This window comes from Canis aureus, chromosome 18 (assembly GCF_053574225.1).
Source record: "Canis aureus isolate CA01 chromosome 18, VMU_Caureus_v.1.0, whole genome shotgun sequence".
Classification (NCBI taxonomy): Eukaryota; Metazoa; Chordata; class Mammalia; order Carnivora; family Canidae; genus Canis; species Canis aureus.
In genome coordinates, this window is record NC_135628.1 from 39,255,096 (window position 1) to 39,327,184 (window position 72,089).

The 72,089-nt window shown below is 36.4% G+C and overlaps 2 long non-coding RNA genes and 2 pseudogenes across 3 annotated transcripts; 3 read left to right on the top strand and 1 right to left on the bottom strand.

Annotated features, from left to right (window-relative positions):
• The first annotated feature begins 11,328 nt into the window (after positions 1-11,328).
• LOC144288346 (keratin, type II cytoskeletal 8 pseudogene) lies at positions 11,329-12,881 on the top strand (annotated as a pseudogene).
• A 16,328-nt stretch (positions 12,882-29,209) lies between these two features.
• On the top strand, positions 29,210-52,282 carry LOC144288871 (uncharacterized). The gene is made up of 3 exons (XR_013356890.1): positions 29,210-29,418; positions 45,732-45,825; positions 52,068-52,282. It is a non-coding gene; the product is annotated as an uncharacterized LOC144288871 (long non-coding RNA).
• LOC144288872 (uncharacterized) lies at positions 29,430-40,451 on the top strand. 2 transcript variants are annotated; one of them, XR_013356892.1, is made up of 3 exons: positions 29,430-30,307; positions 36,145-36,243; positions 39,567-40,451. It is a non-coding gene; the product is annotated as an uncharacterized LOC144288872 (long non-coding RNA). The 2 variants fall into 2 exon arrangements; XR_013356891.1 differs by lacking the exon at positions 29,430-30,307 and adding an exon at positions 30,314-33,736.
• LOC144289238 (U2 spliceosomal RNA) lies at positions 40,379-40,505 on the bottom strand (annotated as a pseudogene).
• Positions 52,283-72,089: the final 19,807 nt, after the last annotated feature.

Below are 72,089 nucleotides of genomic sequence, written 5' to 3' on the forward strand. Positions count from 1 at the left end.
ATTTACCAGTTGATGGCCCTTTTCTATGTAAGATCTTATATATACATCTTCAGTTCTGAAAGTTTCTTGTTTATTATATCCTCCAATATTTCCTTTCCTCCATTTATTTGGTTTGGTTTTTGGGCTTTTTTTCCACCTTTATGGAGATATAATTGACATGTAACATTGTATAAGTTTAAGATGGATATGATGATTTGATACACGTGTATTATGAAATGATTACCACAATAAGGTTAGTTAAGACATTCATCACTTCACATAATTACCTTTTTGTGTGTGTGCTGAAAACATTTAAGATCCACATTTAGTAACTTCAAGAATACAATACAGTATTGTTAACGATAGTACATTAGAGTACATTAGATTCCAGAACTTATTCACCATATGACTGGAAGTTTTTACCCTTTGACCAATATATCCTTCTTTCTGTCACTCCCAGCTCTTGGCAACCACCCTTCTACTCTCTGTTTCATGAGTTTGGCTTTTTTAGATTCTACATGTAAATGATATCATACAGTGTTTGACTTTGTCAGACTTATTTCATTAAGCATAATAATCTAAAGGTCTATCCATATTGTCACAAATGGCAAGACTTTCTTCCTTCAACTATTTTTTCCCTCTTCCCAAGACTATTTTATATATATCTCAACATTTTTTAACTTCTATTGTCTGTATCTCTTATCTTTCCTTTTATATTTTCTTGCCTGTTGCTTCCTAGGAGACTTCTTCAGCTGATCTTCCAGTTCACTAATTTATTTGCAGGTATATTGAGTTCTTTATTTCAAGACTCATGTTTTGATGCCCAGTTTCTTTCACTGATTCATTCTTATAATGATTTGTGTCCATTTTGTGTTCCTAATAATCTCCCTTATTTGAAAATCTTTATTACACTTTAAAAATATTTTTCTTCTATCTGATACACTAATGGTGCTTCATCTAGTACAGGTTGTTCAGTTTGTCTTCTTTTATAGTGCTTACACCTCAGAAAATTCCTACTTTGGCTAGTAATGTTTCCAAGCTAAAACAGCAAAAGCCTAGGCCCTAAGCCTAGGCCCTGTCTAGTATTCATCCAAGTGTATTTGGAATTGGGGAGGGAATGCTCTTCTTGGAACAAGGTCTCTGGTATTATAACTCACCCTCTATCACTCATTCCACTTGTTCTTCCCAACACCAACTATGCAGCTGGATTTGAAGCCTTCCTATACCTTGGCCTATGGCAATAGTCTTTGTCAAAAGCTACCTCTGAATGACAATCACCTATCTCATGGAGTATTAAAAGGTAAAGGGGAGAGAGAGGGATAAATGCTTAAAGATTAGCCTCCTGCAAGTATGGGTTATGTTCATTTGTTTGCTTTTTATTACTCTCCCCAAGCTATAGAGCTCTTCCCCATCTGACTCTGATCCAGAGCATAAGACAGCCCCTTGCTTTTGAGTTGATATGCTCCTCACACCTGGACCTAATCTCCTTCCATCTTCCAGGAGCTTCTCACAATTTCAATGTCAGGTTCTAGGATTCCTCAACCTTTTTTCTTTCTCTTTTTGGCATCTCGAGAAGTGGATTAGGGGAAAGCCAGTCCTTAGAGCTACTTTACTCTCTTAACAGAACCAGCCAAGTATTGTCTGGGTACTCCCAACTGTATCTCAGCCCTCACTTATAAAATATTTTCTAAGGAAACATGTCTTTCCAGAAATATGTTAAGGCTGAATTTTTTTATTCAAAAAGTTGTATTTCTACAATGATAGAAGAGGGTATTTCACAGACTTGAGGTGGCAGGTTAGTGCCAAAGTGTATAGTTTTCAGAAAGAACATAGCCAGGTCAAGAAAGTATGACAAGCCATGATAAATACACATACTTCAGTCATATTTATTGGCCTCCAGTAACCCTGTAGAGAATTTTCATTCACTTTCCTCTTTTTCTCCTTCCTTCTCTTCTCTTCTCCCCAATCCCACTCCATCTTCCTTCCTGCCTGCTTTCTTTTTCTGCATGTGAAATAATCATAAGCTGCTTGCCCACAGCAATATGAATCCACACAGTGGGACACAGGTAAAAGCAGATTTACAGCAGGATGTTTGGTGGAAGGGCAAAGAAGCACTTTCCTCCATAGTCAGAGGATTATGCCTAGACAAGGATGACTGATTTGACTTCCAAATTAAAATATTGCAATGCAATTTACCCAACAACAATAGGTAATTCTTATAAGCAAAGCATTATATGGTTCTTCTTTGCTCTTCTAATTGTAATGTCCCCTCTGATTTCTTCCATTAATGTGCTTCTTGCCAGAAGCAAGCCAGATAATTGAGTAAAGACAGCTGGATTAGTCACTCCAAATTACCTATAGTCTACAAAAGAAAAAAAATTACCAGAAATCGACAATTTTTATTTTCTCCCAAAGTAAAAATGTGCAGGGAACTATTCAAAAAATGTTATTTTATTTGCATTCTACGTTTATTTAAATTCACAAGAATAAATGGTTTCCAATGACATCATCCTCCCTCCTAAGTAGATAATTAACTGACTGGTACACTTTCCAAAAGAAAGATTTTACCAAATAAGGGCCATTGCAAATGCAAATGCACAAAGCAAACACTTGCTGAATAGAAAAATAAGTCTACCCCCAGAAGAGAAAGAATATACCTAAGTAACTGCTTTTTAAGAATAATAATGTTATTCATTTACTTCAGATTTTCTTATTCAGATATTCTTGATTTATTCAATAAAGAAAAAAGGTTCTTAAAGCTATCCTTTTGCATTTTTTAACATCTAAATTTATTTCATTATGGCCAGAACGTGTTTCACCCAATTAATTTATCCTTCAAAAGTATGTCATAATCATTTCATTCCTCCTTTCTATACCACTATTACACCCCTAAAGCCCTGTATCAGTTACTATTGCTGTATAACAAATACACCAAAACCCAATGGCTTAAAACAATTATTTAGTATTTATTATGTGTTTGTGGGCTGCCTGGGGTTAGGTGGAGCGCAACTGCTTTCCATCTCTCTCTCTCTCTCTCTCTCTCTCTCTTTAGGCCAACTAAAACATCTTCTTCTCCTGATAACAGCTGAAATAGTCCAATCATACAACTGCTTCTCGAGTTCTACTAACATTCTAGCAGCCAAAATAGATCATATTGTCAAGTCCAAAGCCCAGGGGTGAGAAATGTAGGTAGAAGAGAGAGAGTAAATATTTGGAATAGTAATTTAACTTACCTCATCCCCTTATTCATTTATTATAGTACACTGACCTCTTAGCTGCTTTTGATGATTATAGAAACATTCTTGTCCAATGGTTTCTGTATACATTTCCTGGATTAATCTTCTTTAAACAGCACCTTTATTATGTCATTCTTCTGCTCCAAAATCATGAATGGGCCTCCATTTCCAACTATACTCTATCTAAAAACTCTATCAAAACCCTTCATAATTTGGCCATTTTCCATTTTCTTAACACATATCCTCCACTCTAATGAAGATAGATTCTTCAATATTTTATGAAAATCTTTTACCTGTTCTCACCTAGGTACATTTGTTCATACAGTTCCTCCCATCATAAATGCCACCTTGTCTCCCCAGTCTTAATGTCATCTTCTCCATAAAGTTCCCTAGGTAATTTCCCCTAACTTGTATGCCTTTTATGCTGTTGAATCAATGTGTTACTTCTCCCTTGATTCAACAAGGTTTTAGTTAGTATTTACTAAGCATTTCCAGACATTATAGTAAATGCTGGGGATAACACAGGGAAAAAGACCCAGCCCCTATATGACAACAAATTGGATAATGTAGAAGAAATGGACAAATTCTAGAAATACTCAACCTTCCAAGACTGAATCATAAAGAAATATAAAGGGACGCCTGGGTGGCTCAGTAGTTGAGCCTCTGCCTTTGGCCCAGGGCATGATCCTGGAGTCCTGGGATTGAGTCCCACATCAGGCTTCCTGTCTGGAGCCTGCTTCTCCCTCTGCCTGTCCCTGCCTATCTCTGTGTCTCTCATGAATAAATAAATAAAATCTTTAAAAAAAATAAAGAAATATAAAGCCTGAATAGACTGATTACAAGTGACAAAATTGAATCAGTAATTTAAAAACTCCTAAAAAACAAAAACCCAGGACCAGACCACTTCATAGGTGAATCCTACCAAACATACAAAGAGAGTACCTATCCTTCCACAATTATTGCAAAAAATTCAAGAGGAAGGAACATTTTGAGGGCAGCATTACCCGATACCAAAACCAGACAAAGACCCCCACAAAAAAAGAAAATTACAGGCCAAAATCCCTGATGAATGTAGATGTAAAAATTCTCAACAAAACATTAGCCATCCAAATTGAACAATACATTAAAAGGATCATATATCACCATCAAGTGGGATTTATTCTAGGGATGCAAGGATGGTTCAACATCTGCACATAATCAATATGATACTACATCATGTTAATAAAATAAAGCATAAAATCATTTGATTACTTCAATAGATGCAGAAAGAGCATGTGACAAAATTGAACACCCATTTATGATAAAAACTCAACAAAGTGGATACAGAAGGAATGTACCTCAACATAATAAAGATTATGACAAATCCACAACCAGCATCATGCTTGAAAATGAAAAGCTGAAAACTTCCTCTAAGATGAGGAACAAGACAAGGATGCCTATTCTCACCACTTCTATTCAACATAGTAAAAGAAGTCTTAGCCACAACAATTAGGCAAGAAAAAGAAATAAAAGTCACCCAAATTGAAAAGGAAGAAGCAAAACTGTATTTGCAGATGACATAAATATTATATGTAGAAAATCCAAAAGCCTCCACCAAAACTTATCAGAACTAATGAATTAACTCAGTGAAGTCACAGGACACAAAATTAACATACAGAAATCAGTTATATTTCTATACACTCATAATGTACTATTAGAGACATTAGGAAGACTCCCATTTACGCTTGCATCAAAAAGAATAAAATACCAAGGAATCAATTTAACCAAGGAGGTGAAAGACTCATACTCTGAAAACTATAAGACATTGATTAAAGAAACTGAAGACAATATAAATAAATAGCATAATATTCCATGCTCACAGAATAGAAGAATTCACAGTGTTAAAATGTCCATATTACCTAAAGCAATCTACAGATTCAATGCAATCCCCATCAAAATAGCAATGGCATATGTTTCATAAAACTAGAACACAGAATCTTAAAATATATATGGAACCACAGAAAATCCTGAATAGCCAAAGCAATCTTGATTTAAAAAAAAAGAACAAAGCTGGAGATATCCTCACAAAAACTAAAGACTCAAATACCCTATGACCCAGCCATTCTACTTCCAGATATTTTTTTTTTATTACAATCTGCCCAAATATTTTATTGAACATTGCATAAAGTATAGGTAGCTATCAGGTGTGAATTCCTTAAGCATAAATATTTTTAAATTCATTTTTGTATTCCAAGCACTTAAATTAACAGACAAATAAATGTTCAGTGGGTATCTAGATATACCCATGTATTTCCCTCTACTTTCCATGGTATCTTTTTATATTTTTGTTAATTAAACAATATATATCCAAAAAAACCCCAAAACACCCATTTGAAAAGATATGCACCCGTGCATCTTAATTGCAGCATTACTACAATAGTCAAGATATGGAAGCAACCTAGCTGTGTCCCTCAACAAATGAATGGATATGTATATATACATTATATATGTCTACATATGCACACATACATACATATATCTCTATATACACATACACACACAGTGGAACATCACTCAGCCATAAAAAAGAATGAAATCTTGCTATTTGCAACAACATGGATGAATCTAGAGGATATTATGAGTAAGTCAAGTAAATCAGAGAAAGACTATCATATGATTTCACTAATACATACACTCTAAAAAAACAAAACAAATGAATAAAGCAAACCAGAAATGCAAAAATTTTGTCCTTGTAGATACAGGACAAAAATTCTTGTTTACCAACTGGAGTAGGGTTTGGGAAGTGGGCAAAATAAGTGAACGGGATTAAGAGGTAAAAAAATTCCAGTTATAAGTCAGTCATAGGGATGTAATGTACAACATAGGGAATATAGTCAATAATATTATAATAACTTTGTATGGTGACAGATAGTAACTAGACTTATTATGACAATTATTTCATAATGTATAAAAATTGAATCACTATGATGTGCACCTGAAACTAATAGAATATTGTATGTCTATTGTACTTCAATAAATATAAAAATCAATAAATACATTAGTTAAAAAAAAAAGTCCCAGTCTCTGGGACAATCTCTAAGGAAATATTAAGGTGTGATAGAGCTGCAGAGAGGTGAACATAGAGGGGGGCACAGAGTGCACAGGAGGGCCATTTAATCCTGTCTTGGGGGACTATGGAAAGACTTGGAGAACAAGTTGTCTAGAGTTTAATCTACATAGTAAATGAGAGTTATTCAGTTGAAAAGGGATTAGTAGAAAGCATTAAAGGTTGAAGGAACTAAGATGAGGAAGAACTAGCATATTTAAAGTGCTGCCCATAATTCTGTGTGGCTGGGGTATTGAATGTGAGAAAGAGAGAGGAGGGAAATAAGCCATGTGTAAGGATATGAAACTCATTGAGGTCAGCAGAGAAGTAAGTAACATGCTTAAGCAGGGACATGACATAATCAGATTAGTGTTTGGATTTTTGTTTTGTTTTGCTTTCTTCAATTGAGATATAATTAAAATATAAATTTATATTAGTTTCATATGTACAATATAATGATTTAATATTTGTATATATTATGGTATGATCACCACAAATCTACTTAACATCCATCACCATACATAGTTACAATTTTTTTAAAAAGATTTATTCATTTGAGAGAGAGAGCATGTGCACTCATGAGCAGAAGGAAAGGCAGAGGGAGAGGGAGAAATCAGGAGTCAGAAACTAAAGCAACTAAGCCAAGCCACCCAGGTGCCCAGTTCTTAATTTTTTTCTTATGATGACAACTTTTAACATCCACACTCTTAGTAATTTTTAAATATACAATATAGCATTGTTAACTGTATATCACATCTCTATGTCCTATTTATTTTCTATTTGGCAGTTTGTACCTTTTGATCCCCATTCACCCATTTCACTACCACCTGCTTGCCTCTCACAATTAACAATCTGTTCTCAATATTTATGAGTTCGTTTTTAAAATTCCACATATAAGTGAAATCATATGGTATTTGTCTTTCTCTGACTTACTTCACTTAGTATAATGACCTCAGGGTCCATCATGCTATTGCAAATGGTAGGATTTCCTTTCTTAGGTCTGCATTCCATACATATATACAACGTATATGCTATACATTTCTGTTATAATTATATATATTATTATATATAAATATTATATATATTATAAACACTATAAACTACAAATACTATAAATATATTATGGTATATAATGTAATAATAATAGTACATAATACACATATATCTTTTTTTTATCCATTCATCCATGGATGGACATTTAATCTGTATTCATGTCTTGGCTATTGCAAATAATGCTGCAGTGAATATGTGGGTGCAGGTATTTTTCTGAGTTAGTGTATTTGTTTCCCTTGGATACAGAATTCAACAAGTGAAATTGACAGATCATATGCACAAGTGCACAAGTGTTCTCTTCATATCTTCCTCTGTTTTTTTTAAATTTTTATTTATTTATGATAGTCACAGAGAGAGAGAGAGAGAGAGAGAGAGCGAGAGAGAGAGAGAGAGAGAGAGAGGCAGAGACATAGGCAGAGGGAGAAGCAGGCTCCATGCACCGGGAGCCCGACGTGGGATTCGATCCCTGATCTCCAGGATCGCACCCTGGGCCAAAGGCAGGCGCTAAACCCCTGCGTCACCCAGGGATCCCCATCTTCCTCTGTTTTAAATATTTTAACACAGATTAGTGTTTTAAAAGATCATCATGGCTGCTCTATGGACCATGGATTAAAAGGAGAGAAGAAGAGAAGCAAGACCAGTTCAGAAACTGTTGTAATAATCCAAGAGAGAGATGAGTGTGGATCAAACTATAGTAGTGAAGAAAAGTAAATTATTTTAGAGATATTTGGAAGTGGATTTAACAGATCTTGGCTATTAAAATGAAATAAGGGTGAGTGAAGTGAAGTAAGTCAATCGAAGAAGGACAATCATATGGTTTCACTCATACAGGGAATATAAGAAATAGTGAAAGGAATTATTTTCCCTTTCGGAGGGAAAATGAGTGGGAAAAATTAGAGAGAGTGACAAAACATGAAAGACTCCTAACTCTGGGAACCGAAAAAAAGGGTAGTGGAAGGGGAGGCGGGGGCGGAGGGAGTGGGGTAACAGTGACGGGCACTGAGGAGGGCACTTGATGGGATGAGCACTGGGTGTTATATACTATATGTTGGTAAATCAAACTTCAACAACAAATAAAATAAAATGAAATAGGGGACAAAGCATAGCAGTGCCACTAGTTTGGGGGAGCTTGAGAGGAAAGAGAGGAGATATGGAGAAGTGGAAAGTAAGACAGGAACAGGATGAAGAGGAGGATGATAAAGTGTGGTGAGGGAAGAATGTCACACCTTGATGCTAATTAAAGAATGATGTTTGTTGCAGATATCACCAAGCAGGCAGATAAGGAGGACCTTCCCAGCACTCTTGAAATCACTCCACGTTGGTGGCCACCTAGCCTGCTCATGAGTGGGTGTAAGTTTAAGTTGGAACGGGTCTAGGAGGAGTGCTATGGCCCAACATTGCCTGGGATCCAGAGCAGCCCAGTTGTGGATACGACAGGTCAGGTACAAATTTGTTGAATCTAAGACTATGAGTCTATGTGCTCTTTCTCCTTAATTGACTTAGAAGAGTGATAGTTAACAACTCCTCATTCCTTAAATACATATCCATTGGTGGGATTCCTGAGACTTGCAGCTCATTCTTACTCACTTGATGTTGCTAAACTAATAGTGTTCTATTAAAAAAAGAAATGAAATAATTAATTCCAAAAAGTTAAAGTCAGTTTTGCATTTAATGAAAATTTATATTTCTTTTAAGGAAACTGAAATTAATACTTAATCCTTTATATCTGGAGAAGTAAAATTTTCTTTGCTGGGAAGAATGGTCAAAATATATATATATGTTGAATCTTAAAAACAAAGACAGACATAGAATTTTTATGGTAATATCAGTGATCCTGGAAGGTTGCCCCAAAAGAAAATAGTGCCTATAGGAATGACAGCTCCACACTCAAGGGAGGGAACTGCGTATTTCGTGGTTTACAATGTGTTCAATTACTGGGTAGATCAGTGACTCAAGGCCCTTCGCAGTGCAAAAGACTATTAGATCACTTACCAACTGCCCCCGCCTCCCCATCCCACCAGTGCAAGATTCTTCTCTTTGGTATGTTCATAAAGACTCTGTTCAGTCTCGTTTTAAAGGTCTTAGGCTTGGAGGTTTTAATCACCTTCTTTAGAAGACTCTTCCCTCCTATCATAGGAAGTATGTCCTTAAGGGAAATTCACTGATACTTAACCCATATTTTACTTGTTATAATTTCCTATTACTCTAATTAATACCTTTCTCTGAGCTTTTGCTTGTGACTCACCCACCATGTATCACCTCTTCCTCTGTGGTGTTTTTGCCATTTAGATCGCTTGCATGTGGACAGTTATCCTGAGTCTCTAGTCAGTCTTAATAGTTAGGAAATGTTTAAGCCTGTAGTACTAATAAATCAGCTCAAGGTATAATTAGAGGCTTAACTCTGTGAAGAGAAGATGTAACCCATTTGTTAATAACATCACTTAGGTCTTTTGAAAACATTCCTGCCTAAAATAACTGAGTCAAATTAAGAACTAGCCTTAGACAAAATGTCAAAATAATGGCCTTCGAGGACATTAAGAGCCCAATTCCTCTACTGAAAGTGTAGCTAAGAATGTGCTGCAGCTTTCTGCTAGTTATTCCATAGGTATGTTGACTTTCAGCTTTTCCAAAGTTGATTAAAATTCAGATAAAATTAATATGCATTGATGTGCTACAGGCTTTTGTTTAATCCTTACCTTATAGTCATCTTATAGACAATTACAACACAGCCAAGAGATGTTAAGTAATGTTTACAATGCCACATAGTAGGAAGTGACTGACCCAGGATAGATACCCAGGTCTTTTGACTCCAAATCCTGAGCTCTTAAAATGTCATTCACCTGTTTCAGAGATGATAACACTATTACTTAGTAGATTTGAGTCTCTCTACCACACCATGAGGCCTTAGCAAAATATCTGCTTCATATTTTCTGCTGTGCCATAAACCATATGGGCATTAAGAACAAACATGCTTATGGATGTATAAGAGCTATGGAATTGATATTCTCCACCTTATAGTAATCATGCCTCCTTGCTCAACCTATTTCACATTTATTCATTTTGTCTTCTTACACATATGGCTACTGCCCCCTTTTATGGACAAGGTACTCTCAAAAGTTTTCTAAAGAGACACAGTAGAAAGTGGCTAAGTTCAAAATCAAACACAAATCTCTGATTCCAAAGCCCTTCCTTCATTTGTTGAAAGTGAATGAAGGAAGCCTTACTTTGCTTCCTCATTAGGAATGGGGGTGGGGGGTGGGGGTGGGGAAGATAACCAAAGAGCAATTGCAACATGTTTTGCAAAGTAAAATATGCTAGTGAACTGATTGTATCAACCAGCTCCATAGGAATCCTGCACATGATAAACTTTAAGACTCACTAAACCAGTTTTTCTGTTGTGTAATTCCTCCTCCTGTCACCCTCCTAAATATGCAATGTCATCTCTTATGTATTGTAACCTGATCTGTGAAAGCTAGTTTTAGTTCTATTGCTACTTGGATAAATTACATTTAAGGTTAATAATTTTTAATGAAGAGAACATTCTCTATGATTAAATGAAATTTCAAAAGAGCATGTAACCTAATAAAACTACCTCGGCCAGGTGGTCAAGGTGATCAACAGTGATAAATCATGGGATTAAATTGGCACTTTATGTCTGTGGTCTTGCTTCTAAAGATTGTAACTTCCATCTTATCAAGAGAAAAAATATAGAAAAAAACTCAATAGAAGGACATTTTACAAGGTACCTAATATAGATATAGATATAGTTGAAACCAAAATACCTAAGTATTCTTCAAAACTGTCAAAGTCATCAAAAACCAAGGAAGTCTAAGAAATTGTCACTGTCAATAGAACCCTAAGGAGACATGAAGAGTAAGTGTAATGTGACCTCTTAGATGATATCCTGGAACAGAAAAAGTACATTGGTAAAAACTATAATATAAGTGGACCTAGAAGCGGCTCCTCGCGCTCCTGCAACCTCTGTCAGGTTCTGCCTCCTCGCCCCCACTCCAGCCTCCACCATGTCCATCAGGGTGACCCAGAAGTCCTACAAGGTGTCCACCTCCAGCCCCCGGGCCTTCAGCAGCCGCTCCTACATGAGCGGGCCCAGCTCCCGCATCAGCTCCTCCGCCTTCTCCGGGTGGGCAGCTGCGGCGGCAGCTTCCGGGGTGGCCTGAACAGCAGCATGAGTGTGGTCGGGGGCTACGGCGGGCCCGGGGCCGTGGGGGGGCGGCGGGGGGGTGCATCACGGCCGTCTCAGTGAACCAGAGCCTGCGGAGCCCCCTGAAGATGGAGGTGGACCCCAACATCCAGGTGGTGCACACCCAGGAGAAGGAGCAGATCAAGAGCCTCAACTACAAGTTTGCCTCCTTCATCGACAAGGTCAGACACCTGGAGCAGCAGAACAAAATCCTGGAGGCCAAGTGGGGCCTCCCGCAGCAGCAGAAAACCGCTCGGAGCAACACAGACAACATGTTTGGGAGCTGCATCCACGACCTCCGGAGGCAGCTGGACACCCCGGGGCAGGAGAAGCTGACGCTGGAAGTGGAGCTTGGCGACCTGCAGGGGCTCGTGGAGGGCTTCAAGAATAAATACGAGGATGAGATCAAATTGCGTGGAGACCTGGAGAATGAATTTGTCCGCATCAAGAAGGATGTGGATGAAGCTTACATGCACAAGACAGAACTGGAGCCCCGCCGGGAAGGGCTGACCGACGAGATCAATCCTCAGGGCAGCGGCATGAAGAGGAGACCCATGAGCTGCAGTCCCAGATCTCGGACCCGTCCGCGGTGCCGTCCAGGGGCAACAGCCGCGCCCTGGACCTGGACGGCGTCACCGCCGAGGTCAAGGCCCAGAACGAGGACATCGCGCACCGCAGGCGGGCGCAGGCCGAGACCACGCACCGGATCAAGTGCGAGGAGCTGCAGACCTTGGCCGGGAAGCACCGGGATGACCTCCGTCGCACGAAGACTATTTCCGAGATGAACCGGAGCATCCGCCGCCTCCGGGCTGAGATCGAGGCCCTCAGAAACCAGAGGGCTGCCCCGGAGGCCGCCGTGGTCGACGCCGAGCCGCGCGGGGAGCTGCCGTCAAGGACGCCAATGCCCAGGTGGCCGAGCCGGAGCCGGAGGCCGCCCTGCAGCGGGACGAGCGGGACATGGCCCGGCAGCTGCGCGAGCACCGGGAGCTCCTGAACGTCAGGCTGGCCCCGGACCTCGAGATGGGAGATCGCCACCGACCCACGCTGCGGGGGCGAGGAGAGCCGGCTGGAGCCTGGGATGCAGAACACGAGCATCCATAGGAAGATGACCAGCGGCTACCCCGGGGCCTGAGCTTGGCCTACGGGGCCTCACAAGCCCCGGCCCCAGCTACGGCCAGAGCCCCTTCCAGTCCAGCTTTGGCCCGGCGGTTCCTTCAGCCGCAGCAGCTCCTCCAAGGCCGCGGTTGTGGAGAAGATCGAGACTCGCGATGGGAAGCTGGTGTCTGAGTCGTCTGACGTCCTGCCCAAGTGAACAGCCACCGCGGCCCTCCCAGCCTCCTTGCTCTTGTGGCCCCTTGAAGCCTTTGGGGGAAGGAGCTATGCAGGGGGCCTCGCGTACGAGAGGCCCGCCTGAGGCTCAGCCCCGGTCCCCAGCCTACCCTTAGGGGGAGTCTACTGCCCTGGGTACCCCTTCTTGCCCATGCCCCCAACCGAAAGCCAATTCAAGTGTCTTTTCCCAAATAAAGCCGCTGCCAGTCAAAAAAAAAAAAAAAAAGAAAAAGAAAAAAGAAAAAAAGAAAGAAAGAAAAGAAAATATAAGTGGAGCACAGACTTTAATTAAAAATAATTGTATTGATATTGGTTCATTAATTGTGACAAATATACCATAAGAAGGTAACATACTAATGACAGGGCAAACTAGTTGTGGATTATATGAGAATCTCCATTCTCTCCTGATTGTTTTTCAATAAATGTAAAACTGTTCTAAAAAATAAAGTTTTAAAAAAATTAAGTTTATTAGAAAAATAAAATGAAAGAGAATGTAAATAGGATTTTGTTTTGAATAAATTCCTTAAAATGTACATTCTCCTTCTCCAGTTCTTATGCTTTGTTTTTATATCACAAGCACACAGAAAATAATAGCATTTTAAAAGATTCACAGGAAATGTGTTTATCATGGAAGTGTAATAAGTTTCTTTTCCCATTCTGCCATAATGAACAGAGATTAAGAAATCCAGAGCTATTTTTCTTTAGCTTCATTATTGATTGATTATGATCTTTAAAAAGTCATTTTTGTTTGTAAAATACATTTTTACCTCGTGGGAGGCTTATAAAGTTTAATGAAATGAAATAGATAGTTTATAAAAAGAATTACTTTATGGCTAATGTTACAATATCAGAGCTTTTTAAAATCAATTTTAATCCATTTCACCAAGTAATCAGAATATTTGACTTTTCTGTCAATGATGATGCCTATGATTTTATTCCTTTGTTGAATTTTCTTCACACAAATCAGCATGCACTTAAACTTTGCTTAAATACCAAGACATGCTGACACAGGCTGGGGACAGAATTGCATAGACAGTCCACACCCTGGTTCCTGCTCAGTTTTTTAAATCCAGGACATGGTATAACCCAGCAAGTCACTGTTTCATGAATCAGCCCCTCGATGTGAGGGGAAAAGTCCTTGGCAACCTGACTGTGCTGTTCTAAGGTAAGAGAAGTGATTGCCTAGGGAGAAGACATCAAGGCCACCACATGTACAGACTTGCTCTGCCCAGGATGTGGGGAATTTTACTTTGCTTGGAATGAGCCCCAGAATTCAGAATTAAGCTAACTACAGCTTGCTTTTCTAATATCCTAAAAATAAGATCCGAGATGTTGTCTTTCACTATCTGTGCTTGCTTCGCCTCTGCTCACCATCCCTGAACCCTTGGAGTTGACACACTATTCCTTGATCTTGTCAGGTAATGTGAAACAGAGTGAGGCAATCAGCTATTCAATTTAGTCACAGGTGTGAGTGTAGAAACAACCCACATGTAATCAGAAGTCACAAGACAGAAAAGGTGACTGCAGGTTCTGAAAAGAGACCTGATTAGGTCTATACTAGAAACTAGGCAGCCAGGGTGGGGTATGGTCATCACTTCTGTGGTGTCTGTTGTTCTTATGGTTTGTGCTATCATTGCCTAATTCAAGAGAATCTCACCTGGTAGGACCAACAGGAGACAGGCAAGCTATTCTTCTGTGGAACCTGCTGGGTCCAGTCTCTGGCCTAAGGTAATTTCCAACTGCTCCTTTTCTTCACTCATGTAGGTCCCTGGAACTCAGGGTGATTAAAGCTTATGACTCATGGTAGCTACTGACAAGAATTTTATGAAACATAAATTCACTACATGACTTTAAAGTTGTAAGACTTGAATTCCATAGCTTGCATTCCTTTTCTCTTTGATACTATGCCACTGCATCTATCCCTATAGATTCCTGTTTCTTCTCATCTCCAAGATTGGCTATGAGTGGATCAGTACTCTCTAGTACTTTCTTCTTAAGTGTATGGACATGCACACCATTTCTGCTTTATAGACTTAAGTACTATACAGGAATGAGGACACCGGAAAGGAATGTAATAAGCATAGAGGAAGTTGTAAAAACTATTATAGCAAAGTCTTCCAGTCATAGTCCCTAGTCTGAAGTTGTGAGATAACACCCTTTGGTTTTTAGTTCTTGTTGATAAGAGTGAAGTTCACAAGATACAATAAGGAAAAATGTTAATCGGATTCTTATTTGGGGGTAATGTTTCTTTATCAAGAACTTTCAGCTGAATGTTACCAAATTCAGTGGGCATTTTCATAGAAATAGGTATTTAAAGAATTACTCCTCCCTTAAACATACTGAGATACTTACATTACTTTATCATATTCTACTCAGCAATGTTACTTGGACTCAATGCTAGTCTAGGATTTTTTCCTCAGTCCATAGATCCAGAACCTCATCTAACAGTTTTGGCTTATGTTCCATAAAGTCACTAGAAATCTTTATTAATTTATAATGCAAAGTATTTACACTAAGACATTTTTTTCTCCAGATATTGGCCTCAGAAATGAACCAAAAACAGGCATAGGCTTAAGATTATGGAGGCAAGGAACAAAGCAAAGAGAAATGTTTTCAAGCTGAAACAGCTTGATGAAACTTCCCTTACAATTATGGCACCACGGACTTCTATCTGCCCAGGAGCCTAAATATTCCTGTCACTCATCTGAGAGCCCTTAGTTTAGGGACACACCAAAAAAGTCTTACTTTATAATTTTCATCTTTCTGGGTGCCACATGCACCCACACCTTTATAATTCTGTATCTTCACCCTCACTGCAAACCGCTTATGACTTTTGGACAATGTGTTTTATGTTTATTTAGCTGACTTCCTATGGAGAAGAAATATCTATGTATATCAATTGCTGTCAGTCTCAAAATTGGACTTGCCTTTTTTTCTCCTTTCTAAATTTTTTTCCCTAGCATTCATCTTATTTAGGTCTACTTTGTACATCTAATTACTACAATTGCATATAGCAATAACTCACCACATTTCAAATTTGTAATCAGTTAAATAAGTACTATAAGCACAAACAAGAGTGAAATGCTATTATAAAATCACAAAGGGGAATCATATAGGAAAACATTCCTTTGTTTCTCATCCTATATGTGTGAATAGGAGAATTAATATAGATTGACATAATGGTAGGGATGTTGGTACTTTAATACATAAGAGTGAATGAAGGAGTGCAATTGAACAAGCCTATTTTATGGTCAGTCATTACTGACTTGAAATTTTAACTCAGAGGACATTTGTTTTGTTCTAAATACAGTGTTTACAAAGCTTTGATAAGATAGTAGGGAAGCACCCAGAGAGGAAAAATAGTATTGTAATTAATATTAATAAAAATACTTAATGCAACCTTTGAAGTATTTTTAACTAAAATTTAAAAGGATCCTATGATCAACAAATGGTGCTGGGATAACTAGATATCTATATGGAAAAGGATAAAATTGGGCCCTTTTTTCACACCATATACAAAAATAACTGAAAATGGATCATTGACCTAAATCTTTCATGACCTTGGATTAAGCAATGGTTTCTAGATGTGACCTAAAAGCACAAGTGATAAAAAACAAATAAATTGGATTTCATCAAGATTAAAGACTTTTTAATGGTAACTATGTGAGGAAATGATATATTATTCAGTTTAATTGTAGTAATCATTTCACAGTGTATATGTATACCAAATCATCAAGTTGTACACCTAAATATATATAGTTTCTACTTTTAAAATATATAAATTACAAGGTTAAAAACTTTTTGCTTCAATGGACACCATCACAAAAAGTGAAAAGACAACCCACATGGAAGAAATTGTAAATCATATATATCTAATAAGGAACACGTACCTAGAGTACATAAATAATTCTTATACCACAACAATAAAAAGACAACCCAATTTAAAAATGGGCAAAGGACTGAACAGACATTTCTCCAAAGAAGATAGACAAATGTCCAATAAGCACTTGAAAAAATGAACAACATCATTAGTCATTAGAAAAATGCAAAACAAAGCCATAATGAGACACTACTTCACACCTAGGATGCCTATAATCAAAATGACAGGCAATGACAAGTATTGGCAAGGTCATGGAAAAACTGGAGCTCTCACACATTGCCAGTGGTAATGTAAAATGGTACAATGCTTTGAAACCAAAGTTTGATTTGATAGTTCTTCCAAAAAGTTAGATATAGAATTACCATATGAGTCAGCAATTCTACCCCTACTGGATCCACTCCTAGTTATAACATATAAAAAAATGAAAACAAATCCACACAAATTCTAATAGCCAAAAAGTAGAACAACCCAAATGTGCATCAATTGATGAATGGATAAACAAAATCTGGTGCATCCATACGGTTTTATATTATTTGACCATAAAATGAAGTACCGATTCATGTTATAACATGGATATACCTTGAAATCATTATGGTAAGGGGAAGAAATCAGACACAAAAGACCATATATTATATGACTTCATTTGCATGAAATGTCCAGAGTAGGCAAATACATAGAGAAGGAAAGTCGATTAGTGATTGCCAGGGCCTGGGGGAGAGGAAAAACAGAATAAGTGCTAATAGGTATTGGGTTTCCTTTTCGGAGTGATGGAAATATTTTGGAATTAGATAGCAACGATTGTTGCAAAACTGTACATATACTAAAACTCTGGAGTTATACTCTTCAAAATGGCAAACTTTCTGATTTGTGAAGTAGGTATGTGAAATACCCACAGTTTAAGATAAAGAAACTATGGTTCAAAAAGGCTGAGGACTTTATTAACATTGGAGGTTGGTGGTATAAGTGCATTGAATTAGGCTAATGGTTCTCAAAATGTGGTTTGCAAATCAGTAGCATCAGCTTCACCTGGAAACTTGTTAGGTATGACCATTCTTAGGTTAAACCTCAGATCAAAAGAGTCAGGACTTCTGGAGAGGGAGCTCAGTATTCTGTGTTTTAACAAGCTCTGCAGGTGATTTCCATGAACACTCAGGTGTGAGAGTCACTGGGCTAGTTACAGCTTTAAAGCTTTACTGCTCCCCTGGTCACTAGATATGTAGTCTTTGGTAAGTTTCCTGACTTTTTGGTGCCTCAAATTATTCATCTAGAGAAATCATTCCTCATAGAATTATTATGAGGATTAAATGTTTTAATACAACTAATTTGCTTGGAATAGAGTTTGTCAACGAGCTGAGTACTCAATAAGAATCAGTTATTTTTATGCAATAGTTCTGAGCTGATACAGGGAACAAATATAGATTCCCCCACTTGGAGAAATCGAGCCACAGATAGAAGTTTAAATTTTCTAGTAGCCACATATAAGAAGTAAAAAGAAATAAAATATTTTATTTAATCCAATGTGTTAAAAATATTAGCGTTTCAACATATCATCAACATAAAAAATGTTTAGTCTGCATTCTCTTTTTCAAACTGGGCCATCAAAATCCAGTGTATTTTATATTTAGAACACATCTCAATTTGGACTAGCCACATATCAATTGCCAGTAGTCACCCGTGGCTGGTGGCTGGTGGCTGGTGTATTGGACAACAAAGGTCTTATTCAAATGCTGTGCTCTTTTCCTTATCTAAAGTTCCTAAGGGAATGACCAGACGGGGACAAGTCATGAAGCATCCTTTCCTGACATATCCCACCTTAAAAGGTGATACTGGGGGGCAGCCCTGGTGGCTCAGCGGTTTAGCGCCACCTTCAGCCCAGGGTGTGATCCTGGAGACTCGGGATCGAGTCCCACGTCGGGGTCCCTGCATGGAGCCTGCTTCTCCCTCTGCCTCTCTCTCTCTCTCTGTGTCTCTCATGAGCAAATAAATAAAATCTTAAAAAAAAAAAAAAAAGTGATACTGGGTTGCAGATGAGCCTCCAACATATGTCCTCAATTGCAGATTGTTACACAAGGATGACCTGGTGAACTGCCTGAGAAGAATCTTAATGGAGTAACATAGTAGACTGCGGGCTTTCCTGTATTGTAATCGTACTCTTTTGTATCCATAGGGTCTAGAAAACTTGCCAGGCACACAGCAGGAACTCAGCACAATTTTTTCAATTAATGAATGAACAGTGAGAGTGCTTTTCTAGCTTAATTTTTAATTTTATTACAATTTTTTCAAATATCTGAAAACATTTAATAATTCCTTTCATAATGTCTCTACTTCTCATAAACAGACCCATTTTTTTCTAAACCGATTTCTTAATGTTTCTCCTTACATTTAAATATTCATCAAGCCCCTGATAAAGACTAAGTTTCAACAGCATGAGCCAATTCAAGCCCCTAATAAAGACTAAGTTTCAAGACCATGAGCCCATAATAGAATTGCTGATATCAGGATTTTATTTTCTGTGACAGAAGACATATTTCATATATGTGCGAATATAATACAAAGATCACAAATACAATTTTGTTTGGATTTTTTATTGCCGATCTAAGAAGAAATGCAAGCAAATATCCAAAATTTCAATGCTGATGAGTCTTCCTCATTCTCAGTAGCAGTAACTATAGGACATATTTTTACACTAAGGGCCCACATCCCTGGATAATGCTGACATGAGTAAAGCTTATAGACTGAAGTAATCTGCAGAAACACTGTTGACATGTGGGTGGAGTGGTTTCCCAGGAAAGTTGCTACCTGGCATAAATTAGTTTCTAGAATCCTAGATGCAAAATGTGGGTAGTTAACTCAAATGGAGTTGGACAATCTAGAAGGCTTCCTTGACTCACTCCATACTTTTCCTTATGCTCATTCCTCTCCAACCACACTAGTCTCCCTCCTCTTCCTCGGACACACCAGATTTGCTCCAACCTTCCTGCTATATGCTGAATGTTCTTCCCCCAAATCCACCTGGCTACCTCCTTTCACTTCCAGTCTTGCTCAGATGTCTCTCCTCCTTGAGTTCTTCCCTGGTTGCACTATTAAATAGTCACTTGCCCAGATTCCACCCCCTGCTTTTTACCCTACTTAGCACTTACCACCCCTTAACTTATATCATCCTGTGCTGTTTATTGCTCCTCATAGTAGAATGTGAGTATCACAATAATAGAGATCTTGTCTGTTTTGTTCACTGAAGTACCCTATCTTAGAGTAGTGGCTGGTGTATAGCAGGCACTCCATAAATCCTTGTTGAATGAATAGTTCACTCAGAGACCAGATTCTTTAATAGATTTCTTTCCCTTTTCACTTTTTAAGCCTGCTCTAGTATTAAGATCAGCTGGGAGTTTTTGCAAGCCTAACTGAGAAGTTGAACTCTCCCAACCTTTTGGTTCGGTTTGCTCACTGAAGGGTCCTGTCTCTGGAATTCATTTCTCTGGGCAGGTTGCCAGAATCTGAATTTATTGTCTTTGGTATATGATGCAAGATTTAGGGTTTTTGTTTTTCTTTTTTGGAGGGGCGTGTTTCAATTTTGGCTAACTTTATTGTTTTGTCTGGGGTTTTATTCTTGTGTGAGTTTTGTTTGTCTGGGTTGATCAAGCAATTTAGCAACTATTCTTCACAGAGCTATGGAATACGAGAAATTAGAGCTGGAAAAGACCTCATGGTTGATCCAGTCCATCCCCCTTGCCATTGAAGTCTTGCTCTCCATAATACAATGTCCACGGCTTTGTTCAATGAGGTTTTAAATGTCCTCAGAGATTCCTTTAGGCGCCCACTCAACTAACTTAATACTCTCAGCAACTAACACAAATTCCCAGTGTACCTCTAAACTCTCCCTTTTATATTTTCATTTGATTTCTATTTGTAGTCCAAGGTAGCAAGCCTTTTCTCCTATGGGATTTTACATCTTTCAAGAAGTGTGGACTGATATTTCTTCTCTTAACAGTTCTTTAGCCAAACTATACATGTGTTCCTACCTTTCTTTATTCTCTTCAATTTTGGTTTTGCTTAGTGAATTCTTTCAAACCCCTCACCTTGATTTTTAGTATTGTGTAGTTTCACTAGTAATCCATTGAATGGCTGTAAGACAATGCTTTTCCTTCTGAAATCTTAAGACAAAGCACTGCCATCTACTATATGAAATTGCAAATATATCACATTTGCTGCCATAATCAAGCTAGGCTGTTTTTATTTTATTCATTAGAATATTAAACAAGTTCTGTACAATGCTCTTCTTACCTTGACTTTAAAATTTTGATAGTAATTGTGTAATACCAGACATCTCACTTAAGCCCTTGGTACTTTTGTTTTTATATCTGCAAAAGGAGAAAATATCGGCTTCAGCCTCCTTTGCTATAATCTTATGAAAATAAAGATGTTATTTTAGGACTAGAAAGAGATCTTTCAGAGATAAAAAAAAACTTTCACTTCCTAGCTTTCAGACAGAATCACATAGGATAAATTATTTTCAATAACATGAAGTTGAAATGGCACTTTTTTTTTCTGATTTATAATAACTTATGCTGAATCAGTACAACTCAAACTAACTGTACTAAATTTTAAAAATTCCCAAATGCCATGGGCTGATTTTTGTAAGATATAAAATCACAGGATTGGATGAAATGGCAATGTCAAAGTGCTTTAAGAGTCACTGTTTGTATTTATCTTTTCCCAGATAGGCACTGATCCATGGATCCTATTTTGAGTAGCCCTAACGACTATTTTCCTCACTTTCAGATTCAGATACTTTATATATATTTCTCTTCTGAAGATTAACATAATACTTGCTTTTACTTTTCAGCTTGCTTTCTGCTTCACTTGAAAATCAACTTTTAAAAAACAGAAGAGTCAATCAATTAATCATTTTCCCAAAACATTTGGTTACATGTTTCCCACTTATTTATCTTCCCTTTTTTAAAAGTGTAATAATCTCTCATTTATTTCATAAAATCAAATCTGAATGGAAAATACTTTTATGAAAGAAAAAAAACAAACAGTTTATTGGAGTTTATACCAAGTCAGTACCTTACAGGATAGTCTCTTGGTCACACAATGCCAGCAGCTTGACTTCTCAAACTGTTTCTAGTCTCTAGCAATCCTGACCAAGTCTAGGGCAACACTGTGAACAGCAGAAATCCACCAATCCAAGAAGGTAAAAAACACTCGCTTATTCCACCCTGCCTGGCACTCTGCCATCAACCTGCACTTTTTGGATTTAAGACACAGATTATATGTCAGCAATAACTGGAGTAGCTATTACATAAGCTGGTTATGGGATGCCATGTGCTTTCAACCGGCATCTTTTATAGTTTGGGCATTACAAAAATTTAGTTTTAGCACTCTTTTCTGAAATAAGCTTCTCTTATTTTTAGTGGGTTTTAATTACTTTGAGAGGGATTAAATAAAAATATACTGAAATATCATTTCTCCAGGGAATCAAAAAAATAAAGTTTATGGGAAAACATGAAATGTGAGGAAATATTAAATATAGTAAACTGCACAAATGTAATACCTAAGTTACACCTTGGGCTTTTTATGATTTAAAAATCTATTCCAAGAAAAAGAAAAAAATGAAACTTGAAGACTTATGAGCTTGTTTCAAAAAATACTAAAAATAAGTTCCAGCTGGTGTGAGAACACGGTAAAGGTATAACATTGTACCAGGGTAAATAATAGCACAGGATGGGTGAGGCATTGGCAGGGGGAAACTTTAAATGCAGAACATTTTATACTGCTTTTTAAAGGGATTTTTACAAAAGTAAGAAAACATATATACACCCATCAATAGCAGAGAAAATGTATTGAAACAATATATCAGATGATGTTTTCTTTACACAATTTTCCAAGAGCAAGCACATAGCTAGTGTGGATTAATCACTAATGAATTAACAGATTATTAGCTCCTAAAGCTAGTTATTTTATTTTCTAATGTTTCAATGTGCCAGATGTTTCATAAAAATAGTTTTTACTATTTAAAATGATTTATGAAGCTAGAATGCCCAACTTTTATTTCTGTGTTAAAATTTAAGAGTTAAAAACGTTAACAAACAGAATTTGCAGTTCAGTTAGCAGTCACTGAATGTAAAAAGAGTTCTTAAAATGCTCCTCTTCAAAGCCATTCTTGTTCCCATAGAAACCAATGTGAGATCCTGGAAAACAAGGTAAGTTCTAAAATAATCACCATTATAAATACCCATTATATAAATGTAAATACAGGCAATTGAAATGATTTAGATGATTTTGAAATTGCATATCATTTCCCAAACCATAATGATTCCTTCAGAGTGGTTCTTGTCTGTCATATAAATACAGCATTTACAAAATTTTTAAAATTCTTATGATTTACTTGTGAGACCATAATCGCCTTTTCAAACAAGTCTTGGGCATGCAAATATCGATTTTTGAACATGTATTTTGGTGCAAGATGGGTATTTTGGCTGAGCTTTTCCTTTGTGGTAGATTAAGTACTTATTATTACTAGTCTTTGGATTTTATATAACCATTTCTTTATTCATTATTAATTGTTCTACAATGAGATTTAGATATTTTAGAGTTATTTTACAACTATAATTTTTCACATTTTTATTTATGCAAGCATTTGTCATATTAAAAGAACCAAGAAATCTCCTTTTATTGGGATTGTAATTCTTTCCAAAGTCCAGAACCAATCATTGGATATAGAGTACTGATAATGTTAATGAACATGGTAGTGTGCGTTGTTCACAGATATACATGCCTCTAAGAGATAAGCCTCCTAAAGTTTAAGAAGCAAGGGCATTTCAGAGGTCAAATTCCAATAGCAGGAAGGAAGCATTTTAATTTTGCCTAATTGATGGAGTTCTGGACTCGCCATCTCAAAACATGCTACTTTGGCATAGTGTTATTTTGAGGTGAAAGCACTTGAAAAACAACAGATACAAGAGAGGCTTTCTCTGAACTTCCCATTTCTGCCTAAAGACTGAGCCTTCAAAAGGAATTCAATGGTCTTAAATCCCCTTCCTGGGATTGGCTCCTCCCACTGGGAGGGGTCTAGAAGTCAACTCCACACCCAGACAAACTTTGTCAAAACTTATCCTATCTTATCTTCCACCTATTCTTCTAACAGCCCATTCATCTTTCCTAAAATAATTTACTCTCTCCTAAATTGCCTATATGCCCTCCTTCCTCTGTTAAGGATGGCATATAAGCTCTCAAATCTCACCACTTTTTTTGGCATTTACTTTTTTCCTGTGATGACCTGGTGGGCATAATATTAGAAATTAATAAATTCATTTCCCTTTTCCTGTTAATCTGCCTGTTGTCAATTTATTTTATAGACCCAGTTATTGAACCAAGGAGAACAAAGGGAAAGTCTTTTCTACCCTACACTGTTAAGGGAGTTACAAGTTATAGACTAGTCATACAGTATTGTTAATTTGATCTATGTTCAGAAAATCAGGTATTTTGTTTTCCATTTCATCTAGTTTTGCTTCTTAAAATCTAATGTAGATCAGCAATATGAAAGCTTATTAAAAATGTAGAATTTCAGGCCCTAGGTAGATTAGCTGATTCAGAAGCTGCATTTTAACAAGATCACCAGGGTTGAATGCATATTAAAGTTTAGAAACAAAGCCAGTCTCAACTATTTGCTCCAAGCAAATTATAGTTTTATTCCAGGTAGACTGATGGAAGCTAAAAAACACACTAGGATGTAAACTCTAAGAGGGGATGGACTGTGTTTGCAAGTGGCATCTGCACATCATGTGGTTTAGAGCAAAATCCTTTAACAATGTTAAATAATTTTGAGAAAAGAAAAAGAAAAATATCCCTTTATTTCAAGAATGACATATTTTCAAGTTTTATGTCTTTAGAAGAAAATGTTTATATTTCATTTTGTTTTTATCCCCACAAGGCAAACATACATCATACCCCAAAATCAACTTAATAAGGAAGATTTAAATGTAACACCTGAAGTTGCAAAACTCCTAGAAGAAAACAGGCAAGAGCTTCATGACATTGGTCTAGGCAGTAATTTCTTGCATATGACACCAAACGCACAACCCATAAAAGCAAAAATAGACAAGTGGGACTATATCAAACTAAAAAATGCTGCACAGCAAAAAAAATTAATCCACAGAGTGAAAAGACAACTTACAGAATGGGAGAAAATATGTGCAAATTATATGTAACTAATAAGGAGTTAATCTCCAAAATATACATGGAACTTCTACAATTCAATAGTAAAAAACCAAATAACCCAACTAAAACATGGGCAAAGGGGTAGGAGTGCCTGGGTGGCTCAGGCAGTTAAGCCTCTGACTCTTGATTTTGGCTCAGGTCATGATCTGAGGGTCTTGAAACTGAGCCCCCCATAATGGGGGCTTTACACTAGGTGTGGATCTTGCTTAAGATTCTCTCCTCCGTCCCTCCCCCAAACTCATGAGTGTACACACTCTCTTTCAAAAAGGGCAAAGGACTTCAATAGATACTTCTCCAAATAAAACATACCAATGACCAGTAGGTATGTGAAAAAATACTCAACATTATGAATCATCAAGGAAATGCAAATAAAAACCACAATGAGATATCACCACCTCATATCTACCTGTCAGGAGGCCTATAATAGTAGGAATAATAATAATATTAATAAAAAGGTAACAATACATGTATTGACAAGGATGTGCAGAAACTATAACCCTTAAATACTGTTTTGGGGAATGTAAAATGGTGTACCTACTATAGAAAATAGTATATAGATTTCTCCAAAAATTACAAATAGAACTACTAAATGATCTAGAATTTCCCCTTCTGGGAATTTATTCAAAAGAACTAAAATTAGGATCTCAAAAAAATATCTGCACTCCCATGTTTATTGCAGCATTGTTCACAACAGCCAAGATACAAAAATAACCTAAATTTCCATTGAGTGATAAAAGGATGGAATATTACTCAGCCTTAAAAAAAAGGGAAACTCTGCCATATTCAACAACATGGATGAACCTGGAGGACATTATGATAAATAAGATAAGCCAGTCACAGAAGAACAAATATTGCATGATTCCACTTATATGACATCTGTCATACTCAAATTCATAAAACCAGAAAATAAAATGGTGATTGCCAGGGGCTGGGAGAAGAGGGAAATGGAAAATTGCTGTTCGATGGGTATAGAGTTTCAGTTATACAAAATGGGTAAGTTTTAGAGATCTGCAGTACAGCATCATGCCTTTAGTTAACAATATAATGCATTAAAAAATGTAAGAGGGTAGGTATATTAAGCGCTCTTACCACATACATTTTAAAAAAATAGATCACAGCAGGATTTAGAGCTAGCTGCAGGTGTTCAGAGTCTGATCTCACAGACTTTTCTTAAAGACCTTCAAGATCTTTTTTAGGGGAGAAAGAATAAATTTTAAAGGCCCAGAAATAATGAAAATTTGAACATGGACTATGTATTTATATGAAATAGAAGATGTTCTATAAAAGATATCCCAAAGTTGACTTTCTAAATCTCATCCATTCTATATTTCCCCTGCTCTATTTCCATTGCTGCAAATTGCATATGGTTTAGTTTTCCTCACCCTTTTAAATTTCCATTTTCTCCTAACAGAGTTACACCTACATTTATCACAATATATGTGAAATTTTGATGATGATGTTGGTAACTGCCTAAATGTTGTGTCCTGGTAGGGAGGGGAGGGTCCTGAAGGTGTGCTTACAGATTTAATTTCATCTAGCACCAGTCGTTTGGAGACTCAGAGAGAAGCTCCAGTAAATGGTTGTGTTCTGGAGGTTAGAAAGATATGGCACAGCAAACATTCAGTACTTCTTTTTATTTTTAAAGATTTTTTTCATTTATTCATTTGAGACAGAGAGACAGAGCATGAGCAGGAGGAGAGGCAGAGGGAGAGGGAGAAGCAAACTCCCTGCTGAGCCAGGAGCCTGGGGTGGGGCTTGATCCTAGGATGGGGAGATCGCAACCTGAGCTGAAGGCAGATGCTTAACTATCTGAGCCACCCAGGCGCCCCTCGCCCCCCGCCATTGAGTACTTCTTGACGACAAATATGGATGCTGTTGGAATTAATTATTTTTTCTAACCTCAAGGAGTTCTATGAATTGCTAGAGTATGAATCAACATTATCATTCTCTTTCTACTTCAAACTATTTATTGCCTATCACCATATGCCAGGCATCCTTCTGAGTGTTTTATATGAAATAGTTCATTTAATTCATTTAATCCTTCCAACAGCTTTGTGGAGAAGGTAACTGATTACTCCTACTTCAGAGATGAGTAAACTGAGGCCCAAGAGGGAAAGTAATTTTCTAGGGCCCCTCAGCTGGTAAGTAGCAGAGCCTGAGTCAAGTAGAGTGACTGTGGAGCCAAAGCTTTTTACACACCCTGAAAGGACATCCTAGAGACTTGATGTGTGGACCTGTCTTCTCAGTTCTTCATGGCTGGCTAATTAGCTGTACCTTCCTGAGGTTAAAATGAGTGACTTTGAAATCAGTCCTTCCTCCAGATATCAGCCATTTAGCAGTCCCTTACCATTTCCTCCCGGATAGAGACAGATACAGAAAGGTCAATCTTGTAGAATCCATTCTGCCTACTTATTGAATGGTCACTCTACAGCAAACTTAAGGATTCAGGTATTTGTGTCATAACTAAAACTATATAGATCCCAAGTGGGATATAGAGGAAAAAAAAGATTTGCTAGAGACAAACTGAATCATCAACTATAAAATCTGCTGCTAGCTTGACATCTTGTGAAGTTAAACATAATCAACCAATTGCAGATATGATATGTAGGTAAAGGCATAGTTTTGATTTCAATGCTTCTCTCTAAGTATTATAAGGGCCATATCATTATTTTTTAAAGTTTTTATCTAATTGAGGTTCCCAAATTCTGGTCCAAATGTGTGCTATATTTACTTGCTCTATTCTCTTTACACACATACACTGTGTTCATTTCTCAGATAATTTCCTTTTAAAATAGAAATTCAAATGTATTACTTTGTACCAATGTGATTTATCTGATTACATGTCTCTGAGTGGAATCTGAATTCCTGGAAGAGAAGGACTTTGTGTATACATGCTTGATCTCCAATACAGTGCCTCATGGGTGGTATGAACAGATACTGTAACTAATGTTATTGAATGAAGGAATAGGATTTGAATAGATAAACATGTATCAAAATTTATAACGCCCAATTATATATTACATAATATCCATCTATAATATTACATACACGTGCGACAGTTTTGTAAGTTCACCTCCACATTAAAAATGATATTTAATAATATCTGAAAAATTCAAAATGATATATTTGAACACCATTACATGTGAAGTACATCGGGTTTTACAAAGTGTGACTTTATAATAACCTGTAAACTCGTTATTACACACACAGAAACACACTGTTTAACAGGGTATTCACCACAGCGTAATTACAAGCTGCAGGAACAACGAATAATGGTTAAAGTTTGGAGATTCACCTCAGGTAAACAAACCTGCATTTGGATTGTCTAGCACTACTTGACTGATTTTGGCTATTTCTTTGTGAACCTGAATTTTCTGTGATGTGGAGATATTTAATATCATGCTTACGGAATTGGTTTAAAGATGGGACTAATAAATAAAAATCTTTAAAAAAAATCTGGCTTGCTGCCTATGATAAATAAATAAGTAAATAAATAAATAAAGTCTTAAAAAAATCTGGCTTGCTATTGTTTATGTTGCTAAAATCTTTGAAATTTTTATTTTAATTGTGGTAGTATAGAGATTTGATGTTCTAAAATTTACACAATACTCACAAGATTGTTTATTTACAAATACTCATATTTGTTGTAGAGATATAATTCAGCAAGCAGCTTGAAGTAAGAAGAAAAATTCCATTTCCCAGAGACAGTAACTGTTAATACATTAGAATATGTCTTGAATATTTTAAATATCTAGCTATCTTCCTTTCCATGTCTACAAATATGCATATCAAATATTATGTGTATATTTTTTTAAATGTGAGCATATAATAAATGATAAGAATACACAAATTATTTAAAAAATCTGGCTTGCTGCCTATGATAAATAAATAAATAAATAAATAAATAAATAAATAAATAAATAAATAAATAAATAATAAATATCTTTAAAGATGGGACTACTCTATATTAAAAGGCCCTTCAGGAATTTTAGCAGGCATTTTATCCCTCAGATTTAAACTAAGTAAAGGTGTTCCATTTTCCTACACTCTAAGAGTTTTTTCCAATAAGGGAAAACCTGCCCGGATGCCAAATTTGCCAACTCATTGAGTCCAGGTAAAAGAATAAAGGCACAAAACGCTTCACCTCTAACCTCTGATGGATTGCTACACCCGCAGGAAGCGCCGGGCGGACCTCCAGCATCCCAGCATTCCCCGCGCTGCTCCCGTTGCTCTCCTACCGCGTCTCTATGGTAAGTGCCGGCCTCGGAGGCAGCCGGGGCGCTGGTGGCTCAGGCGAGGAGAAGTCAAGAGTTCCAACTTTCCTCTCGGCCTGACAGGCTTTTGGCGCGGAGCGTCGCCATGTCAGAGAAGAAGCAGCCGGTAGATTTGGGTCTCCTGGAGGAAGACGACGAGTTCGAGGAGTTCCCTGCCGAAGGTAACCTCTGGGGCCTGTGGGGCCTGTGGGCCGCGCGGACGGTGACTCAGGCCTCCGGGGTGGAGTCGGCGCCGGCGGGAAGCCTGGACCCCTGCGGCCGGTCCTCGAGGCTCCACAGGCGCGACCCTCCTTGCGACAGGCCTGGGGCTCGGCGTGCCCGGGGCGCCTCCTCAGTGCGGCCGAGCGCCTCCCGCTTCCTCATTGGGAGGAGCCACGGCGTCCTGGGCCTCTGGCCCCGCGTCCAGCGCGCCGGGCCCTTTCACTCTCCCGCTGGGTTACCCGGCGCCTCGTTCTTGCCTCTATAAATCCCCCCACCCCTTTTTTTTTTTTCGTTGTTTTCTTGTAGTGGGCCAGCCTTCCTCTGCCCCTGAGCCATCTAGAACTGAATTGCTGTTTCTGGTTAGGCCAGAGTTGCTCACTTTGAGGACTTTACAAATGAAGCCTGTTAGGCAGAATGGGAGGCTCGGTGTTGGTGGTTAATAAATAACACGTTATTACCTTATCCTTGTTTTTCATTTTTGACCGCTTCAAACTAACAAAGTTAAGTATTTGTGAGACGCTAAAACGTCTCTACATTTTTATTAGTTTCATAGTTACCAAGAGGAGCTTCGTTTTCTCATTGTAACTGATGGCAAATAAGTAGCATTTATTGGGCGATTACTTGTCTAAGTACTTTGCTTGTATTAATTCATTTTCCAGTTCTAGCAAATAGGTACTGGTATTACCATTTTTCAGATAAAGACATCGACGTATCGACGTTTGGAACTATTAAGAAACTTGTCCAGTGGCACATAGCTGGCCAGCCATGATGGATACCTTTTTTTTTTTTTGTTTTGTTTTTTAGAAATAATGTACTGCCTCTGTTTATTTTTTAGATCGTTGTTGCCAGGTAGGTTTCCAGAATTATTTGCTTTATTGGGTAATTGTAATGTGTAGGATAAATATTTGTCTTGTAAGAAGAGGCTACTATGGGGTAGGCTTTCTGAAGGTGGTAGGAAGAGAATTGTGGTTAATGGTGTACAAATCTGTTGTTGAGCAATTACTGCTTCACTAACATTGTCATAAGTTGTACCCCCTGGTGATCCTGTTGTGCATAAAAACCACATAGCTTGAGCATCTGTTCTTTTTACTTATGGTGTGTACTCTGTTATTTTGCTTAGGGGCAGAAGACATTAGTGTGCAGACTCATAAGCTAACCCAGAGGACATTTCAGTGGGTTTAATCTGTCCACACATGTTTTCTCCCTCTCTCTTTTTAAAATATTTTATTTGTTTTATTTGAGAGAGAAAATTTGCTGGCGGCAGTGAGCAGGAAAAGAAGGCCCCCGGCTGAACAGGGAGCCCGGCGGGGGCTGGATCCCAGGACCCTGAAGTCATGACCTGAGCTGAAGGCAGATGCTTAACTGAGCCACCCAGGCGCCCCCAGACATGTTCTTTACCTCACTGTTAAATTGGTTCATAATCTAACATTGAACTGTATAGTAGAGAACTGGTTTATTGAGGGTAGGATCAACTTTTTACTCAAACTTCATATTTCAAATAGTTTTATCACATACAAAGTACAATGTTAAGCACTTTATTTACATCATATAGGCTAACTGTCACCACAGCCATCAGGAAACCGATGCTTAGATTTAAAAAGCTTGCTATTAAGTAGTGAAGCCAGGATCTGAAAGGTCTCTGTGACTCCCCAATATAAACTCTAGTTGTAACCTTTAGCAAAGTGCCTGGCACATACGTAGTAGCTGGTTAATAAATGCTTGATGAACGAATGAACCTGTATTTAAAGTAAGTAGTTGAGAACTGACTGTTTAGAAAGCTCTAGAAATAATTGTGTACCTAATGATACACATGATTTTTCTCAGCAACTTCCATTTCATCAGTTTTTGCAGAATATGTAGTTCTTACTCTAAGCTTATGTTGTGAGCAGCAGTCTGTTCAGAGTCTTGTTATATAGTAAAAAATCTCATTAAACAGGAAAAGCAGAGGATTTTTCTAGAGGGGAGGAGAAGAGGGAGAGAAAATCTTAAGTAGGCTCCATGCTCAGCAACCCTAAGATCATGACCTGAGCCAAAATCAAGAGTTGGTGGATTAACCAACTGAGCCACCCAGGTGCCCTGAGAATTTTTTTTTTTTTTTTTTTTTTTTGAAGACAAAACCCTCTTACAGCAGAACCAATTTATTAGAATTAGTAATTCACCACTTGTTGGTAACTCACCACTAAAGAATATTTGTTGTCTTCAGGTTTGAATGTGTAGAATCTAATTCATTTAGGAATTTTTCCATTTAGAATGAAAAATAACATTAAAATGCCATTGTTTGGTTCAGGTTTCTATGTTTCTTCTGTGGTTTATAACTTAGGCAGGTTTTCGTTTTGTGTTAATTTGAATTGAGATTTTGCGGGGCACAAAATTAGCCCAATAGGTGAAACCAATCAGTATTTACTAATAAAAACTGCTCTTATAAAAAACAAAACTAAAAGAAAAAAACCTGGAAAAATATCACCAAGGAATTACTGAATTATTCTCTCTTGAAACTATACATTTCTTCCTTTGGGTAGTCATAGTTTAGTCTCACTGATGCTCAGTGTGATCCGTGGACCAGCAGTTTTGGCATTAGCTGGCAGCTTATTAGAAATGCAGTGTCTCAACCTAGACCTTCTGAATTAGTTTGGACTTTACCAAGATTCTTAAAAGATTTGTATGCACATTAAAGTTGGAGAATAACTAAATGGCCTATTTTGAATTTTTTAGTATGTGGGTTTTCAGTTCAATGATTATGCCCTGAATTACTTTCCTAATTCTCTGCCTTCTTAGGAAATTCTCTTTCTTGTGATTGTCCTTACAGTAAATGTGCCAATGACAAACTCACTAACAGATACAACTTAAAATGACCTCTAATCATCTTTTCTATCTATAGGAGGTCTGATTTTCAGTGGCCTTGTTGCCTCTCTGCTCCAGAAAGTGGATGATACCCATTGTCTAAGGGTAGCTTGCCGTTACAAGAGACTGCTACATGAAAGCCATTCCTGAAGTTCTGTATCCCTGGTTTGACTAACGGATTGTCCATCTTTTTTGGGAGTGTTGTTGCTACATCTCATCCCAGATAAGAACTTGTTTGCAAGGATGTCATCCAGTCATTTTAAGGAGGGGGAGTTTCTGTATGAAAATGTGCTTTCCTGGAGCTTCTTTGTTTCTTCTTCTTCTTCTTCTTTTTTTTTTTTTTTAAGATTTTATTTATTTATTCATGATAGAGAGAGAGAGCACGAGAGGCAGAGACACAGGCAGAGGGAGAAGCAGGCTCTATGCCAGGAGCCCGATGTGAGACTCAGTCCCGGGACTCCAGGATCACACCCTGGACCAAAGGCAGGCGCCAAACCACTGAGCCACCCAGGGATCCCCTTCTTTGTTTCTTCTGAATAGTTACTCAGTGTGACCTATAACGGTGGTGGTGGGGGTGATTCTCTGAATGTCTAAAGGAACAAATGCTTCTTTAAAAAAAACAAACTTGTCATTATTTAGTCTGTGGATCTGTGTTACATTGGTAGTTCCTCACAGTTACTCTAACTGATAGATGTATAATCTGGTCATTAAGAACTGTTTAAAAATCATATTGAGGATCTTTGTGAAATGCATTCTGCAGCTTTTTTGAGTATTTAAACTGAGAATAGGCTTTATGAGGAGGACATTCAACATACTGGATATGATTGATTATAATTGTGGAGGCTTTGATATGGTTAGACCTGGAAAGCAACTTAAAATCTGAAGGTAAAACTTGTCAAGCTCACACAGCTAGGTTGGTAATAGAGCAGGGTCTAAAACTGAAATACTTTATAATTTATTTGGAACGTCAAACAATTTTTCATATCAGATATTGAAAGGATATTTAAAATATTTTCATTACTCACCTTCCTTTGACAATTAGAAGTGGGTGAGAGTAAAAATGGGAAGAACAAGTGGGCTTTTAGGTTCTTTTATTCTTTCTGTGCCAGAATTGAGATGGGTTTTTTTGTTTGTTTGTTTGTTTTTTGCTTTTTGCTTTTGTTTTTTTGGTAGGGAAAAAAGTCTTTAGAGTATTTAAAAGGAAATTGAATTTGCCTTTAGAAGTAATGGTATTTATAAGAAATTTCTGTTATACTAAGTATTCTATAATTTTTCTATGATCAGTGAAGCTACTTTATTATCTGATAAAAGGCAGTGTACTACCTATGTACCTCCCCACCCTCCTTGAGAAATTGCTGCAGAAGAGACTTATTGATGGAAATCTGTCTGTTGAGACAGACAACAAACAAACTGCTGGTCCCCTCTGGAATAACTGAGGTACTCTCACCTAACAAAGTAGGACAATTTATAATGGTTCTTATCCAGGGAGGTATTTTTGAATGTCATATTCACCTCACAGGTGCAAATGTGAAATGATGACCAACATTAAGGGGTAAAAGCCAAGGATTTTAAATGCTTGTTATGCATAGACCTGTACTGCACAAGAAGAATCATTCTGTGAAAAATGCCACAGAGAAATATTTACAATGATTGGATACCAACTGGACTAAACCATCAATAGGATTTCTTAGAATCTTTTTTTTAGAATCTTAAATATAAAGGTAGATATAACTGAAACTGACTGTGTCAATAATGTACTAGTCAGTTAACCAGTGCCCACAAGGGCTCTGTTATTTTCAATTATTAAATGTAATATAGTAGACATGTAAATAACACTATCACATTTAAATTAGTTACATTCGTAACAAGAAATGAAGAAGTTGTATTACTAAAAATAAAGATAAATATGATGAATGACAGAGTGCTTGTTGAGTGTCCATTCATGGTAATTCTATGCAAGAAGAAAGTTCTTGAACCCTGGGATGGAAAAAGCACAGTGAATCTAAGATCAGACCTATGTTTACAATTCATCTTTCATCAACTTGTAGCTTTTCAATTCATGTTAGTTACTTAATTTCTTTAAAATACTTTTATTGTATTATATATACGATAATTATACATGTAACTGCTTGTAGTAAAAATTTAAACCTATAAAAGCACATAAAGTAAAAAGGAAAAGCACTGTTTCTCCCTGCCTTTCCCTCAAAACATTTGTCGTACTCCAGGGGTCGCCACTGTTAATTGGTTATTTTGGTATCCTTCCAAAATTTATGTATATATTGTGTGTTTATATATATTTTTAAAATACAGAGGACCATATTATAGTATTTTTCATTCTAGAGCAGGTCTCAGTTTGTCTTTGACTTTCATAATTTTGACACTCTTGAAGTTTACAGGCCAGTTACTTTGCAGATTATTCCTCAACTTGGATTTGTCCTGTTTTCACATGATTAGATTTAGGTTTTACACCTTGGCAAGAGTATCATAGTTGTGATTCTGTGTTCTCATTGCATCCTGTCAGGTGGAACGTGATTCACATTTGTTCCATTACAATGATGTTCACTTTGATCACTTTATTAAGGTAGTGTCTGTGAGACTTTTCCAACATCAGATTACTCATTTTCCCTTTTTAATTAATAGGCATTTTGTGAAACTATGGAAATAACAATATTCCATTCGTTGTCAAACTTTCAGTTTATTCATTTGGCCCATATAGACTCATGGATTCTCGTTTAATGGGTTATAATATGTTGATATTACTCATTTTGATCCTCTAATTGTCCTATATTTGAACATGGGGAGCCCCCTTATACTGTCTTCTGTGACCTTTTGACACATCGTCGTCATTCTTTGTGCATTTCCAAGCATTCTGACACAAAAAGATATTATAAGTTGATCTTGTTCTTTCCCTTCTCTCTCTAATTCTGGAATCAGCTATTTCTCCAAGGAGCTTTTTTTTTAGTGGAGAATGATATTCAGAAGGCAAGATCCTAACTCCAGTTGCGCTATTTGCTTTGGGGACCCTCTTAGTAAAAGGAACTAGGAAATATACAAATGTGTGTAAACACTTCTACTCTTTTGCATTTCTATGTGTGTGTTTATAAAATCATGAGTTCACACAGTATCTCCAATCACAGTTCAGCACCGCAGGGTTCATTCTAGCTTTTTTTCCTTTCCATATTTGTAACTCCCTTCCCCAACAGTGAGAAACCTGACTTTCATTGTCTTAAATATATTGTCTATTTGGTCATCCTACCCCCTAGCCAATCTTTGTTACCCCCTCCACCCATAGTTGCCTTCTTTATGTCACTTGGGCTTCAACATTCTTTGCCAGGCCACCCTCTCTCCTTACTTCAGCACAGGATAACTTCTTCACCCTATTCAGGTCTGACACACCAGTCATGCTATGCTCTGCTTCTATAGGAATGCCCTCTTGGCTTTGCTTGGGCTCTGACACCTCATCTGGTACTAGGTGCATTTTCAGTTTTGACATACAGCTTTAAATTGCCTTCGAGAAGGGTTAAACCAATTAAAATTTCTATCTGTAGTTTACCTCTTCCCTCATAAGGTTGCCTATACTTCATATTAAGCTTTTTAGTCATTGTGAAACTGATGGATGAAGAACGGAATGTCATCATTATGATTTTGGGATTGATTTGAGTGAGATTGACCATTATGTTTTTCCTTGAACTGTTACCATCTTAGGCTAAATCCTCAGTTTCTTCATATGTAACTTGAATAGAGTCATATAAGTTTTACATGAATGTGTTGAGATATTTGAATTGCCATAGCAGAATACTGTAGACTGTGAGTGGCTTAAACAATGGAAATTTGTTTTCTCGCAGTTGGAGGCTGGGAAGTCCAAGATCAAGGTGTTGGCTGCTTCAGTTATTGGTGAGAACTCTGGTTTGCAGACTGCTGCCTTCTCATTATGTCCCGATAAGGTATAGAGAGAATGAGTGAGCTCTTTGGTGTCTTTTCCTGTAATGGCACTAATCACATCATGAGGACTCTACCCTCATGACCTTATACAACTCTAATTACCTTCCAAAGACCCCAGCTCCAAATACCATTACATTGGGGGTTAGAGCTTCATCATAAGTATTTTGTGGTGGAGGGAGGGACACATTCAGTTCATACCAGTAGTACATGTAAAATGCATAGCACAGAGTTTGGCAGTAAGTGGTATTCAATAAACATTAGTCCAGTTTCTTCTTTCTAAACTTCTTAGGGAACTGGATTTTGGTTATTTGGTATATACTTAGAATTTCAGTTTCTGGCAAGTATTTTATTTGTAATTTTAGGTATATCCAAAATTAAGGCTGTTAAGTTTGTTGATTATTTAAAAATTGATTATTTTCTAGTATTAAAAACTTTTAAATAATACTGTCACTTTTTTTCCAAAAGTGCTTTAAAAATAGTGTATTATTCACATAAAATATAAAGATACGCAAAACAACAGCACATATTATTTAAGGATGCACAGAGATAGATGTACAAGAAGTATAAAGAAATACAGTGGAGTGAAAAAGCCCTAAATCAGGATACTGGTGCTTGGGAGGGGATAGTGAGAGGTGTAGTCCAGGATATTAAACAGTAAAAATTACTTTGAAAAACTATTTGGATTAGCTGTTTCACTGATTCTATAGAATAAACAAGCAGTAAGTAATTATGACTTCAGTATGTAATATTATTACTGGTTTGTTGTTAAACATTACTCATTGAAAGATGTGATAAATTGTTGAAAACATTGAGAGGAAAATAAAAGTTTCAAAGTTTCAAAAACTATGTTTATACCCTTCTGAAATATTAAAAATTCACCAAGTATATTTTTTTTCCTGTGTTGTGTATGTAATGTTTGGTAGAAATAGTATTGTCTTTTTTCTGGGACATGTTTTTCTTCTTACTTTCTTTACCCCCTCGAGTTCCTGTGAAGTGATTAGTGCATAATAAATTATTTATTCATTCAGTATATATTTGTTGAGTGCTTCCTATAAATCTGGCACTGAATGGTGGAGAGAGAATGATGTAAGCTGCCATTTATCAGCTGTAAGTGCTTTAGATACATAGTCTCATCCATATAGTAGCCTTATGAAGATTTTATGCTTGGGACTCCAAAAATTTCAGTAATTCACTAGGTCACAGTTAAGTAGAGGCTGCACTGAGACAGATTTTACTCCTTAGGTAGATACTTGTCTTTGAATTTAGAAATACCAGAGAGGCAGGGCATAGTGATTTTCGCAGTAAGTTTGAGCTTTTTAGTATTTTGAAGGTGTTTATCTTGTGGAGGTGGAGCTCCAAGCCCTTCCTTCTTCACTCCATTAAACCAGAGCAACTTTGTTTTTGCTTATCTTTTGGGCATCTGGGTAAGATTTCATTGAGTTTCTTTCCAGTGGTGGGCGGGGGTAAGGAGGGTTGGGAATTAGACAAATGGTAATAAGGTGTAACAGCAGTTGAAAAGAAAGGGAAAAAAAGAAGAAAAAAAAAGAGGATATTATTTCCAGTTGTATACAACTGAGATAGTAACATTTGAACAGAGCCTTAAAAAGATAGAAACGTAGAAAAGGGTTTTCAAAAGAAAGAAACACATTTCAAAATAATGTGTTTTTATTTGGCTGTGAAATAGTGTTTATAAGTGCAGGTAGTTTGGGCTTAATATCGGAAAGCTTTAAGCCAAATGTCCAGTTTGGACTCTATCCTTTGATACATGAGCAGTGGAGTTTTTTGGTTTGGTAGGTGTGAGCTTCCTTTAAGCAGTAGGCAGTTTAGGAAAAACCAACCCAGCAGAATTAATTTGGAAAGGTAGAAAAGAGACAGTCAGGGAAGCCGATTAGCAAATTGTTGAAATAGCTTAGCTGCGGACTAAGGGCCTGAGGAAGGTTGTTATTAGGAAAGAAGTGAAGAGAGTGATGCAAAAATAACAAAACTTTGGCAGCTAGTTTGATAAGGACTGTTGGGAATAAGAAGAAATAGGTTGTGATTTTGCACTTGAATGTCTAGTGGAAGACAGGTTGGTGGGGTTCCCATCTTAACTCAGTCATTTGGAGGATCAGAATGAGGGAATTGAGACAAGTGTAGGGCATGAGGGCTTACAAATGATGAGATTAATGGCTTTTGGGAATTTTCTAAAAGTATAGAGAAAAACACTTGGCACTAACAAAGAGAAAGTCAGCATGACTTTATTGTGGAACCATTCTCCTAGAGGCTTGTATTCTTAAATTATTGATGAAAGGAATCATGTTTGAATTTTCTTCTTTTAAAATATAAGAACAATTATAAATGGTTATGTAAGTTTTTTTGAGCCTCTGTTTCAGACTGCTGAGCATAAATATCTGAAAGCTCTCCAGTAGTATGGTAACATCATTTATGACTTGCTTTTGGTTGTTTGGTCTGAAGTTCCTTGATGAAATTTTTGGGCCTTGTTGGAGAAAATACGGTAATATGACGCTATGCTAGGAGCTGATTTTTAGCCACTGAATAGATATGAGACCTGTAGGGTCTAGTTGTTTTTGTATCATGGTAACCTATAGAAATTACATTTTTAAAAGGTTTAATCTACTTTATATAGTTGAAGCAGGAACACATATATATCTCAAAATGGCTAGATCTGGTGTGGCTTTATTATCATATTCATGAGCATAATGATGATGATTGCAACCATTACTGTTTTATTTTACACTTACCTGTGATGGGACATGTACAATTAAAAAATTTTCAAACTTTAATCTTTTATTTAAAATACTTTTCTTCATATAATGTTCTGCATATAGAGGCACATTTTTTATTTGAAGAAACTTTGTTGAAGATTATTTTTTTTATATGCGGATTTGCTTTACTATTAAGGAATGAATGAAAATTTGATGCTCCACATTGGTATAAAATAGGGCATTTGCAACCTTATATGGTATAAGTGGAATTTTTTCTTTATTTTTCTTCAAAGTAGTGTACATCATACATTTAAGAAATTTTGGAATGTGTATTGGAGAGTGGGGAGAGTAAGTAATTTCACAGATAATAAGTTGAGAGGAAACCCTTTTCCATCCTTAAGTATCAAGGTGCTACTTAAAGTATGTGGGATCTTTGATAGTTCAGATTTGTGAAATTTAAGGCCAGTTACAGATGTAATTCTCTGGCATATGTGGGCAAATCCAAATTTGGGGGCCAAGTCTTAAATAATTTAGAATTCCTAGAAACTTATGTATTAGGCATCTGTTATTGGTTATTTCCAATACTGACTTCTTAAAATATGGTAATTTTTTTTTACCAGTACACATCTGGAGGCCTGCACACTGAAGTAAACACAGCTGTGGTTATTTAAATGATTAATCACAATCCTGGCAGTGCATTTAGTGTTGAAGATAACATGTATACTTTTATAAAGTCATCTATGTATTGAAGAAAAGCATTAGACGTGAATCAGGTATCCTTTGATTTTTTTATTTTGCCCTTTTCAAAAACTAATTTTGGGTTTAAAGCTTTAAAAAGGGGTGATTAAATAAAATTGCATAGTTATCAGTATAGAGTTATAATTGAAAATTAAAACACAAATCAGGGATATATTACAAGAAATGCCAGATATCAGCGATTATAACAATCATGGCTTTTTAATTTTCACATCCATTTATTATGAGTATACATACATTGTAATTTGCATGTATTGTAACATGTACAGTATGGAGGATTTATAAGTGTTGGCAAATAATACTTAGGTGTATTATACCTTATCTCTTAAACTTTTACTAATATACTATGTTCAGTACATTCTTTATTAATAAGTCTAGGGGCATCTGGGTGGCTTAGTTAGCTGAGTGTCTGCCTTCAGCTTAGATCATGATCTCAGGGTCCTGGGATCAAGCCCCATATTGGGCTCCCTGCTCACAGGGAGTCTACATCTCCCTCTCCCTCTCCCTCTGCCCCTGCCATCTGTCTCTCTCTCTCTCAAATAAATAAATAAAATGTATAAAAATAAATAAAATCTTTAAAGTTTCTACCAAAAATAGATTATGGATTCCCATTTGTCAGTGTGAATGAACACATGTTTTTTCATTGGTGTTCTTGTTAAATAATTTAAGATGCTTAATAAGTTGTAATTCAAAAGGTTATATATTGTCTTAGATTCTTCACCTGTGATAATTGGAAGGATAGTATGTTAAACTGATAAGAACAGATACTACACTTGATCTTAGCCAAAAGGCCGAGAAGCGATGGAAGGATAGTATGTCATACAGAGTTCTTCAGTGGATCTTTCTCCTAAGATAAGGCGTTAAGGTTAAAGAGTAATATACTGAAATTCATATGATTATTTATGAAGAATTTAACCAACTTTTCCATTTTTGTATCTTTGTCTACTCAATAGTGTTGTAATTATGAAGTACCCTCTAATACTTTTAAAGAAATACAGAACTATCATGATGAATCTTTTTGTGTGTTCTACCTAAAATTTTGCTCTCAGTATGGTCCTGCCCCACTCTCATGAGCCAGTCTTTTCTTTCAACTTTATTTTTACCTTCTTCATTTTCCTTTCCTTGCCATTAAAATAGCATGAGACAGTTTTAAAAGGAGAGAGAAACACTTAATCTGTATGCTAAATGATCATCAGAATTCAACTTGATAAACCAAAACTTGTACCATTCTTAAAATTTTTTAAAAGACACTGTTTAAACTAGTATTTTTTGTATATTTTTTTATTGGAGTTCGATTTGCCAACATACAGGATAAACTAGTATTTTTCATGTTAAGAATTTTGATTTTTTCGATCCTACTTAGAGTTAGGAATTGGGAGCTCCTACAAAACAAGTTACTGAGTTTGTTCCTTTCTTTTTGGTGAGTCTCTGAGGCTGTTGGATACAAATTAGCAGGTGTGGATTTCTTTTTGTTTTTTGTTTTTTTTTTTTTAGTCCATTAAGTTAAAAATTCTTCAGTTACAAGCCAGCTTGAAGACATTTGAATGATAACAAGTAATACAGTATTGAAATCAGCATTTTGATTCAGGTCATAGTAAGATTAAAAGTTCCTGGTGGAGGGTGGTTTGCTCTTCTTGAAAGGGTAGGCCTACAAGATTAGCAGAGAAATGTGAAGTATTTTATTTTATAGTTCTAGACACAGTATTGTTTACTAGGGAGTAGTGTAGGTAGAAACAACCTAGTTAACAGTTCAGGAAGCTGGTTAGTTAGAACCGTTGCAGGCTGATGATAGGAGGCTTTATGTCTTAGAACTTTTAAAACAGTTTAGTTGTGACTTGAGTTACGTCACCCCCTTTACTCAAGAGCATATTATCTAGTCTTAATGTATTCAGATTATTTTGTTGGAACATTATACTCTATTAGATACCTTTATGAAGACTGCTTAAAGCACAGTAAAACTAATACTTGACAATTCCTATTTCTAGGCTCAGTGCAAATATTTGCACCTTCTTTGTTGTATAGTAGTGATAATGGAGCTGGTTTTCAAACAAGGGTATAATGTTAGTGATCTCCAAAGCTTTTTCTGAAATTTTGTAACTTTAAACAGTATTTCATCTTAGCCATTTTATAAAAACTTAAAGTATTAAAGCCATGTCTTGCTACATTGTAGTGTAATTATATAGTTTTATGCCAATTTTTTATACTGGAAGGCTTAGTGTAATTAGCACAACATAAGAATCATAAAATCCTAAGCTGTCTGTTAATACTATTAGGTAGCTCCAGAGCTATAGGTTACAATAAGACTGGAGGGAATGTAACCTATAACTCTGGAACTATCTAATAGTATTAATAGAAAGTATAGTTCCATTTACCCAGTGTTTTATTGAGTGCCAGCTGTGTTCCCAGCACTCAGCTCTGGGTATCAGACTTGAAGATTTAGTAAAATCTGGTTCCTACCTGAAGGTTTTGAAAAGTAATGGGTAGGAATGGTGGTGATATTTTAGACATCAGTGGAGGATGGATATAAACTGTATAAGACTGGGGTGGGGGGACAGAAAGACTACAGTAATATTTATGAAGGGAATAATCCTAAATTAATATGTGACAGTAAGAATAGAGGAGTGGAGACTTATTCTGGAGATAATTGGCACTTGGAATGGAAGGGACATAATGAGTGATTGTGGTAGTTAAAGGAGAAAGCGTAGCTAAGATTCCTCCTAAGTTTCTGTCTTGGGCGACCAGATAAATAGATGTACTTTATTCTGTTCTTAAATCATGATGATGACATGTACTGCATTTAAAAATTTTGTTAGGTACATAACGTAATGAATAATATACCCATGTTATGAAAGATTGTTGAATAGTTTTAATTTATATGTACATTATAAGGGAAACCTAATATCACACCTTTTGTTATTTTTCAAGTTGAAATGTTCTTAGCCACGATTCTAATAAGTAATTACTAAGGTGACGCTTATGGCTAGGACATAAGAGAGAGTATAACTTTACTGTTTTGGGAGGGAAAGAGGTCATTCAACAATATACAAGGTCTGATTTAGAGTTCTGTTTCATCATTCATAGCCATTTGGTGTGCATGATGCTAGGTCCTGTTTGTGGTTTAAGAATAAAAAGGTAAATCAGAGTTGTTACTTTTAAGGAGCTCAGACATAAGTGATGGACATAGACATATAAATTGATAATTATGGTTGTAAGTGCTATAATTTAGACACAAAAGAGGAACCTAATCTCTGAAGGTAAAGAGGGGGAGATGGGCATAGGGAAGGCTTCCAGAGATGATTTACAAAATGATTTTTTTAAACTACTTTTCCCACCTTTTAATTTTGAAACTTTAAACCCTATAGAAAAGTTTTTAAAAAGAGGACAAAAAAAAAAGAGGACAAGGTCCGGAGTGAACAAAATGGATGATGGGTCAAAAAGTACAACTTCCAGTTACAAAATAAGTCATAGAAATGTAATGCATATAGCATGGCAACTATAGTTAGTAATACTGTATTGCATATTTAAAAGTTGCTAAGAGAGTAAATCTTAAAAGTACTCATCACAAGAAAAAATTTAGTGACTATATGGTAATGGATGTTATCTAAACTTATCGTGGTTATCATTTTGAAAAATATACAATTACTGAATCATATTGTATATCTGAAACTAACGTTCTGTGTCACTTGTACTTCAATTAAAAAAAGACAAATATCTAAGGTTTTTCAGTTGCTAACATTTTGTCATGTTTATTTTATTTCTATCGTATATGACAGAAGTATATACGATATATATCAAATCTATTTGAAAACCACCTGCAAGTAAACTGTTGACAAAGTAACACAATTCTTAAATATTTTAGCATGCATGTCTTAAAGGGGGGCGTGGTTCTCTAAAACAATTTTACAATCATGTTTCAGAAAATTAATATTAATATGATATCCAGATATACAGTCCATAACCACAGACATTACTGACTGTTCCAGAAAAATATCTCGTCAGTTTTTCTCCGCAATCCATTGGCATACATACCATTAGTTTACCTACACATTATATTGGTTGTTTTATCACTCTTGGCTTTAAAAATGTAAAACAGTCCCTTTTTTTTGTTTGTTTTTCATGACATTAACTTACTTGAAGATATTAGTTATAAAGAGTTTCACATTCTGGATTTGCCTGATAGTTCTCTCATGGTTAGATTAAGGGTTAGCATTTTTAATGAGAGTACTAGATAGGTGATGTTTATTTCTCATTGCATTACATCAAGAGACATATTACAATTTGTCACAATTTTTTGGTGATGTTAAATTTAATCTTTGGTTAAGATTGTGATTATCAGATCTCTCCATTTTTTTCCCTGTTGTAATAAGTAAGTAATCTACTCTGTAGTCCCAGCTATTTTTCACTCACTAGTTTTAGTATCCATTGATCCTTGCCTAAATTGCACTGAGGATTGCAAAATGGTGATTTTCTAATTCTGTCATTCTTTTGCATTTATTTCCGTGGGAATTGTAAAGAGCATCCCCTCCCCAGCGTCCTCTCCCCCAACATATTGCTATGGACTCATGGATTTTTTTCATTTAATTCAATCTGTCATTCTTTGTGATTCTTAAATTGTTCCAGATTTGGCCAATGGAAACACTTTTAAGCTAGTTTTTGTATTTTTGACATGTTTTCGGGCATTATAAAAAGGAATCCCACATTTACCTATTAACTTTCTTATTCTAGATCTGAGATCAGTTGTTTCTTCAGTGAGCCATAGTTCCTTTTAATGAGGAATGGTATTTTAACTAAGTAGGCATCAGGTCCAGTAGTAGGTTCAAAAGAAGGCAGAAAGACAAAAAGATGAGAAACAGCATGTTTGATGACTAGAAAATTTTAGGAAATTTCAAAACATGAAGTGAAGTTAGGGCTGAATGAAAATGAAGATCTTGTGGATTGCTTGTCATGGTTTTTTTTTTCAAGGAGGAAATGTGTATGAGAGAGTACTTTAAGCCACATGACTAACATGAGTGAGTCATCCCAGTGGATTTAAATTTAAATAATTAAAAATATTTGTCTTAAAACAAATACATTATGCAAAATCATACAGATTTTTTGTAAGAAAACAAAGCTATGTCAAAATTACAGCAGGTGGTCCATCTTAAGTAGGACAGCAGAGTATGCATAAACTCTCTTCTGGGATGCTTTGATGTTATTTGAAAAAAAGAATACATAGGGTGACATTCTCACCCTAGAGGCTAGATTTTTATCAGGATCCAGAAAGTAGAAGCAAGAAGAACTTGATAGAAGAATATTGCCATTATAAAGGTAAGAAATGGTAATGTGAATGTTTGAGGTAATAGGGAAGGAGATGTTAGTTTACATATGTTTTCTAAATATTGTAAACAAAAGCTAAAATCTAACCCCTCCCCCACCACCAAAAGGGAAAGAAGAAAAAAGGAAAATTGAGAAAACTAAACACTACAGCATTCCTCTTTGTACATATTTATATTTGTCCTTTAAAAATAAAAATTTTACATTGATAATAGGCAATTGTTAGTAATGGCTAATAATTTGGTCCATTTTTTTATTTATGTATGAGTTACCCTTTTATATGTTTAGCAGTTTTGAATTCCAGGCTGGTATCTTCCTGCTCTTCAATTTACTTTTGTGTTGTTGGTGCTGTTTTGGAAGATTGTGAAGTACACCTTATAAAAATTAGCCCAAGGAAAAATCAGGAAAGTAAATATCCTCCAGAAATTATAATAAATTTTCATGACAAATAGAATTTTTATTTTTTTTATTTATTTTTTTTTTTTTTACAAATAGAATTTTTAAAATTAACTTCTGTTTTAGATTATCTGCAAATTCAAGAATTGAGAGAACAAGACAGCATAAATTGAAATTTAAAAAGGAAGGTTACCATTTCTTACAGATACAGTATTAAATGTTTTGAATTGTGAGTCTTGAATGGCAAACTTTCTGAAGTTTCTGTATTTATGGAAATAACATGTGAGAAGTATTTAGATAGCATCTGTTTCTGTTTTTAGACTGGGCTGGTTTAGATGAAGATGAAGATGCACATGTCTGGGAGGATAATTGGGATGATGACAATGTAGAGGATGACTTCTCCAATCAGTTACGGTAAGCTTTACGTCAGATTTTATATAGCTTAGTATTAATTGTAAGGACGGAATATGTAACTTACATATGATAATTGACCTCTTTAAAAGATAATTAATCTTTAAAATATGTTTTTGAATTATGGAAAAGAAAAACTATTACGTTCATCTATGTTTCTAAACATGAATGCTTTGTGTAATTGCATAGGACTTTTATTCTTTCTAGTTTCTTTACAAAGGTAGTTAAATAGAAGCATATTTGCAATTTTTTATTTATGTGGGTTTAATTCTGTCAACATTAATTTTTCACCAATGTTGAATATCTCAGCAGAAATTAGAACCAGAGTGCTAGCATCCAAAAGATTGGTGATTCTTAAACTGGAATGGAGATTGGGGTGATGGGAGTACCTTTTCATATTCCTGTACAAATTTACCTAATATGGTTGATTGAAGTAAAATTCATGTATCATAAAATTAATCATTTTAAAGTGTTCAATTCAGTGGCAGTTTGTATATTCATAGTGTTGTGCAGCCATCATGTCTATGTAATTCCAAAGCATTTCCATCACCCCAAAAGGAAACAGCATATCTATTGAGCAATCACTCTGCATTCCTCTTTTTCTAGTCCCTGCTTTCTGTCTATAGATTCGCCTGTTTTAGATATGTCATAAAAATGGAATCATACAATAAGTGATCTTGTATGTCTAGCTTCATATAGTTAGTATAATGTTCTCACCTTCCATGCATGCCATAGCATGTATCAGTACTTCATTCCTCTTAATGGCTGAATAACATTGTATGATATGCTAAGTTTGTTTATCCATTCATCAGTAGATGGGCTTTGGGTTGTTTTTGGATACTGTGAACTGTGTTATTACTGTGAGCATTTATGTACAAGTTTTTGTTTGAATACTTATTTCCAGTTTGGGGGAATGTAATCCCAGGAGTGGAATTTGTGGATCATATAATTCTGTTTAACTTTTTGAGGAACTGCCATACTCTTTTTCCACAGCAGCTTTACAGTTTTACATTACTACCAATCGTGTATGAAGGTTCTAAGTTGTCTACATTCTCATCAAAACTTTTTTTTTTTTTAGTATAATCATCCTAAGGGATGTGGACTGATATCTCAGTGTGGTTTTGATTTTCATTTCCCTTATGACTAATGATGAGCCTTTTTTTCATATATTTGTTGACAATTTGTATATCTTCTTTGGAGAAATAATCTAGTCAAGTCCTTTGCCCATTTTTAAGTTGGGTTGATTGTCTTTTTGTTGTTGAGTTGTCAGAATTCTTTATATATTCTAAGTACTAATCCCTCGGCAGACCTATTGTGTACAGATATTTTCTCCCATTCTGTTCACTGTCTTTTCATTTTGGTCACAGTGTTTTTGCACATAAGTTTTTTGGTGTTTCTTTTTCTTTCTTTTCTTTTTTTTTTTTTTTAACTATTTACTCATGAGAGACATAGAGAGGCAGAGACATAGAGGGAGAAGCAGGCTCCCTACAGGGAGCCTGATGCCGTACTCCATCCCTGGACCCCCATAACGCCCTGAGTTGAAGGAAGATGCTCAACCATTGAGCCAGCCGGGTATCCTTGCACATAAGTTTTTAATTCAGATGAAGTCACGTTTATCTACTTTTTAAAGAAATTACCGCCAGATTCAAAGAAAATTTATCCCTATGTTTTTATCTAACAATTTTGGAATTTTAGTTCCCGACATTTAGGTCTAAGATCCATTTTGAATTAATTTTTGTACATGGTTTGCGATAAGAGTCTAACTTCATTCTTTTGCAAATGGATATCCAGTTATACCAGTACCATTTGTTAAAGAGACAATTCTTTCCTCCCTAATTTTATTTTGATTCAACCCACATATATCTGTCTTGGCTCCGGAGTTATCTAAGTAAACTGTCATACTTTGCTCAAATCAAGACCTAGTGGTCCTACTGCAGTTCTCACTTTCTGGTCTAGTACATTTGTTTAAAAAAGATGATTTATAATAAATTTAATGATGATGCAGTACCTTTTGTTCTACACTGCATTTTTCACAGGCTCAAAAACCCTACATTCTAAAGACATTTTAGTATTTTGCTGGAGACTAATAACAATTTTATCTATCACCTTTCTCCCCTTTTTGAAAATGGCACAATTTACCTTTCACTGTTATTCTGGTATTTTTACAGTTCTCCATGATTTCTCAAAATGGCTGACTCTGTTTTTTGACTGAATCTTTCATTCTTTCAGTTCTCTGAGATGTAATTATTCAGAACCTAGAGATTTTAAACTACTTTAATACAGTTTAGAGTTATCTCACCTGTCTTAGTTTTCAATTTTGTATTAACGATGTTTTTCCTGTTGCACTTTTATGAACAAGATAGGAACCAAGGCTGTTAAACAACAATTCTGCTTTTTCTCTAAATCTGTTAATACTACATCTCTTCTAAGCATTGAATCTGTTCTCATTCTTCTTTATTCATGTATGGCTCTCAGAACCTTTTTTGTTCTTTTCTTTCTCAGTCCATTCTGTGATTAAATTCTGTGTGTATAAATTCTTGCCACTTTTCTTTTTGCATTTATTTTTGATTTTTGTTCTTTTAAAACTGAACATCAGAGAACACTTTGCTACCTTGTTTTTAAGTAGGCATCCCCCCCTTGCTTCCCTCACTAGGCTCATATTATGTTGTTAGAGTATTTTCAGGTCTTCTGCCTCTGCTGATATCCATTCTGACTTCTTAATCATCTGTCAGTTTTTTTTTTTTCTCTTACCTTGAAATTTTTCAAGTTGAAGCTAAATGAGTTTTCTTCCTTTGCTATTCACAAAAGTCAAATTTCTCCAAAATATTTTTCTTTTTTGTCTTTCAAAATCAGAAAATAGCACTTTTCTCTTAAAAATTACATTAAGACATTATTAAATACAGTGATCTAACCAGGGGACTTTTAGTAGTAAATACATTGATAATTGGATTTTTTTGCCGCTACTGCATCTTGCCCTTATTCTGGCTTGAAAGTAGAGCATATTATTTGTGGCTTATTGTTTTTATAATACACCTACATGATGTTCTTATGTTCTCTCTTGTGTTCTGCCTTTAGGCTTGTGGATTTCCATAAGAATATAAATTTTGATACTTTTATTAGTGAATAAGATTTTTCTTTTTATTTCCCTGTGTGAATCATGAGTTGTTTTTCCGCATGTGGGCTGATATATCACCAGTGCTATAAAATAGAACTTACTGTATTAGTGGAAATGTTCTATAAACTGCCCTATCCAGTACAGAAGCCCCTAGCCGCATATGGCTCTTGAGCACATGAAATGTAGCTAGTGCAGCTGGTGAATGGAATTTTATTTTATTTTATTTTAATAAATAGCTACATGCAACTTCTATATTGGACATTTCAGCCTCAGATAATATTTTTTATCTTTGCTTTAAAAAAATTATGATTAACAAGTCTCTTGCAAAGATGTTCTTTCTAGTTTTGGAAAACATATAGAGGTCCCTAATATGATATTATAAACCACGGTAAATAACATGTTTCACTGTGTTCTGATATTGTATATGAGTCCTAATACATCTCACTTTGGAGAAGCAGTACATTTTCTAGAATCACTGATTCCCTGGGTTCCAACTCCAGACTGCCTGTGAACAGCTACATGTCTTAGCAAGGACTTAGCCTTCCACTCTCCAGTGTTTTTCTCTTTCAGTGTAATTACTCCTAAAAAGTAGAAGTAGAAAGAAAAAGGCCACCTGTGTCTCCCAAGTAACTACAAGTCATTATAGAGAAATATATCAGAAGCAGCAAAAACAGAGTAACTTAATTCTTCTTGGAGTTTTGGACATGTTGCCATGTTCAGTAGGAATGGGTAGGATTAATTCTGCTGACCTTACTTCACATGTTACATTAAAAAATCCAAGAAGCCAATATTGTTCTTGATTTACTGTGTTAAATTTAGCCACTGTCCTATAGCAGAGTACTTTCTTGGATAAGAGGGGTTCTCAAACCTACCAGTGGCTATTTGTCATATTCTTCTTTTGTTGAAAAAGGAAAGCTGCTGTTTTGTTCAAGCAGTGTACATTTGCTCTGTATGTCCTATGCTACTGTTCCAATAGTGCTGGATTTCTTTTCTTCTCACATCTCTTTGTTAGATTTTTTTCATTCAACAAGCTGATGACACTAGGGTATTTGTATTGTTTTGTGTTTTGTACTTAGTGGCCTCAATTTATTGTCCTTTTGATTGATTTTTATACTAAATTCTAGCAAAAAACTTTTCATCTTCTCTAAAAATTTAGCTAATAGGAAAGCATATCATAATCTCCTTTGAGTTTGTTAACAATGTGTAAATGTGGTTAGTCACCACCTCCTCTCAGTAAGGCAGGTGCAAACCTGGACTGATTTGGTATACTTGTTAACTAAATTGTAGGCTGAATTTTGGGGATTTGTTGTTGTTGTAAAATAAGAGAAAGTGAATAACAGAACATTGGTTCTGTTAAAGGCAACAGAAAATTATTATTTAAGAAACTTTTGGGATGCCGGGATGGCTCAGCGGTTGAGCCTTTGCCTTCAGCTCAGGGTGTGATCCTGGGGTCCCCCTGCCTGTCTCTCTGTCTCAAATAAATAAATAAACAAACAAACAAATAAATAAATAAAATCTTTAAAAAAAAGAAACTTTTAAAATTATTTCCATTTTAAGTAGAAAACATGAAGGACAGACATAATTTTTAATCCCTGGGCAAAGGGCAGGGGGTAGGGGAGTGGGTAAAGGAAGCATTTTGGTTAAATTTAGCAAAAGGAGTAGTATCAGAAATTTGTGCTGATCTTTTGACTCCTAAATGGATGATTTACCAACAGTCTATACTGTCCTCTACACTTGACCAGAAGAAAAAATATTTTATATGAATAATCTCTGACTTTAATATTATTTATGGATCTTGGATCAGTATTTGTATTATAAAGAACTATAAAAATTTTAGAGACATTTGGTTAAGTGAATAATAAATATACAGTATTCCTACATGTGTTTTTGTTTGTTTGTTTGTTTGTTTAAAGGTTTATTTATTCATGAGAGAGAGAGAGAGGCAGAGATATAGGCAGAGAGAGAAGCAGGCTCTTCGCAGGAACCGGATGTGGGACTCAATCCCAGACCCCGGGATCATGACCTGAGCCAAAGGCAGACGCTCAACTGCTGAGCCACCCAGGCGTCCCACCTACATGTGTTTTTTGTGTTGTGTTTACATTGAATAGTGTGATAATGTCCAAGCTAAATTATACTTGAGAACAAATGTCAGTTTATCTTACGGGATGTAATGGTGTAGGGCACATTAATCCTACTTTACATTTATACAGTGTTTTATCATATTTTGGCCCTGAAATAATTTTGTTGTGAACTTCTATAAAATTGAATTGTGGCAAAGAAGTTACTGATGATACTTGGAGTGGTAGTGTAAGTAGCTGAAATTGATTACAAGGCTAACTTTTTTTGTGCATCTGTTTTATACAAAGCAGATCAACAATTAATATGCTCAGAGTATGATTGAAACTTTAGGTTGAATAAATAAAATTATAAAAATATCTTTTAAAGTGTGTGTATTTTTAAATTTTTGAGTTTTTTATCCATATTTACAATTTTTAAAGTAAAATTTTTAGTATTTTATAACATTTCTTTTGTCTACATATAGTTAATGCAAAATAATTCCCATGCACCTTTACATTTGGTTAATAATTTTTGTCTTGGTTAGAGCAATAGATATATGTCAGTATAAAGCAGTCTTCTATTCTTTGTGTAAATAGCAATAATACCTATTATGATGATTTTAAAATTCCTAAAAAGCTTGATATCAAATATCTTGTGTTCTTGGCCGTGTGGTTGGTAATTCTTAAAATTTGCTTAAATATTTATTATGAAAAAAATAAGTATTTATTATGAACAGGACATTTGTATGTATTTCAAAGATATTTGGAAGATAGTAGTAAATCTCTCGTATTTCTTTGTTAAATAGATTTATCAGAAAATTAAGGAGTATGAAATGTAAGTTAACTTATGGGAAAGCAGAATTTTATTAGCATTATGTTGATTCACATTCAGTTTTTTTCTTATACAGATTTTCTTTTAAGGGAGTAAAGTAAAGCTACCTGATAGTATTTTAAATGGGTGCCTAGGCTTAGCTCATTGTATTATTTATTGTATTATTTATAAAAAACACTCTGTTTCTTTAATTTATCATAAAGAATGTCCAGTGATGTTGTTCTTTTGTGTTTTATTATAGAGCTGAACTAGAGAAACATGGTTATAAGATGGAGACCTCATAGCATCCAGAAGAAGTGTTGAAGCAATCTAAACTTGAACTGTTTATTAAATTCTAGGACAGAGAACCCAGGATGGAACACTTAAAAAATGTTTATTTCATTACCTGTTTGGATTTATTTTTGTTTTTGTAACAAAAAAATAAATGTTTTGATCTAATCTTGGTTTGGATCAGAAGTCTTGATCTTTTGCTGCCTGTCATTAATTTTCTCAGACTATTTGTGATTTTCTCGGACTTTAGTATATAGAGATAGTAAATTCATCTGATCCCCAATTCAGTACTTTTGTTAAACCACATCAATTTAATGCTGAACTTATTTATAAGGTTACTTCTCCTAAGTTACATTTAACCTTAATCTCATCTGTATTTTTGAAAGCTCAGGAAACACTTGCTGACATCTCTAAGATGACCCTTTAAAAACCTGTGTTTTAAAATATTAATCATTTTCAATTGCTGTAATTAGTTCCTAGCCATTAATAATAGTATTAATAGTTGACAGAGTAGTACTAGTACTTAAAATCAAGTGGTTTGATCACAGTTCTAAGAATATGTCTTCTGTCAGAATTGGTGAGGTAGGATCAAGATACTTGTTAACATAGGCATATTCTCAGGTACTACGTAACAGATGCATTTAGTATAATTAATATTCTGCAAAGTGATTATTGTTGCCACACCTACTTTTGTGAGTGAGATATAATTTAGTTGGTAAAGGATTCTTCCTGATAAGACTTAGAATGAAGCTAATGTATAACTTTTATTAGAAAAATTTTCAAAATTGAATGTGTTATTTAGGAGAATTAGAACTGTTGAACAAAGTGTAAAATTTATGTGACATATATTGACACCAAAATAAAGTTAGGTGCCTAAAATATAATTTCAGTTATGCCTCAAAATGATTTTGAACATAAGTAAGCTTTTTCCTTAGACCAAGCATAAATCTGCCTTGCCTACATGACAGAACTGCTGGATAAGCAGATAGACTAAGAAATAACAAAGATCTCTGGAAAGTGTAAAAGCAGCTCCTATTTTTATGATCCTGTAGTGCAGCACAAGCAGGCCTGCTACTGTTGTGGCATGTGAAGAAATATTTTGACGTATATGTTCTCCTTACTCTGGTCAGTGATTATCTTTAGATGTTGTATCAGTGGTCACTTGTACAGTGTCAGATCATTACCCAGAAGGATGGCTACCTCATAGGACTTTATTTTTATTTTTTATTTTTTTCTTTTAATTTTTATTTATTTATGATAGAGAGAGAGAGAGAAAGAGAGAGGCGCAGAGACATAGGCAGAGGGAGAAGCAGGCTCCATGCACCAGGAGCCCGATATGGGATTCGATCCCAGGTCTCCAGGATCGCGCCCTGGGCCAAAGGCAGGCGCTAAACCACTGCGCCACCCAGGGATCCCCCTCATAGGACTTTAAATTGGTGCAGGGTATAATCTTGAAACCTTATCAGAATTGGGCAGAGGCTTTCCTGGGTTTTCACTAGTTATCTAGTGTTTTGTTCTTAATGAAATTTCAAACTTTAGTTTTGGTGTTCTTTTCTGTTAAGGATTGAGTACCTGAAAACTGGTATTTGGTATTAGCATGATGAAGCCATCAGTGGTAGAAAGTGAGACTAGTAAGCAGCTGAAGAAAATTATTTTTATGGGATTTTACAGTTAATAGATTTCTTTAAATTTTGATTTTCACGACAGCCCTGCCAAAGCAGGCTGGAAGGGCCTATCATAAACAGAAAACCACCTCAGAAAATGAAGAGGTGAAAGAGGCCAAGGTTGCATAGCTAACAGGTGTCAGATAAAGACTAGAATCCAGGGTGGTTCTTTTTTTCTTTGTCATTTTCCATAATCACTTAATTCCATTTGAAATAGTGTTGAATTCAAATTGTAGGCCTTGGATTAGAATTGTTGCCACTGGGTGCTAAGTCTCTTCTTCCTATTTCCACTAAATGTTTAGAGAACTATGATAATGAGCCAACACTCTTTTGAAAGATTGTATGGTGTATGAGTAATGCGTGTTTATGACATATTATGATCTGCTCTGTACTTTTAAAAGATAGCCATATCCTTTCTGTTCCTACCAAGTTAAGAGAGGGAACATCTTCCATCCTTTTGGCAGAGAGCTAACATTTGCACTACTTTCCATCTACCCACACATATGACGCTGGGGAGTTAGACTTGAGTTTTATAGCTGCTTTAATGGCTCTGGTTGTATTCCACCTCTAAATCTTGTCATGGGTCTAGATTCTGTCCTGCATCCACTTCTTGCTCTATCCATACTACATTCTCTGTAGTAATTTCATCCAGTCTCAGTTGCTTAAAAAACAAAAAACCCTCCATATGTATGATTTCATGCTCTGTTTTCAGTCTTGGCCTCTCCTTGAAATTCTAAACTTTCATATCCACTCACAGCTTGATCACCTCTCCAATATCTAATGGGTATCTTAAAGTTAACTGAGTAGAAACAGAAGACTTGATAATTATTCTTAGACTGATCTTTCATCCAGTCTTTCCCATCTCAGTAAATACTTCACCTTCTTTCTGATTGCTGAAGCCAACACTATAATAAGACCTATTCTTGGAATCCTCTCTCCTAGTATTTGATCTATTGACCAGTCTTGTCAACTCCACCTTCAAAGCATACCCCATGTAGTTGATATCACTGCTTGCTACCCAGCATCTATTTCCCCCTTACTCTTTTCTAACAAATCATCATTTTTCTCCCCCTCAGGTATCCATCCTCTTTTCACATAAGCTATGTAACTCAAGGCAAGTCAAACCCATTCCCAGTTCAGGGTGGACTTTTCTTAGTCTTTAGTCAATCATAACTGCATCTATCATACAATGAATGGATGATGGTTGGGCAGGCTTAAATAAATATGGGCCAGGAAACAATTGGCTAGGGGCATCAGACGAAGAATACGAGCTTTTGAAATAGCCACATAAAGCAAAGATTATTAGTCTGGGAGAATATGATTCTTTGATAATATATATCATTGAGACTGCTCTGACACTAAGCTTCCTGTAAAATAAGCATGTAAATTGTTTTATTTTAGACATCTTAGGTTCAGTATTTGGTTACTTATATCCAGAAACCACTGGTAAATTCAGAATTATCTACTCCCACTTACTAGTATCTTAATCTAAACCATCATCATTTACTAAGATTTACTGCAATAATCACCTAACTAGTCTCCCTACTTTTACTTTTTCTGCCCTATAATCTTTCCTTTAAAAAACAGAGATCTTGTTAAAATTTAGACCGTGTCATCCCTTTCTTTAAATGCCATCAAGGGCTTCTTAAAACAGCATAAAACTAAACTCATAAAGTCCAATATGATGGGCTTCTGCCTATCTCAGCTTACATCACTTGATTTTCAGTAATGTCTTATTTTGGTCACTTCTGAAAAGTAAATGAAAGATAATTCACTAAGCAGAAAGTTATACTCAATTTTTTGAATGCATCAGGGGCTTTTCCACCAGTTTGGTACCTAGAAGGCTTGCTGCCTCCTCATCCTCACAAGTCAGGCCTTTGGGAGGGTTGGCAGAATCAGCATAGACCAGGAAACAGGAAGGACTTTTTTTTTTTTTTTTTTTTTTTTTTTTAACAGTGAGAGATGACTTTTGCCTCCCTTCTTGGTTGTAAGACACAAATCCATGTAATAGGACATGTCATCTCATTGGTTGTACCTAGACAATTCAAACTTTGTATCCTGCCAGGAGACGTCAGTAGGATCACCAATGACTGAAATATATTTTTGTTCTTATCTGCAGCGAATATCTTGCAGAAAAATCTTCATAACTTTTTGTTTTGACCAAAATATAACCTCATTGATCAATAACTTCAGTACATTAATCATATGAATCTTGTTTATGTTTTCAAGAGTAATCCTTTACTCAAGGTAAAATGATGTGCTCTAATCTACATTAGTGTTAAGTAAATAAATATAACTTTATTATTTTTATATAATTATTATTATTTTTTAATTTCTTTATTCATGAGAGACACAGAAAGAGAGGCAGAGATACAGGCAGAGGGAAAAGCAGGCTCCATGCAGGGAGCCTGGCGTGGGACTCGATCCTGGGTCTCCAGGATCAGGCCCTGGGCCAAAGGCAGAGCTAAACCGCCAAGCCACCCGGGCTTCCTCTAAAGATAACTTTAATAAGGATGTTTGAACTTTGATCTCATACTCAAAGACTCATTGCATTGTATGTATAGAAACTTGTGGTCTGGGCAGCCCTGGTGGCGCAGCGGTTTAGCACCGCCTGCAGCCCAGGGCGTGATCCTGGAGACCCTGGATCAAGTCCCACGTCAGGCTCCCTGCATGGAGCCTGCTTCTCCCTCTGCCTGTGTCTCTGCCTCTCATTCTCTGTGTGTCTCTATGAATAAATAAAATCTTTTAAAAAAAGAGGAAGAAATTTGTGGTCTAAGTTGATAGGACACTCTTAGTGATTTTGATGATATTTCCAAGTAGAGGAACAGATTTTATGAGACGAGCAGTTGCTTTTCTTTGCTAAGGCTATGAAGGTCACTGTTATTAATCAAAAAGATGAAAATATGTGTTTATGTCATTGAATGTTTTTCAGTAATTTCCCCTTTGGTGATTAAGAACAGTGTATTTATATCTATATAGAGATATAAACAGATATATAGATAGGTAGATGCTAAGTTAACTTTGGCTTTGGAGACATATATCTTTCCACTGAAGCAGGACTGTAGGAAAAACATTTTATAGGATAAAGATGTCTTGCTACAATGTATAAAAATTATAAGCGAAGTTTTAAATGCTATTGATCTATACATTGGAGAATTAAAATTCTTCATATTTTATAACAGCTTGTTAAGTCTAGTAAAACATTTTGGAAGCTAAGTTTTCACTGATACAATAGTCTCAGTCTATATATTGCTAGTTGACAGTGGCATAGGCGATTAACTGCTGTTAGATTTTGGTTTTCAAATTAAAATTGTTGATAGACTAACAGTTGTTTCTTTTTTGATGCCATTGAAAGAGAGCATATATACTTTTCCTCTTCCTTGGAAAGCTTTTTTCTTAATTTCTCTTGCATGAATGAAATTGGTAATCTCATTTTAGAACTGTCTAGGATATCCAGTCAGGAATTTGATGTCTAATAGTGTTCCTAGAAGCTGTGGATGAAGGTGTGATAATGGGGGCCCACATACCCCTCTTTGTTTCATTTGGAGCTTTCTGACCTTTACTTGTGTTAGACATTGGGATTCAATGTAGGATTTCATTTGAAAAATCGATTTTGCTGCCTTTCTTTTAAAGTTTGATAACAGTGATCTAGATTTTCTATGATATTGGCAATTTGTCCTAAGTACTACCAAGTAAGTTAGGTTTTGCTTTCTGTCCAGATTCAGGGTAGAGCCACTACATACTGTGAAAATTATAAACATTTTTTTTTCTAAATTTGCTGAGTCTTTGTCATCTATGTATTTGTGATCATGATGTTAGACTTACAGAATTGGACAGATTCTTAAAGAGCCTCTACCACTTTAGTTTGCAATTGAAGAAATAAACCCAAAGCTGTTATGACCTGTCCCCAAGGTCACATTGGGCAGAAGCAAGAAAAGCTTCTACTCCAGTACTCTTTCTACTGCATTGAACTTTATCTTTTGGGGGTTCTACTTCATCAATCTGGAATAAAGAATAATTATTAAATATTAGCAAATATAAATGGTATAAAGGAAGGAATGAGAATACACTGAAGAAGAAATTCCAAAAAAAGTTTAGTGAGTAGCTACCATGCATCAGGCACTGTGTATTTACTGTTAGCTTACATAGAAAATCTACATATGCTCTATGCAGTGTTATAAGTTGAATAGATGGTTGCTGGCCTTTGGGCTAAAACAGTTTGTTTTAACACCATAGTGGACATTGGTTTCACTTGGCCACCCACAGTACATTGCCCCTTATGTTGATAGCAATACCCAGATTTCCTTATGGGTAGTTAACACCACCATCTCCCCATCACCCACCCTCCAATCTTCATGCAGCCAAAAATTTAGCCCAGGTGAAAAGGATGAAAGCACATGGCCAATTCTAGGCTAATTAAACTCTTCTCTCAGACTTTCTATCTGAAGCAGAGAGATTAAAAAATGGGAAAAACTGTCAGGATTCATTCCTTCTGAGGCTCTTCTCTCCCCACCAGGGCATCTTGGATTCCTTTTTCTTCAAACTTGGCACTTCAACATTGTCTTTGATTCTCTTAACTCTTACTTCCATTAACATCTCTTTTATGTTAGGCAAAGTTGGTTTCTGTCACTTAAAACCAGTTAACCCCAGTTGTTACCTATGTTTGTGAAAAATTCTGCAATTCTTTTTTGGATATGATAAACTGCTAGAGAAGAACAGGACCTATGAAAGTTTAGGCTCTTTGTCTCAAAGGCCAAAATCTGAGTCACTGTACTGAGAGATGATGACCCTAACCCCAAAATGAAACTTTTAGCTCTTTGTTACATGAACAAGCTTGGTACCAGGAGACCTGTTATATAATAAATATAATTCTCTTCCCTCTATCACCTTTTCCCTTCCTGCTTAGAGGCAACTTCCTAAGAAGCCATACTGAGCCTCTTAGGACGTGAAGCACTGCCATCTTTTTCCCAGGCTTCATTTTGATCTGAAGTACCGCTGCACTGACCCTCTGTGAAGTGCTGTTGACCTTGTTCACTGATTGCTTTTAGTGATTCTTTTCAGTGACTGATGGGATGACTGGACAGTAATGAAAACAGCTGGTTCACTTTATCTTATCAGTATTAAAGCCTGAAAACAAATCTAATTTTCTTTTATGGGAAGGAGAAGTAGGAACAAGATTTTGATCATTTTAAAGTAACATGAAAAGAAGGCTAGAGGATTTAATATGGTAAAAGGAAAAGCATAACTGTCAGATTTCTAATGGAAGAACTGATGAGTGCTTTAATTTCCATGTTAACAATAAATGCCATTTGCATACCAGGCATGTTATACATACTAGCCCCAAAATTCTCCAGATAAATTTGTGAACTAAGTTGGGGGGAAGTGACATATGGGAAATGTAAAAACTATCATGGGAAAGTTGAAGAGATCAGAATAAGAGCTTTGGACAATGTAATTTGAGATCTTTCCACAGTACTTCTATAAAATCGGAAAAATTTAGTTTATAGGAAACTAAAGATACTTGGAAAGTTCTGGAGTTCTTTGAGTTGTTTTTCTGCCAATGGTAATGAATATGAAAGATTAATTTAAAAGCTAGTATAGCAGAGAATGTTAGATATTTGTAAATACATTTTAAATTAAAATTCCAAGCCAATTAATACTTGGATGCAAATTACAGGTACCTGGGACTATGGTAGGCCCAGTTACAGAAGGATGAACTGTATAAGAACATTTCCTTGTCCTTTCACATTTTCCCTGCAGGAACAAATAGGTGTTCAATATATAGGTAGAGAGAAAGGCAGCAGAATAGCCCAATGTGGTATCATTGCACGAATGTAATAGTTTATATGTCAATGACTCAATCTGTAGGCCTCTGTTTTACAACTGAAAAATGGGATGTATCAGTTAGGGGCAGGGCCACTGCCCACCTATAAATGCCTCTAAGGAAATTGGGAAATGCCACCCCTTCAGAATGTAGCCCCACAAGCTTGGCAATTGGAGCACAGGCTGGATTTCAGTCACCACACTTTCTTTTGCTTGATTCTCTTGCAAAAGTACAATTTAGATAGCCTTGGTCTGAGTTCTTGGTTGCCTGCAAAAAGGCCAACCCCAAATATCTTGAAGGAGAATTCACTGGCAGGATATTTGAGGCTGTAGGACTATGAGAAATTGACAAGAGCTAAGGCATCTCTGGCATCAGGACCTTACTTAACCAAAGTTACAACTCAGGAACTGCCTGGTTCCTGGGCCTAGGGTGCCACCACAATGGATTTGGCCTCCATCTGGGCCCTCTTCCTTTGCATTGCTCACTCACTGAGATTTACAGTCCTAGGAGTGGTGTTTGATTGCCTGGTCCTAGAGTGTACCAGGGAGCTAATGAAGCAAGGAATGAAGGAGGAAACAGACTCCCTCTATTGAAATGGAAAATGGTAGTGAGCAGTGGCACTTGGTGCCCTCCCACTAAGTCTACACACTACTTGAATTATCCCAAGGGGAAATGCTATTAGGAAGGTGGGTATGTGTGGAGACAGTTGGGTGCTGGATAAATACAGAATGGTAAATTGCTGTAGGACTTAGGTATTTATATTTGCTATTTTTGCTTAAATAAGGTCCTAGCTCCTATCAGATTCAGAGCCTTCCAAATGACCCTGTCCCCACTCCCTCCTACTGTGAAAGACCACTAGGGCTTGTGGGCAGGATTACCAGAATAGGAGAGTATAACAGCAATTCAGGTTTTCAGTACTTGTCCAAGACATTGCCGATCTTAGATGTGAATTTTTTATGACAGGACACCTGGGTGGCTCAGCAGTTTGGCGCCTGCCTTTGGCCCAGAGCGTGATCCTGGAGTCTGGGGATCAAGTCCCACATCAGGCTTCCTGCATGGAGCCTGTTTCTCCCTCTGCCTGTGTCTCTGCCCCCAACTCCCCCCCCCCCTTTCTATCTGTGTTTCTCGTGAATAAATAAATAAAATCTTTTTGAAAAAAAATTTTATGCCCTTGAGTTTCTGCTGTTTATAAAATTTTGTAGTCAAGTCTCTGTACAAACTTCTAGCCTAGCACCTCATCCAGTGGAATTTGTCTTTCTAATGCTATTGTCCATATTATGAAACAACAAACTTATATGTAGTTCTTGTGATGGAATGGTGTTCATTTATTTTTTAAAAATACACTTCTAAGATCTAGTGATGTTCTAAATCCTGTTTATCTAAATTATTTTGTAAGTAAAATCTAGATAATCTTATAGATTCCTTGTGTGTTATAGTCTAGTGGTGGAGACAAGAAAAAAAATAAGTGGACATGTTAATGTAAATATGTAAGTACAAATTATGAGGGGAATAATTTTAAAGAAAAAACAGGGCTCAATAATAGAGGATAACAAGGGTGAGACCTTAAGAAAGGGTGGTCATTAGGCTTCTCTAAGGAACAGATGAGTCATGAACTAAAGATTGACAAGAAACCTCTCAGGTAGGTGGGTGGGGAGATAGAGGCCAAGGATGTACAGAGTAAGATTAGGATGGAATTGGGGTATAAGTGGTGTATATTATTCAGTATGGGCAAGGCTTAAGCTGTGTAGCAAGTAGCCCCCAAATCATAGTGTTGTAACACTTAAAAGTTTATTCCTTGCTTATACAAAGTCTTTTCTCAGGGACGACTATACTCTTGGTGATTGAGGTCCATCACATGGACCCCCCCCCTCGCATCTCTACACATGGCTGTCATGTTCTCCACCAAAATGGAAGAGCAAGGGGGAAGGTTATGCAATGTTTTCCTCCACTGTTAACAGACCATTGATCTGAATGAGTTCACAGCCCTATCTAACTTCAGTAAGCTGGGATGCTGAGGGAGGACTGTAGAACTGTGTACTGTGTGGCACTAGTTATGCCTTCCTCAAAGAGTGTAGGAGTAGAAGGGGACTAGTATTCTAGGCAGAGAGAAAAGCGTGGAAGAAGATCTGGAAATAGGATTATGATTAGCATACTGCAGTACTGTTGGGTACCACACACTTGAAGAAGGTGCACACTTGAAGAATGACACCTGAGTAATTGTTCCAGTTACTAGAATTCAGTGAAAAATCATGTCTTTTATACAAAACTATGGATTCTAGGACTTCTGGGGAAGATAACAGAGTAGGAGGATCCTAAACTCACCTTGCCCCACAGATACACTTAGATGATGCCCACATCAGTGTAAATAACCCAGAAAATGACTTGAAAACTGGCAGAATAGACTCTCCATGGCTAAATTAGAGAAGAAGCCATATCAGGAAGAGTAGAAAGGGCAGAGACATGGTTGGAAAGCAAGCTGATTTGTGAGAATATCTATGGGAGGGAGGGACACCACAGGCACAGAGAAGGAAGATGAGTAGATCCCACACCAGGCACCCTATGCCAGGGAGACCTGTACTGGGAAGATGAATCTCCATAATGTTTGAAGGATTAAAAAACAGACTTAACATCAAGAATTCTAACGATCAGTGGGGCTTAACACCTACAACTTTAAAAATCAGCAGATTTGGCTCTGGGAGAGCCTGAAGATGATAGTAAACTGAATCCTGCCCTTAAAGTGAGAGTATATCAAACAGCATGCTGAGATACAGCATGGAAGCAGCAGTTTGAAAAACACCTGGGGTATATGGAAGGGAGATTCGTTTACTATTCCCAGACTCTGTGTTGGAAAGGCAGGAATACTGAGAGACCTCTCCAAGAAAAAAAAAGCTGGAGGGCACCATTTCCCTCCCCGACCTCCCAGCCTAGATACATGAACACCTGTGGGAACTGACACAGTGCCAAAACTCTCAACCTAGCTTGCTAACAGCATGCCCTGCCCCTTACTGTTCTATAGACCCACCCCCTCCAATTCAACCTCAGAAAGTGTTCTCCAAAATGGTTATAGGTCCCCTCCTACAGCAGCCCTGCTCAAATCTTGCTAACACAGGGCATCACACCCATGTGTTCTCTTGTGGACTCATACCCTCCAAAACACTCTTGGCAGAAGCCAATCCAAAGTGGTTCCACAAGCCTGGCAGTGTGCAAGCAGTCATGACGGGGACCAGCACCAATCCAAAGTGACTCCTTTACTGGGGAGAGAAGATACCACTTTGACTGCAATTTCAACAGTAGGCTGGGGCAGGTGTCTGGTCTGACTCCAGGCCCTGCCCACTTACAAAATCTTCTCAGGGGACAACACAGTCCCTACAGTTCAGCACATCTGCAGTTCTTTTTTTTTTTTTTTTTTAAGATTTATTTATTCATGTGAGACACACAGAGAGAGGCAGAGACATAGGCAGAGGGAGAAGCAGGCTCCCCATAGGGAGCCTGATGTGGGACTCAATCATAGGACCCTGTGATCATGACCTGAACCAAAGGCAGATGCTCAACTGCTGAATCACCCAGGTGCCCCCAGTGCAACTGCAGTTCTGTGAAATGCTTGGTCTGACTCAACTCAATCCCAAGGCAGCCCCGGACTGGCCCATTAACAGCACAGCAATCAAACAATGCTCACAATAGGTAAAGAGCCATTGCAGATGGTACTGAATTGAAGGGAAACAGCTCAGCTGCAGCAGTAGGGCACATGTAACACACACAGGAGATACCCATGAAGTGTAAAATTCTGGTGAACAGGGGAGATTGCACTGCAGGGCACTATAGGACTTCTATTTCATAAAACCAGTACCTTCAAGAGCAAGAGACATAGCTAACTTACCTAACACATAGAGATAGACCCAGAAAGTTAGACAAAATCAGGAGACAGAAGAATATGTCCCAAATCAAAGAACAGGACAAAAATCACAAGAGAGTTAAATGAAATGGAGATAGTAATATGCCTGATAGAGAATTTAAAGTAGTGGTCATAAATATACTCATTGGACTTGAGAAAAGAGTGAAAGATCTCAGTAAGACCCTCAACAAAGAGATATATAAAACATAAAAAAGAACCAGTCAGAGATGAAGAATCAATAACTGAAATTTAAAAAAAAATACCCCTAATGGAATAAATAGTAGACAATGCAGAAAAATGGATCAGCAACCTAGGAAGATAGAGTAATGGAAAGCAAACAAGTTGAACAGGAAAAAGAAATTTTTAAAATGAAAATAGATTAAGGGAATTCAAGCATAACAATATTTGCATTATAGGGATCCCAGAAGAAGAGAGATAAAAGGGGACAGAAATTTATTTGAAGAAATAATAGCTGAAAACTTTCCTAATCTGGGGAAGGAAACAGAGATCTAGACTTAGTAGGCACAGAGAGCCCCCAACAAAATTAACCCAAGGAGGTCTACACCAAGACACACAGTAAATAAAATGGCAAAAGGTAGTGATAAAGAATTTTAAAAGTAGCAATAGAAAAGAAAGCAATTATATACAAAGGAAACCCCTTAAGGTTATCAACTGATTTTTCATAGAAATTTTGCAGGCCAGGAGAGAGAGGCATGATATATTCAAAATGCTAAAAGAAAAAAAAAATCCTGCAACCAAGAATACTCTATTTAGCAAGTCTATCATTCAGAATAGGTGAGATAAATTGTTTCTCAAAGTTAAAGGAATTCACCACTAAACCAGTCTTACAAGAAATGTTAAAAGGGACTCTGAGTGGAAATGAAAGATCATAAGCAGGAGTAAGAAAAGTAGGAAGCGCAAAAGCAGTAAAATGAAGTATGTCTATAACAATCAGTGAGGGAGTTCACAAAATATAAGGGTATAAAGTATAATACGAGATATTGAAAATGTTCAGGGGGCAAAGAAGTAAAAATGTAGTGCTTTTATAATAGGTTCAAACTTAAGTGACCATCAACTTAATATAGAGTGCTATATCCATAAGATGTTATATAAAAAATGAATGGTAACCACAAACCAAAAAAAGTGGAAAAGAAATGAAAAAATAAAGAGAAAGGAATCTAAGTCACTAAATAAAGCCAAAAACTATGAAAGGAGAACAAGAGAAGATAGGAAGAGAGAAGAACTACAAAAACAACCATACAGCAAGTAACAAAATGGCAATAAATACGTACTCATCAATAATTACTTTGAATGAATGTAATGGACTAAATGCTCAATCAAAAGAGAATGAAGCAAAATCTATCTATATGCTGCCTATAAGAGACTAATTTCCAACCTAAAGACTCATGCAGATTGAAGGTGAAGGGATGGAAAAGCACTTATCATGCAAGTAGAAGTGAAAAGAAACCTGGGGCAGCAATACTTACATCATACAAAATAGACTTTATTTATTTATTTTTTATTTATTCACAAGAGACACAGAGAGAGAGGCAGAGACACAGGCAGAGGGAGAAGCAGGCTCCCTGCAGGGAGCCCAACGTGGGACTAGATTTCGGGTCCCCAGGATCAGGCCCTGGGCTGGAGGCGGCGCTAAACCACTAAGCCACTTGGGCTGCCCCCAAAATAGACTTTAAAAGAAAGACTATAATAAGAGACAAAGAAGGACACTATATAATCATAAAGGGAACAATCCAAAAGATGTTCTAACAATTGTAAATACTTATGCACCCGATATGAGAGCACGCAAAAACATAAAACTGTTAACAAACATAAAGGAACTAATGCATAATAATACAATAATAGCAGGCAACTTTAATACCCCACTTACATCAATGGATAGATCATCCAACCAGAAAATCAAGAAGGAAACAGTGACTTTGAATGATACATTAGACCAGATGGATTTAACAGATATATTCAGAACATTTCATCCTAAAACAACACAATATGTATTCTTTTAAAGTGCCCATGGAACATTCTCTAAAATAGATCACATATTAGGCCACAAAACGAATTGAAAAATACTGAAACCATACCATGTATCTTTTCCGATCACAATGCTATGAAATTAGAAATCAACCACAAGAAAAAATCTGGAGAAAACACAAATATACAGAAGTTAAACAACATTATACTAAACAATGGTCAACCAAGAAATTAAAGAGGAAATCAAAAGTACACGGCGACAAATTAAAATGAAAGCACAATGGTCCAAAATTTTGGGATATAGCAAATGCTGTTCTAAGAGGGAAGTTTATAGCAATACAGCTCTACCTCAAGAAGCAAGAAAAATTTCGAATAAACAACCTGATCTTACACCTGAAGGAGTTAGAAAAAGAGTGACTAAATCCAAAACTAGGGAAAGGCAGGAAATCAGAGATTAGAGCAGAAATAAATGAAATAGATACCAAAAAACACAATAGAAAAGATCAATGAGGGGCACCTGGGTGACTCAGTGGTTGAGCCTCTGCCTTCGGCTCAGGTTGTGATCCCAGGGTCCTGACATCAAGTCACATATCAGGCTCCCCACAGTGAGGCTGCTTCTCCCTCTCTCTGTGTCTCTGCCTCTCTCTGTGTGTCTCTCATAAATAAATAAATAAAATCTTTTTAAAAAGAGAAGAAAAGATCAATGAAACCAGGAGCTGGTTTTTTGAGAAGATCAACAAAATTTATAAACCTTTAGTCAGACTTACAAAAACAAAATAAAAACAAAACAAAAACAGGGAGAGGACTTAAAGTCAGAAATGAGGGACACCTGGGTGGCTCAGCAGTTGAGCATCTGCCTTTGGCTCAGGGCATGATCCTGGAGACCTGGGATGGAGTCCCACGCCCGGCTCCCTGCGTGGAGCCTGCTTCTCCCTCTATGTCTCTGTCTCTGTCTCTGTATGTCTGTCTGTCTGTCTGTCTCTCTCTCTGTCTCTCATTAATAAATAAGTAAAATCTTTGAAGAAAAAAAAAAGAAAGCCAAAAAAACAAAATCAGAAATGAAAGAGGAGAAATAACAACCAACACTACAGAAATATATATGATTATAATAGAATATTATGAAAAATTACACACCAAAAAATTGAACAAGTTAGAAGAAATGGATAAATCATGGAAACATATAACCTTCCCAGCCTGAATCAGGAAGAAATAGACAGAAAATTTGACAGACCAATTACCAGCAATGAAATTTAATTAGTAATTAAAAAACTCTCAACAAACAAAAGTCCAGAACCAGACAGCTTCACAGGTGAATTCTACCAAACATTTAAAGAAAAGTGAATACCTATTCTTCTCAAACTATTCCAAAAAATAGAAGAGGAAGGTAAGCTTTCTAATTCATTCTCTGAGTCCAGCATTACCCTGATACCAAAATCAGATAAAGACACTCCAAAAAAAGAGAACTATTGATGAACACAGATGCAAAAATCCTCAACAACTTTCAGGGACTTACACTTGAAAAGACATTGAGTTTCTATTTGTCTTACCTGGCATTACAGTAAGCTTTCTTTTTTTTTTTTTTTTTACAGTAAGCTTTCACCCATGAGGGCATTGACCTGAGAGCAGGCATGAGCCATGTCACCAACTAAGAGACAAAGGAGCATTTTGGTTTTCTAAAAATAAATAAACTTTTATAGAATTTCTAGGACCAAAGTCTTCATCCTGATATGGGCATCATATAATAGCAATCAGTTTTCCAGTTACAGTTTACCCTGTGAATTTAAAGCTTTTAAATAACATTGTCCAGACACTTAATTTTTTGTGTTTAGGAAGGCCATGAATTAGAGTTTTCAAGTTAGTAGTTCTGGTCCCTCTCCTCAGAGCACACTCTTCCAGCATTCTTTGGTGTTTCCCACCTCTTGGCTCCACTCCTGCAGATTCCCAGGGCTGGGATGCTCTTTTCTCCTCTCTTTAATTGGCTAAATCCAAATGCCCTTTCTGGACTCATTTTGGGCATCATCCCCTCCTGGAAGCCTTTTTTGGACTTCCAGGTTATGCTCAGTGCCCCTCTTCCAGCTTCCCCTGGCACTCAATACCTTTATCTTATCCTTTAGCTTCACTTGATTGAAATTATTTGTATTGAGGGCTTTTCCTCCTCTTTCATTAGAATCTCAAGTCCTCATGGGTGGGGTCTGTCTTTTTTCAGCCTCTTTACCTCTAGATCTAGTAAAGTCCTTAATAAATGTTAGTTGAGGGGCACCTGGATGGTTCAGTCAGTTAAGCATCTGCTTTTGGCTCAGGTCATGATCCCAGAGTCTTAGGACTGAGTCCCACATCAAGCTCTGTGTCCTGCTCCCTGATCAGTGGAGAGTCTGCTTGTCCCTCTCCCTCTATCCCTCCCTCCCCTCACTCATTCTTTCTCTCAAATAAATAAGTAAAATCTTTAAATAAATAGATAAATACATGTCAATTGAGCCATATTAAATGGGCAGAAGCTGGTTTCCAATAAGATACATTGAAAGTTCCATAATTCTATTATAGCTTTGGAAGTGAAAACTGATTCTATACAGCCATCATTGAAACAATGGAGCCAAAACTAAGCTCCATAATCTTCCCATCTCAGACAAGGTAACAAGACTGAAGTTGGATTTGAATCTTATTGCTGACTTTAATTCTAGCCTGTTTTGGAGCAAGTTGTTTATCCCGTGTGTCTTAATTTGCACAACTGCAAAATAGCTGTGAATATTGCCAAAAACATAACATGTGCAACTTAATCAATGCAGAAGTGAAGACCAACAATCTTGGATCAGTTGTACTGATTTGACATTTTCCTGGAATCGACAAGGAGGATGTATTTTCATGTGGCAAGCTACTAGATCCGCTCCGCCCCCCCTCCAAATTTCAGGTTATAAATACTTTTCTCGTTGACATTTATTAGAAAGCAACACAAAGCAGATTGCTGTATTTGCACTCTGTGGACATTTTATCTAGGGCATATTGCATGTTCTCTGTGTGCCAGGCATGATGGCATCCATGGAGGTTAAGCCTTCAAATCCTATTCTACCATTTTAATAATTTCATTGACTTAACCTTTATATAGATGAAGTGTATAATTTCCTCAAAGAATACTTTGCTGCTCTGTACTTGCTCAAAGAATGCTTCAGGTTAGAAATTTGGTCTGTGATCTGTCAGGTGATGATACAAAAGGTTTAACTTAAACACAAACATTAGGTCACAGAGGGACAGGATCCAGATGGTTTTGTATTTGATTACACCAACCTCCATCTCCCTGGCATCTCTATCCTTTCTTCTCTTTTCTGCCATCTGTCAGTGCACTTGAATGAGGAACTTAATCACATACGGTATCAACAAGTTGGTTGGTATTTTTTTTTCTCTTAACTGTTCTTTCATTGGGTGGTAAGAAAAGAGTATATTATAAAATAGTATCTAGTTTTACATGTTTACTCTGCTTTCCCCAGAAACAAGTAATTTAAGACCATGGCTGGGCCGTTTGCTCATGCAATTCCAGTATTTGAGGCAAAGAAATAAAATGTTATATTTGATCTAATTCAATGACTAGAATGAAGTGTACTTCTTCCATTCTTTGTTGCTATTGTGATTATAGATTTAATTATTTTTTAAATGCTTTTATTTAAATTCCAGTTAGCTAACAAACAATGTAATATTAGTTTCAGGTATACAATATAGTGATTCAACACTTCCATACAATACCTGGTGCTCTTTACAAGTACACTCCTTAATCTCCATGTAGATTTTATTATTAATGGTTATTATTTACTTGTTATTAATAAAACGGAAGGTTTTGTTATTAATTATGAGAAATAATTCATTATGGTAAATTGAAATATATGTTTGGAAACTGAACATTTAAAATTAACCTTAACAAGAAACTAACAACAGTATATAAAGTAGTTTATTTTCTTTTAAAGATTTTATATATTTATCCATGAGAGACACATGAGAGAGGCAGAGACATAGGCAGAGGGAGAAGCAGGCTTCCTGCAGGGAGCCTAATGCAGGATTCGATCCCAGGACCCCAGGACCCCAGGATCGTGTCCTGAGCCAAAAGCAGACTCTCAACTACTGAGCCACCCAGGCATCCTGATAAATTAGTTTAATATAAACCTTGTAGTCAGAATCACCTGATTTATTTCTGGCTCAGTTATACATTAACTGTGTGGCCTCAGGCACATTACTTAATCTTTCTAAGCCTCATCCGTAAAGGGGATAAAGGACTGTGTAACCTACAGGTTTATGGTAGGATTAATGAGATAATTGTGTACAGCATTTAGCAGAGTGGTTGGCATTCTGTAATTCCTCAATAAATGGTCATATTTGTTAATATTTGTTCTATTAAACTAACTTTTATCACTAAAGAAATGAAGCAATGAAATGTAGTTTTTAAAAAAACTTATGTAGCCGAATTACGGAAAGAGCCCAAATGTCCATTGACTGATAAATGGATAAAGACATACACACACACACACACACACACACACACACGATATATATACACAATGTGTATATACACAATGTATATAAACAAAGGTGTATATACATACATATATACACATGTGTGTATATATGTGTGTATACACAAACACACACACACACACACACAAAGATGGAATATTACTCGGCCATAAAAAAGAACGAAATCTTGCCATTTGAAATGACATGAATGGAGCTAGAGAATATTATGCTAGGTGAAATAAGTCAGAGAAAGACAAATATGATTTCACTGATATGTGGAATTTAAGAAACAAAAAACAGGTGAATGTAGGTGGAAAAATGAAGAGACAAACCAGGAAACAGACTCTTAACTATAGAGAACAAACTAAGTTTGTTAGAGGGGAGATGGGTTAAATGGGTGGTCAGTATTAAGGAGGGAACTTATTATGATGAGCACTGAATGTTGTATGTAAGTGATGAATCACTAAATTCACTTGAAGCTAATATACTGCATGTTAACTGGTGTTTAAATAAAAACTTAAAAATCGTGCATTTTAAAATGTGATAGTTTTATAAAAAATAGTTTTATTATAGATAAATATAATTTGGTGAACACAGTTATCAGCATCCTCACAAAGTCACATTGCATATCTTATGTGTCTTGGATAAAGGGCTGCATATAGCTTTTCTATTATGCTCTCTACCAAGTCGGACAAACTTATGTTAATGACTTGAAATGCTTTAGCAAATCATAGCCTGCAGACCAAATCTAATCTCCTCCTTGTTTTTGTGTGGCCCGGAAGCTAAGAATGGTTGTTGTATTTCTAAATGGTAGGGAAATTTTTCTGTTAAAGAATAGTATTTTGTGACATAATGAAATTACATGAAATTCAAATTTTAGTGTCCAATAAATAAAGTTTTATTGGAACACAGCCGCACTCGTTTATTTATTTATTGCCTGTAACATTTTCAATCAGCAGAGCTGAGTATTTATGACAGAAACCATATGATCTACAAGACTTAAAATATTTGTTATTTGGCTCTTTACAAAAAGTTTGTTGTAAACTTGTTTGTTGACCCTTGAATTCAAATAATAAAAATATATTTATGGATAAGACTTGCAGAGTCTAGCCCTCCCGATTTAAAGATTGTATTTGAATTTCCTAGGGCTACCATAACAAAGTGTCACAACCTAGATAGTTCAAGACAACAGAAATTTATTATCTAACAGTTCTAGGGTCTAGAAGCCTCAAATTAAGATGTGGAAATTCAAATTTCCCTCTGAAACTTGTAGGGGAATCCTTCCTTGCCTATTCCTAGCTTCTAGTTGTTTGCTGGCATTTGTTGTTTCGGCATTTCTTGGCTTGCAACTCTGGAAGTCCAATTTCTGCCTTTATTGTCATATGGTGTTTCCATGTGTGTTTGTCTTCAATGATTGTCTTCTTATAAGGATACTAGTCATGTTGGGTCATATATTCATCCTACTCCAGTATCACTTCAACTTAACCAAATACTAAATAGGGAAAGGGCCTTATTTCCAAATAATGTTATATTCTTAGGTAGTGAGGGTTAGAATTTCAATATATCTTTATTTTTATGGCATTGAGAACACACAATTCAAGCCATAACTATCAGGAAATTGGATCCTGAAAATGTAAAGGATTCACCCAAAGTATCTGGTATCTGCTAATAAAGAGAGTGACAGAACCAAGATGAGACTTTGAAGTCATACAGATTTAAAAATATATATATATCTTATTTATTTATTTATTTATTTATTTATTTATTTATTTATTTGAGAGAAAGAAAGCAAGCACAAGCAGGAGGAGCTGCGGGCAGAGGGAAAGGGAGCAGTAGGCTCCCCACTGAGCAGGGAGCCCGATGAGGGGCTCAATCCTAGGAGTGTGGGAACATGACCTCAGCTGAAGGCAGACACTTAACCAATTGAGTCACCCAGGCACCCATGAAGTCATACAGACTTTAACCAGAACCTGGGAAGCTGAATTTCTAACTGATGAATAATTTTTCCACTATACCATATGGGTTTGAAGTGATTTAATCTCCTATATCTAATGTATATACAATACAGAACTGTTTTGAGTCCTTTTAGAACATATATATTTAAGCATTAATAATGAAAAACATTATTAAACA